At 40.0% G+C, this 72,089-nt stretch overlaps 1 long non-coding RNA gene across 2 annotated transcripts; it reads left to right on the top strand.

Moving 5' to 3' along the window:
* Positions 1-19,402: 19,402 nt before the first annotated feature.
* Positions 19,403-48,831, top strand: LOC138743959 (uncharacterized). Of its 2 annotated transcripts, XR_011345139.1 has the most exons (4): positions 19,403-19,505; positions 21,089-21,314; positions 47,269-47,344; positions 48,727-48,831. It is a non-coding gene; the product is annotated as an uncharacterized lncRNA (long non-coding RNA). The 2 variants fall into 2 exon arrangements; XR_011345138.1 differs by lacking the exon at positions 47,269-47,344.
* Positions 48,832-72,089: the final 23,258 nt, after the last annotated feature.

Below are 72,089 nucleotides of genomic sequence, written 5' to 3'. Positions count from 1 at the left end.
AAGTTTTTGGGCTATATTTTTGTCCAGTTTCCCTGTACCAATCTATGAATTTACGTAACTTTATCTCCTTGGTGATGCTGGGAATACCTTCATTTAACTTGTCAAAAATATTTCGAATAAACCGTGTGTCTCTTAAGATTCTGTCAACTTTTTCATTGATATCTCCTACCTGATCCGGACACAGCTTTTGCAGTCTTTGGTCGTCGCCCTTGTTCACCAGGCAGGCATCTCTGAGTACTCTTTTTGTCGTCTCAAGGTCTCTAATGTCCACTGTGGTATTCCACCATGGCGAATTTGGGAAATAAATTCTTAAGTTTTCAAGTGTACAGACATTATCATACCTACCGGACATTTATAAGCGAGTCTTATACAATGGAGACCAATAAGCCTGAACCTTCGTTTTCTTTCAAAGCCCAACCTTCACGTGGGAGATTTCTCCTCTTAATAACCGGTTTAGGGCAGAAAACTCAGGTCCCCAATTGTTCTTAGACCACCTTCTCACTCTATTGGACTTTGCAACGTCACAATAAAGACTTTTTAAACTCTAGTAGTTTGTCGGCGAAGCACTTATCAAATGTCACTAAAACACCTTAAGGACTTTTATAGTTTTGTCTGTAAACACTTACATGTTACAATCCTGGCAGGTGACGACCTTCAATTATGATCGTCTAATTTGTCCGATCTCCAGTTCTTACTGACAATCATAAAGATTTTAAGAGAGAGAATTTTGTTAAAACAGGCTTCTCTGGACCTATTTGTCAGCCAGCTGAGATGATTGTCAAGAAAAACAGAAACCGTCGTCTAGTGTCCACTCACCCATCACGTCGGAGTCACCAAATTGTTAGATCTGCTTTGTTCGAGAATGAGTGAGTCAGACACCAGACTGAGTCGAAATCAAGGTTCTTTATTACCGGATTGTAACACTTGCAACTAACAGTGTTAGTTGGAGAAGGCGCATTCTCCCGATATCAGCAAGTGGTGTTTTGTTTATACCTCAGGACACGCACTTAGTAAATTATCATACCATTACATTGTCCAATGAATAAGCTGTGGCTACCCTTCCCTGTTAGTCTGCTGCACATCATCTTGTTATTGCCACACTTATCTTGAGCGTACAAGGTCACACCTGCATCCTGTTACTCCTTAGTACTGGGTGACTCCTTCTCCGGTCCCAACTCATGATGTTTTTACCTTACAGTAGTAAGGGTAAGTGCTTTATCCTGCTTCCTGGATCCACAGATTTTGGAACAGGTTGAAACAAACATAGACTTTACATTTTCTAAACATTTTCTCTAGTGTATCTATAATGCTCTAATGACAACAACCTTGCCCTCAACCCCAGCAAAACCAAAGAGATGATTGTGGACTTCAGGTGGAAATTAGGGGAACAAGACCCAATCCTCACTGAGTGCACAGTAGTGGAGCAGATCAAGAACTTCAAGTTCCTGAGTTTCATCATCTCCCGTGATCTGTCCTGAAGCCTCCATGTTGACGCAATCACAAAGAAGGCTCATCAGAGGCCATACTTTCTGAGGTGCCTGAGGAGGTTTGGTATGTCACTGAAGAATCTCGAAAACTTCTACAGATGTACTGTGGAGAGCATTCTAGCTGGTTGCATCACTGCCTGGTATGGAGGCGCCAGCTCTCAGGACAAGAATAAACTCCAGAGGGTTGTTAACTCGGCCTGCAACATCACAGGCACCAGACTTCACTCCATCAAGGACGTTTACATGAGGTGGTCCCTTTAAAAAAGCAGCCTCTCTCCTCAAAGACCCCCACCAGCCAAGCCATGCCCTCTTCACACTGCTACCATAGGGAAAATGGTACAGGAGCCAAAAGATAAGCATTCAACGGCACACGGGCAGCTTCTTCCCCACTGCCATCAGATTCCTGAATAATCAATGAACCAGGCACTGCTTTACTTTCCATATACGATTATTATTTTTTAATAGTAATGTCATAAGATGGTTATCATATGTATGCTCGCCCTACGATGCTGCCACAAAACACCAAATTTCAAGACTTCTTTGTGACAATAAATTCTGATTCTGAAAATTAGGCTGCACATTTGCTCTTTGATAGCAATACAGTAAAACCCCTGGTATCTGGCACCAATGGGGATTGGTATATGCTGGATAAATCAAGTGTACGGTTGCTTGAGATTGCTTGTTGCGTGATTGGTGAACTAATGGTGAGGAGAACCAATTTTAAACTTCCATATTTTTTACCTATTTATTTTCTGTGACTGAGGCTGCTGGTTGCTTGAATTCTGGATAAGAGGGGTTTTACTGTATTATGAAAATCATGATATCTAGTTTATACATTAACTCCAAATTCCTATATTCAAAGATTAATGAATGGTATTCACCATCCATTGCACTAATTCTGTGCACAGATATTTTGATCAGCAAATCTTGATTTTTTTTATCATATAGCATACTCTTGAAGGAATTCAGTTGGATCAGAGTGATGGGAAGGTGGTCTTTTCTGCCCTGCCAGAGTCTAAACTAGTACATAAAAATTAGAATCATAAACTTGTGCTCAAAAAGCAGATAATCATCTTTTTCAGCCATGTCTGCTGGACATAGGTTTCAAGGAATGGTGTTGATTAGGTGTCCAAAGCTATAACAATCTTTTTATTTGAAATAACTGTGCCTCTTTTGAACAATTATCAGCCAAATTTAATCTTTCTAACAGACATTTTTTTAGACAAATTAGACATTTTGATCAGTCTAAGCTTTCTGATTTTCCTCTAATCTCAATACAAATTCTTGATTGACTTTTTTTAACTTACATTTTTTTTTCATGGTGGATTAATATTTTATATTTACAATTATTTATTGGATTTAAGATCAGCCTCAATAGCTGGGATTAAGAACAATTGGGAATGAAATTTGAACATAACATTTTCAGATCAAGATTGGTACTCTCAGCTTGATTAATGATTCTTCATTTTCTGCAAGGCATTGTTTATTACAAGTTAAGGTGGTACACAGAATATATATGTCTAAACTTAAATGATCTAATTTTTATGCAGATATTGATCCACGATGAGAGAAGTGTAAAATTTTTGAAGCTTTACTGACCCATATGATTTTGGAGTGCCCAAATTTTGAGAGATTTTTGAAAGACGTTTTCCAAATTTTATCAATGATTTTTAAGATCAAAATAGAACCTTGTCCATTAATTGCTTTGTTTGTTTTTTCACGTGAGCCAGATATACTTCTGCCTGAAACTCAGGAGAAAGTTTTAGCCTTTATCACGCTGATATCCAGACGAGCAATTTTATTGAAATGGAAAGGTGACTCTTCACCTACTCATACACAGTGGTTAAATGATGTAATGTCCTATTTAAGCTTGGGAAAAAAATTAGATACAACATTAAAGATAAAAAGTTTCAATTTGTAAAGATGTGGGCTCCATTCATAGAATACTAGCATGATTGGAAGAATTAAGAATTCTGAATGTTCCAGAGATTCTTCTGTCCGATGTCCAATCCATAATTCTCCCTTTTCTTTTACAAAAGTTACCTTGATGAGAGGGAGGGGGTAGATAAGATTTAGTTTTTAGGTTTTTTTTCTTTTGTCATTTTTAAATTTGGATTAATTTGACAAATATGGGTTTCAACATGGTTATCATCGATTAATTCGATAACTTGTTTCTCATGTGGATTAAGGAACTGTCTAATGTAGATCCATCCATTTATTTTGTACTTGTATATGAGATGAATTGTTAGGTGTTTTCCTTAAAATTTTGTATGTAAGTTTATATGTTAAACTCAATAAAAAATATTTAAGGAAAGAACAAAAAAAGTAAGAGGAATAGGAAAGTTTGGAGTTTAAAGAAACAGAAAGGAAATTGAAAACATTAATATTTTATTTTAACCTTTTAAATTTGATAATAATGAAGGATTCTGGAGGAATGAGATTCCACATTTGTAAAGCTAAAATTTCAGGATTGGTCGTTCAGCAGTAATTAAGACGTATATTCTAAACACTATACACCAGTCTTAAATTTTCTGACAAGTTTAATGGGTGCCTCACTTGTAAGAATATCAACCTGTCATTCATACACTGATTTGAATGTTGGAGCTATTGGCAAGGTACTAGCCAGTGTAGGAGCAAGGAAGACATTTCTGTGTTTAATTCTGCATGTGCAGACTCCTGAAGCCCAATTTGTTCAGTGGAGGTTTTGAGTGCAATTAGCTTCACCTGGACTGCTTAGGGTGTATTTGAATGCAAAATTGATATAATTATTCAGGCTTTTTGCAGCACTAAAATCAGATGTCTCAAACAGCCAGCAGTTATCTCTCACACAATCATTTGAGATTGCATGTGATATAATTTATTTCTCATCTTCTTACATATATTGAAATACATGCTGTCATGATAGAACAAATTAGTTGTATTACATTAGTGGAAAATCCCTCTTTAAAAAAGACAACTGCACATAGCATCTACTTGTTAACCCGTATTTGTTGTGGTTTTTTTTTTCATGTTGCCAATGACATCATTGGTAGTTATTGGTTTGGAAAGTAAATGCATCAATTGGTCACATGATTCAACGCTTCCAAAAATCTCCTAAACAACATTATATACACCACTTTATTCCTCTTTACATGGTGAGAAATAAAAGAAAGAAGTTAACATCCTAAAGCCCTCATTATAGAAAAGTAGCCTGAGAATCAGAAATGAACAAAGAGACTCTGGAGGACTCTGCAGACCAAGCAACATCCATGGAGTGAAATGATCAGTCAACATTTCATACCAGGGCCCTTTGCCAAGTCAGAAGTGAGAAGGGGAGAAAGCAAGTGGGAGAGGGAGGGTGCAGCAAAGAGATGATAGGATTCTGGACAAATTAAGGTGGGAGAGGTGGAGATACGGGCAGAGAAAGAAGTCAGGGTGGATATTGAGAAAAGTGGAATGGGACTGGGCTGGGGGTAATCCAGAAGTTAAACACTTCAAAACAAAAGTGGCAAAGCTTGATGACCTTTCAAAACAGCAAAGCGCTTAAGCTAATAGCTATCTCTGGAGCTTCATTAAAAATTTAAAAAAATAGAAATACTTTGTAAGTCAGGTAGGATTTGAGGACAGAGATGATTGCAGACCTGTTGAGCATCTTCTATTTTATGTTAGATTTAGGGAAGACATTTTTGGTTTAGAGATTACTTTCTCTCTCATGCAAATATTGATAACAATAATGAAGTTATTGTCATATACACTGTCATTCTTACTTGCTGCAGCCAAGCAAGTACAACAGTATAAATTAAATTAAAAAGCGATAATAAATACAAATGTATAAAAATTCACAGTTGCTGGAATGCCAGAAAAAAGTGTGTCAGAATAGGTGCAGACAAGCCAAGGTGTCAGAGTAGTTTACGATTAATGTAATAAGGAGGAGGTTCGAGTGCCCTGTTACTGTTGGAAAGAACTGTTCTTACTGAAAAAGGATATTTACACTGACCAGGATACTTCATAAGGTTCTTCATAAATAAAGGATTAGAATAATGGAACAGTATTCATCTGTAGTTGCTTTCTCTGACCATCTGACGAACTCCACAGAGTTCTACTAATATTACCTCTATGCCTCTGTCATCCATTACGTGCTGTGTGTCTTCTGCCTTATTTGTTGTCCATCTGATTGGGCTTTATCTTGAATGTGTCCCCAGCTCTGGTCACAGTATCTGTAACATCTCTTTAGTAGCAGTGTGCCTGACCATTGTTTGATTACCTTATTCTCCTTCGTTGTTATTCACTTCTTGTTCCAACAGGCTTTCTGTTGTTCGGAGCAGAGTTCTAGTGGACCTGATCATCAGTCTCTGCATGGATCAGCTCATCATCCCTTCAGCTTGGTTGTTGCTGAAGATTAGGATGCTCCTGGAGAGATCTGACCATGATAACTAGCTGTTGCTCAGCAGTTTATTAGCCATCTCCACTGTGTTCTCTACCATTCCAATACTCCGTGGCAAGTTATCTGATGTAATCAAACTCCCAACGTTGTGTCCTGTGAACTAAAGTCCATTATCTGAGATTGGCACCTCAAGGATGTCATATCCAGCCAATGGACCTTTGGGCTTGCAAATGGCTATCAATAATTGATTGATCCCTGCAAAGAAAGAATAATAAGCTATTCATCAGAAACATTTTCCCCTCCTGGTAGAAATGCTCTGACCTTTGCCAGGAGTTCATCTCTTACTCAGCAAAAAGACTGAGATATATCCTTTAAATTGCTCATGTTTAGAGATCTATAGGTCTCCTTTAGCCTTGATTCCAACTGGCAGTCTTCTCCAATAGCTTCTAATGAACGTTGCACGTTAATAGACGTGGACTCTCATCGTAGACAACATGATAAGACTAATACTTTTCATCCAACTCACTGAAGATTTACCCTCCAGATCTGGCAAAATACCTTCTGTAGTAAAACACCAAAGTCTGTAGATGAAGTGACTGAAGTAATAACACAATGCTGGAGAAACTCAGTCAGTCAAACAATGTACTTTATTTAGCAAAGAGAAAGATACATCACCAATATTTCAGGCTTCAAGGAATGAGCAAAATACAGTATCTGTCTTCTTCATAGAGTGGTGGCTGTGTTAAGGAGATTCTTATCACTGGATTTATTGATATAAATCAAGGTGAATGCACATGGGAAGGTGTGTCTACTGTGGCTACCATCACAGCCTTATTCAATCTGTGCAACTCAGCCTGGAGAGGCACTGGAGTGTGTTCTACTCTCAGCTAAGGCTCATTGGTATTTGTTCAATGGTATATATCTGCATATGTTGAATAGTTGAAGCAGTTGTTTGCATGGAATCAGTCTTTCTGATCCTGAAACGCTGTAAATTTATCATTCCCATCTGCCATGCTGTACAACTTCCAAGTAATAATGGTCTACTATAATTTAATCCATATTCTGATTCTTTGGGTTTACCATCTTTAGAGAGTAATTCCCTTTAATATATTCTTGAACGTTTGCAGAAAAACGATGTTGCTTTTGATAGTATCACATGGAGATTGGCAATTTGCCTCAGGAGAACATGGAATGTTGCCCCCAGGTCAAATTGGGGTATCAATGGATGTTCTGGAATTAACCTCATGGCACAGATACATCTAGTAAATGCTCCCTCCACTGGATTAAGCATCGATTGGCACCAGATGCATTGATTCCAACTGGTATTCTGAATCTGGCTCTGCTTGCATCCCTGCACAGCTCATCTTGTCCATTCCATGGATTTTTGGTTAACTTTTCAACCTTCCAATATGGTCCCATGGAGCAGGCTTGATGGGCCGAATGGCCTACTTCTGTTCCTTTATCTTGTGATCTCTGTCCAGGCACTGGATAGCTCAGAAGCTTTTCAAGGCCATAATCAAGTTACCTGTCTTATACAGTAGCTGTTTCCTCAGACTGACTTCCCAGATTGCACAAATAATCATGTTTCTAATGAATGAGTTCTTCAATACTATGACACTGCAGCTCTAGTATCAGGATATCAAATGATTCTCCCTGCTCCTACATTATATAATGAACCAGTAACCAGGTTCGACGTTCCTTTTATTGACACATAAAAATGTAACATATATGATATACTTTGCCGTAAGGCAGAGTCGCCATGAGCAATGCCTGGCATCTCTAACAATAACATAGAAAGAGAAGCAAAATAAGTCCCTTTGAAGTCACTGAGTGTTGGTGGATTTGCCTCCTGTCCAATGTTCCCTTAATTTTTAGTAGTTAGTGTGCACAAAAATTTTGCTTTTTTTTCCTGGGACAAAAGTATGTGCGCCCTGAATGGTTGTGAAATTGTTTCAAGATAGTTTTGCCACAGACTATCTCTCATGGCTATGAAAACTGTATTAGCATGTTTTAATATAATACAAGTATGATTCCATTCTACAAAGGCACATATTTAATTAAGATTTATTCTATTTTAACTACTTTATTCAGTTTGTTTTTCCATTAAATGAAGCCTCAATGAGTATTTGTGTGCACGTTAATTTCCTTTGTGAACTGGTTGCAAAACACGTGTATGCGCACAGACACTCACAGCTTAGAGAGAACAGTGGTCCTGTGCTCCCACCGCCACTGCAGTCACGCGGACCCCAGTTCAATCTATCGGCAACCTGAGCTCTAGATCAAAACCTCTAATATGATCAGGGAGCTTTCAGCGCCCGAGGCCCTTTGGGCACCCTTCTTGCCCTCAGCACCCATCAAACAATCAACGTTTTCTCTTCTTAATGGCTTGCAATATGTTTACCATGCACCTAATATATTCACCAAGGATATATTTAATCTTTAGCTCTGCCTTATGTACCCTAGACAAAATATGATCCCCTCTCTACTCTCTGCACATGTTATGTGCCAAGAAATCTAGCAACTCTGCGTTCACTCCATTGTTATGGTTTCAACTGAGTCACCCACCTCACTATGAATTGTAGCATGTTCAAAGTTCATACTTATTGTAAGAATACATACATATCATCACATACAACCCTGAGATCCAGGCAGAATTTCCACTTATCGGTGGTACTCAAGAAAAGATACCTATACAAAAGTGAGAAATGTAAACAAACTGAACAATACAAATAAAAAATATTCAGCAATACATAGTGTGCAAAATAAGAGTCCTTAATTGATTCTGATTGAGTCTCTTGTTTAGAAGGGCTCATGGTGGAGGGGTAACTAGTGTACCTAAATGGGATGGCACAAATCCTGTGGCACCAATACCTCTTTCCTGATGGTAGCTGCGAGAACGATGTCTTGGTGGTGTGGATCCTTGATGACTGCTGCTGCTGTCCGATGGCAGCGCCCCCGTAGAATTTCCCAATGGTGGCGAGAGTTTTGCCTGTGATGTCGTGGGCTGTGTCCACTACCTTTTGCAGGGCTTTCTGTCTGGAGGCATTTGTGCCCACATACCAGGCCATGATGCAGCTGGTCAGCACACGTTCCTGATGTCATTCTGAACCTCTGGTGCTGATCTGCTTTCTTATGATGACATTTGTGTGTTGAGTCAAGAAAAGGCCCTCTGTGATAAGTGACTCCCAGGAATATAAATTTGCTCACCCTCTACACCTCTGACCCCCCCCCCCCCTCCCACCCACTCAATGGCTTTCCATTCCTAATGTTCACCAACAGCTCCTTGGATTCAATGATATTGAGTGCGAGGTTGTTGTTAGTACACCATATAACCTCATTTTTAAACTCCCTCCTGTATACTGACCCATCGCCTCTTTTTATACATCCCACTACTGTGGTATTATCAGCAATTTTGCAGATGGTGTTGTCATAACAAGCCACACAGGTTCTCTGAGTTTGGAAGGATCAATCCCAGTATTTAATATTCCAATTCAGGCATGTCACCTAAATTCCATAATTCCATCAACGTGCATTACTGACACTGTTTCTCAATATCTTTCTCTCTCTCTCTCTCTAAAATCCTGAATACTATTTGTTGATCCAAACTAACAAACAGAATGCTCTATTAAGCAATGAAAAGCTTTTTACTGTCAAGAGTTTTTACTGTAGTTTTCTCCACAGAGGCAAACAATTTTCTGGCAAAGTTGACACAAACAATATTGAACTGCACATGATCACATGGTCTCATCCTTATAGATGCACAAAACTGCACTGCACCACTCAAGTGAGGGACATGCTGAAGACATGAGAGGCATGACATTCCAATGGTACTTCCACTTGTTATCAACCAAGCTATGGTACATCCAGTGTTTAATTGTTTTTATTACAGTACACAAAACCACAATCAATAGCAATATTGTTCCAGGCTCACTGATGAAGACAGATGGATACTGCAGGTATTAAACCTATTCTCCAAGCAGTCAAGCTCCTTCAGAACATTTTGACCCACTTATTGGCATTTTGCTGTAATTCCAAATGCTAATATCGGTACTTTATATAATTAAGGAAAACACATCAGGCACTCTTTTCTCTAAGTTCCAAGTATTGCCAACTCCACAACTTCAGGGACAGGAATTCTCAAATAAAGCCCAATTTATGCAGTTATTCCAGGAAACACCCACCTTTTGCCAAAATAGCAGTTTAACCTACTATTAAAGGAAATAAACCTTCCTATAAGACAACAGTCAGGCTTAAGCCAGAAAATCCTTCTTGAATAATTTTTTTTTCTTCGCAGTTGATGTATAAATCATTTCTTTGGGAATCAATCACAAGATGTCGCATCCAAATCTGGGACTCCGAGAATCCTTCCGCTCACTTTGAAGGGTTCTGCCTCGAAATTGCGATCAACCATTGATAGCTCTCAGCTTTCCTCCAGGCGCAACATCTTTGGATTGATACCATTTCTGGACCCTGCAATTTTTCTTCTCATATGTTAACATTAATATTGAACAGTTTATATCCTTGCAACATTTGTGATCGGTGTGCATGAATCAAATACTTTGCATACATATCAGTCGTCACCAGTCAGACTGAGAGCACCTGAATAATGTTTCACGTGGGTCTTCACCCCAGCAAGGGTCAGAGTGGTATGGCACAGGGACAGGCCATTGAACCCACTATATCCATACTGACATTTTGCCCATTTACACTAATCCCATTTCCCTGCATTATGACCATATCTATTGAAATGTCTGTCCAAATGCCTCATAAGCATAATAATTGTATTTTTTAATTCCACCACTTCTTCTAGTCGCACATTCCATACGTCAGCCACTTTCTGTGAAGATCTTCCTCTCCTCCCTTGCTATGGGGAAAAAAAAAACATTTTTTAACTACTGTGTCGACCTTATCCATGTATTGTGGAATTTTATAACCTCTATCAGGTCACCCCTTGGCCTCCTTTGCTTCAAAGGAAAAGACCCAGCCTATCCAATCTCTCTACGTAACTAAATGCCTCCAGTCCAGGCAGTCTCCAATCCAGACAGTCTCCATTCCAGGCAGACTCCATTCCAGGCAGATTCCATTCCAGACAGTCTCCAATCCCGACAGTCTCCATTCCAGGCAGTCTCCAATCCAAACAGTCTCCAATCCATCATCTCCACATTTCCGCCAACAAAATCACATCCTTCTAAGGGTGTGGAAACCAGAACTGAATGGGGTACTCCAAATAAAGCCTAACCACCATTTAGAATGTTAATCAAGCTGTCATTTCCTAATGCTCTTTCTGTCTACCTTTTCTCTTGAGATTTTTGGTAACATCCAGTGTTCTCTGTAATGGTTGGAAGAATGGGATGCTGAACAATTGGTCAATCAGAGGCCATCAAAGAGCTGGAACTGTTTCATGAGTCTCTTCTGATGCAGGTTGGAGGAGGTTAATTGCTTAGGAATAAATATTTCTCATGTCAGCTTGTGTAGCCTTTAGAGCAGGGTGGCCTTTGCAGACAAGCCACCCTTAGGCTGAAGTGCTGGCACTTGTGTTTATCACTGTATTCATGTTGTATTTGTTTGTAGTTTGCAATTAATCCAATCAGCACATTTCATTCTCTGACCTAGCAGGAGTTTTGAAATTGCTGGCAATTTTATCTCAAATGTTGCTCCTATTGCAATCAGGGATGGACAATGAAATCTCAGCCAACTCCACTTGATAAAAGTGAGAAAAAAATGACCCAGGAATCAAGTGCATACTGGGGTCACGTGGAGACTGAACCTGGTAGGAATGGAAGATCCTTCCCTCAGGTCACATGGGATTTTATCACCAGTTTACTCAACTTGATAGTAATTTTTTTGTACTGAATCACAGTTTCCCAGATATCAAATGTGACATTTGAGCAGAAAACCTTTTAATTGCTGAGATAATCAGTTGTCTTTATTAAATCCAGACACATTTTGAATTGTTTTCTTTCTAAAATTCCATAACAAATCATGTCACAAAAATATATTTTATGTTAAGAGCACAATATGTGGTTCAACTGGCAATCATTGACTTCTGAAAATGGAAAAATACAACTATCTGATTTTGAAAAATGGCTCAGTGGAAGTATTACATTAACCATGCAATGTGTCTGTGACTTCAACTGAGCCATTCAATGATGTTCAATCAAGGTGCCATGATTCCCCAATCATGGCCACAAAGCCCAACATCAAGCTTCCCTAGCCCTGCACCACCTAGTGGGCAACTGTAGTATAACTCTGAGTCCACAATGACTGCCTGTTGGCTGTGGGTATCACTGGCAACATCAGCCCTCATTATCCATTCTTGAGAAGGTGGTGATGAGCCACCTCTTTATGTGTTGCAGTCCTTGTGGGCAAGATACCTTAACAATATTGGGGAGAAGTGTTCCAACTACAGTGAGATTTTTTTCTGGAGAGCTTATGGATTGGAGGGAATATTTTGCTTTTGCCTCCCTTGGTGGTTGAGGTTGTACCTATGGAAATATTATCAATGAGGCCTTGGTGACTTAATGCACACTGGAGGGACAATGAAACGGCGAAGGCTAGAATTAATTTTTCATACCAGCAGATAGATGTCAATCTGCCTTGTCCTGAATGAAGTTCAATCTTGTGCATGTTAGACATAGAGCTCAGTACCGAGCCCTTCTGACCCACAAGCCTATGATCAACCTACAACTCCTGGATATTTTGAAAGGTGGGAGGAAAACGGAGCATTTGGATGAAACCCACGCAGACACTGGGAGAAGGTACAAACTCTGCGCAGTCAGCGCCAGATTCAAACCCCAGTTGCTCGCACAATTGAAGCATTGTGCTAACCGACTTGGTGATAATAGCAAAAGGAGGGCTGTAAATGATTGAGGTAGCACAAAGAGTAAAGGGAAACTGCCATAATTTAGAGAGAACAACAGCAATGGCACTTCAAAATGGGTTATCTTGTTTGAAATCTTTTGGGAGTTCCTCAAGAAATGAAAAGTGCTATTTAAATGCAAGTAATTTTCTCGCAGACTTCTACACACCCTCCAAAGCATAGAAAGATCTTTTGCATACTGGGTATGTTAGTTTTGATGGTAAATCTATGATTCCAACGCTCCAGATTGTCAATGTTGATAGGTTGTATTCTGGCGACAAGTGGATTACTGCCACCATTGTTTTTATTCCAAAGTTGATGAGCTAGAGGTGAGAATGCTTCCTCGACACCAGCCATCCCAAGTGGAACCCGCCGTGATTGTCAACAACTGCTGGACTGTAGGAGAAGCCCATTACAAGTAAGCTAACCCCAGTCACAGCCTAACACGTATAATATGCATTTTTCAGCATGGGTATCTGAGTGTTGAACAAGGAGTTTTTTTTTCTGTTTCCCACCCCAAATTATGTGCAGAGCTTGGTTCTGCAGGCCATCGTCCATGAGATGCATTTAGAATCAGTCTAAACACACCTTACATTAATCCTTTAAATCCTTCAGAGAAAGACACTTTTATCCGATTAGTCTGTGCTGGACTTGAAACCAGGCCCCAGAGCTGAATCTGCTGCAAACTAACCCACTGCACCACCCATTCCCCATAGACTATCGTGTTTAACTGAATCAATTTGATTCAGACTAGATGGTGCACTAAATATGTCAACCTGACAAATAGAGTCATCTTTATCCACTTAGTTACAAAATCATCATAAATCATTGCTATACCCAGCATTCCAGTCAAGATTTCGTAATGACTGCACTATCTGTGTTTCAACTTGGTTGAAATAACAAAAATGATTAGAAGTGCAAGTGTAATTTTTGCATCCTGCCTGATATCTTAACACTATGCCATCCATTTTGTGATGTGTGACAAATTACCTGACTATTGGCCCTTAAAGCCTGCAGGAGAAGACATTTTGCCAAGTGATGTCTATTACTAGACTGCGTGTCAGCACATACAAGTGTTCAAACACACAAGTTGCCCTCTTGATGTAATGAACTATTTGGGGAGGAAATAACAGGGGGACATTGCCTTAAGTACAACTTTGTAGAAGAGAACACAATTAGTACAGAGGGAAATTTGTTTCTGTCGTGTTAATAGATCATTCCAAAAGTAATATTGCCTTAACCAGGATTTTCCTACCATGTATGGAGTTAAACAAGAAATTCTGCCGTTGCTGGGAGGGTCAAGTGCTATATACAAACGAGCAGGAGAAACTCAGCAGGCCACAAAGCATCCATCAGAAGGAAAGGTTAACCAATGTTCCTCGAAATGTTGGTTACCTTTTCTTTCCTATGGAGGCTGCGTGACCTGCTGAGATTTTCCAGCATGTTTTTGTGTTGCTTCCGACCAAGTGCAATTGGTTCAACCGTGGATCAGAAATAAAGCTGCCCTTTGCATGTCCTAGTCAGTGTACATTGACCTGTTTTTCTTCCAGATTAGAATTATATTTTGTCTTCTGGTATCAAATGGAATGTATTCAAAAAAAATCTGATCAAAATAAAATGATGGGAGGGGTTAGGGGTACAAACACAGCATTTTCACGCAGAGTCCCTCCTTGCTTTGTTAGGTGAATCTTTTTTTTCTTGTGCATTGCTAGAGTGGATTTAGTCATACCAAAAATGGCTCAGACTTCAAAGTAATGTTTGTTGGTCAGGACATTTATTAATATGCTGATCATGGACACACATGAAGGGAAGGCTACTCAATGCAAAAAAACAGTGTTATTGTTAAATATGTTCAGTGATTTATATCTCCGTGCTTAATGGGATATTTAGAACAGTTAGGGGAGAGCTGGGTCCTTTCCGTTTGATTTTCTCACCACGAGTCAGTAATTATCATGTTCTTGCACTATCTATGGAATGCTTGAAAGGTCAAATGTCAATAGAATCCAGCTTTAGAAGGAAATAAAGCAAGCACTGTTATTAGATACATCTTTGCTGACTGTATTCGGGCAGGCCAAAATTAACACACAAGGAAAAAAAAGGCAAAACTGCATGCTTACACATGTTGTGGCCTGTACAAAACACAGTGCAAGGAAAAAGAGCCTACTGTGTAACTTAATGATGGGGCAGAGCTGATTATATTTAAAAAGTACAGAACGCCTCACATAAGAAACCAAGTCCCTCTCAAGCCTTCCAACCTCACTTACATATGTTATTTGAAGGAGAGGCGAGGAATTTGTAAAGCATAACAGAGAACAAGGTTGTTATTTTCCCATAACTGTGAAAATCAGAACTCAAGAAGTCACTTGAAAAAAAATCCCTGAGAACTTCAGACAATCACATTGACATTTGACATCAATGGGCAGAGGCAGGGAAAGCTTTAGGATGACTGTCAGTGACCCGAAGTCCCGTATGGCTCACCCCAGCTCCCCAACATGTGTTTCTCATTTCCTTGCTTATAGCAAGCCTAGCCTAATGATATGTGGCTTGGCAGGAGGCCCATGCTGGCATGCTGCCTGCCTTGTTTCTCATTGTTCAGTCTACTGACTGAAGCCCTCTTTAGGGCTGCTTTATAGAATAGTAAACATTTAAGATGCTTTGTGAATCTGCGTGTACGCATCTTCATGTGAATGGATCCAACACACCCAGACAATAAAGCATGAAAAGACTGCCTGTGAGTGATATTCAACTTTAAACAAATTAAAACAAATCTGCCATTAGTGCTATCCATTGTAAACATTGCACTGTGCACATATTCTGAGGGCTAGTGGCATGGGAAAGTCTTGCCCAGTGTTTTTGATCCATCAGATGAAACAGCTCCTTATAAAGCATGAGAAGGAACAACTGACACAAGGAAGAAGGATGCTGGGGCATTTAATTTGGCAAGTTCCTCTAGGGATTATGGTAGATTTAGAACCGTCATAACACAGCCTCTGCTCTGTATAACTTTTATTTTTGGTATGTGTCTGCCAAGCTTTTATCAAATGTTTTTTATTCGGTTCCTGCTGTAAACTTTGCAGCCATGTGATCTTACTGTGTTCAGACTAAATCAAGATGGTCCACGTGCCAAATAACGCAGACACTTTCACCCGAGGGGGACTGGTGATGAGGGGGGCGGGGTGAGTAGGATGAGAGTTTGGGTACAAACACAACATATTTTCCCTTCCTGTCGATGGGGGCACCACTGTCCTATTAATAATTCATTGATCTCCGTTCCATGAGATAAGTCCGTTCAGAGTAACGCACAAATGTCCCCTGTGAAGCAGCTGTGGAGCCAAACCACCAACTGCAGCAGTAAGTGCTCCCCTTCAGTTTTAAGGGAAGTGGACATATATTGCTCATGGTGCTTGTGTAGATGACAATATAAACACTTAGCTTCTGTCATGTACTGATGGATTTTTTTAAAATTAACTGACGTTATTATTTGAGCATGGCTTTTCTGGTTTGTCATTGTTTCAGTCCCTCCAGAATTCCCTTCATTTTATTAAAAGAAGAGCCCTGAACTGACACTGTGGGATTCTAGCATAATGCTTTGGCTTGGTGTGCCTTTCTCAGCTAGATTAGTAGAAATAAAACTGCCTTTCTTTTAAACAGCTGAATGCCCAGAGAGGGAAACCTTTATTCGTTGGGCTGAGTGTTTGCGCACAAATGTCCCATGGCAAAATATAAGCATCTTTATTACTTGATCAAGAAGTAAATAGTCTGTGCTAATGGTTTCCAACATAACAAATAATATTAATAATGCATGCTTGTTCTTTAACCAATTATGGAGCGATTGCATAATATCTTGTCGGGGACAAGTTATAAACGGTAATCTTATCTGGCAAGTTTATTTCCAGGTTTCAACCGCTGTTCACAAAAATAGTCCGCAGAATAATTTGTCCTGCAGAGTAATCCATTTCTCTTGCGGGCAGAGGAGGAGTCGTATAAAACACCTGCCACTCTGTCATGTTTTTTCACAGGGAAATTTTCCTCCCAAGTTTCCATCTCCTCTGGCCAACTACAGCACGGAATACCACCTCCCATCAGCATGAGGTGCACACCACTCACCAGTGCTGCACACTAGACTGAGCTGATTTGTGAAAGCTCAACACCTGACCCACAATCACCTAAAGCTGTCAATCACCATCTCTGAACTCCACATAGTTCTGCTCTCGAAAATAAAGTGAAGCCATTAAGCAGAAATTCTGCCTGGCCCACAGGAAAAGGAATCTCAGGGTTGTATGAGATGTTACTGTATGTACTCTGACAATAAATCTGAACTTTGAACACTTGTCTTTTGAGGATCTGGAGGCAAAAACTTAATTATGTTCCCAAATAAGCTAAACCACATTATGTTCTAACCCTTTTGGCCCAAAATATTTTAATTCAAAATATACCCTTAAGTCTTGCATTTGCTTTTGTCTTGTACCAAAACACAAAGAGTAATAGAGTGGGTTTATGCTTTTCAGATCAGGTAACAAAACACCATGAATTTGGGAATCTGAGGTGAAACAAATAAATACTGGAAATTCTCAGCATTTGTGGGGAACAAAAGTGAGCTAAAATTTCATTTTCAGCATTTCCCAAATGTCATGTTGGCTTATTTGGTAATATTTTCATCTGAATTGATAGGTTGTGGCTTTGCAATGTTAAGGAACTACCCACAGCAGCGGAATTGCCCAGTCTGCTCAATCAGAATAAGAATCAGGTTTATTGTCAAAAACAAGAAATATGTTGTTTTGCGGCAGCAGTATTTTACAGAACGAGGTGCAAAATTATTATAAATTATAACTTTGTAAACACAATGTTTAAAAAAAAAAGATTATGTACAAAAAAAGAGGAAAAAGTGAGGTGGTGCCCATTCAGAAAGTTGATGGCAGAAAGGAAGAAGCTGTTTCTGTGACATTGTGTGTGTGTGTGTGTGTGTGTGTGTGTGTGTGTGTGTGTGTGTGTGTGTGTGTGTGTGTGTGTGTGTGTGTGGGTGTGTGTGTGGGTGTGTTGTGTGTGTGTCTTCAGGCGCCTGAATCTCCTTTCTGAGAGTAGCAATGAAAAGAAGGTATGGCCTGATGATAGAGGCTGCTTTCTTGAGTAACTAAGATTTTCCACCTGAGCTCCACTCTTCTTCTTTCTTTGGCTTGGCTTCGCGGACGAAGATTTATGGAGGGGGTAAAAAGTCCACGTCAGCTGCAGGCTCGTTTGTGGCTGACCAGTCCGATGCGGGACAGGCAGACACGATTGCAGCGGTTGCAAGGGAAAATTGGTTGGTTGGGGTTGGGTGTTGGGTTTTTCCTCCTTTGCCTTTTGTCAGTGAGGTGGGCTCTGCGGTCTTCTTCAAAGGAGGCTGCTGCCCGCCAAACTGTGAGGCGCCAAGATGCACGGTTTGAGGCGTTATCAGCCCACTGGCGGTGGTCAATGTGGCAGGCACCAAGAGATTTCTTTAGGCAGTCCTTGTACCTTTTCTTTGGTGCACCTCTGTCACGGTGGCCAGTGGAGAGCTCGCCATATAATACGATCTTGGGAAGGCGATGGTCCTCCATTCTGGAGACGTGACCCATCCAGCGCAGCTGGATCTTCAGCAGCGTGGATTCGATGCTGTCGACCTCTGCCATCTCGAGTACCTCGACGTTAGGGGTGTGAGCGCTCCAATGGATGTTGAGGATGGAGCGGAGACAACGCTGGTGGAAGCGTTCTAGGAGCCGTAGGTGGTGCCGGTAGAGGACCCATGATTCGGAGCCGAACAGGAGTGTGGGTATGACAACGGCTCTGTATACGCTTATCTTTGTGAGGTTTTTCAGTTGGTTGTTTTTCCAGACTCTTTTGTGTAGTCTTCCAAAGGCGCTATTTGCCTTGGCGAGTCTGTTGTCTATCCCACTCTAGTATTGGAATAACTAACTAAATCTCCACATCCCACACACATGTACAGATTATTTAATTTAAATATGTCCCATTATACTCCATAAATTAAACTTAAGTTTCTGGTTTTTTTAAATGTATTCTTTGTGTACTTTGTGTACTTGTGAAATAAAGGGGGTTTAATGCTTTGCACTTGGCTTGACCTTCAGCAGGAATGAATTTAAGAACTACTGTATATTTAACAAGTAAACACGATGGGGAATCGTCTAAGATGCTTTTGTAGTGTAGTATTTATTACGGCCTTTGCTCTAAAACCATTGAGTTCTTCTTTATCAAATCACATCTGCTATCTGATTACTCGTAGTTTATGTATCTGGAATCTGTGATATTGTCAAACAATTGTATTGCCCTGTTCCATCAGGAGAAATAAAGAAGGAAAAAGACCCACAAAACAACAGTTACCATGTATTTTTACTGCATCTGCCTCCACCTTCCTCCTCTTTGCTACAGCTAATATCTGGAAATAATTCTTGTTTTGGCCAGGTGAATGAGTTGATGGGAGAGTTTCTTTTTTTTTAAATGCCGCAGGAAATAGGTGCTTTCTGATTAGGAATGTACGCAACCAAGAGGATACGCACCAGACAACATACCCTGTTTATTTTTGAAATATAAACACAATGTCAAAGCTTAAGCCTTGTTTTACACTGGTGAAAGTAGGATGTGACAATTGCTATATGTGACTTCAGAAAAAAATTTGGTGATGCGTGCATTGCTCCCTGAAAGTAAAAGTAAAATTGATGTGTGCTAATCAGACCACTTCAGACTGAATGGCTGAGTGTGCCCGGTCCCTCTGATCCCCTGAAAGATCTGTGTAATTCATTGGCGCCTACGGTGCTTGTGAGATGTGAGTATTTTGCGCGGGTGAGATTAGAAGAGGGGCTTTGCTAAGGTCAGGGTCAGGGAGTATTTTCAGGGCAATATCAGAGAAAGCCTGTACTGTAATAAATCACTTCAGCTCCACTGTCCTCACCTTGCTGAGCAGAGTTGAGGCTGTGGAGAAACTGTAACCGCCGTGATGAAATTTGAACTTCCCGTGCTACTTCAGATGAGTTAAACACAGGCTCCAGTTTTAACAACTCTTATCTAATCACACTGAGACAATGCCCACTTTGTCTGGTGTCCAGTCAGTCTAAGGGGGCAGGGTATGCCAATATGCCAATATATTCTGTAAACAGAAAGGCTGCATTGAGAATAACATTCTTTAACTAGGAGCTCAACTAAAACTTACTGCTGTTTTAATGTCTGATCCCTGGGCAATATTCATATTATTAAACTTTAGTAAGTAAGAAATTCAAATTAATTTTTCAGCAAGCTTTGCTTGCAATGAGTTTGACTCAAAATATAGGATTTAGCCAATATACTTACACCTATGCTGTGTGAGGAGAGCTGTGGGGGAAAGTTTTCACATGGACAGTAATGAGTATCTGAAACAAGGTGATGATCAAGGCAGATACAATTAGAACATTAAGAAGGTGCATGGACAGATGTTGGATGGGAAAAGGAAAGAGGAATAAGGACCGATGTAGGCCAATGGGATCCAGATAAATAGGAATCAGGGTCAAAATGGATGGAGGAGCAGGCCCTTCAGTCCAATGTCCTTGCCTACCTGAGCTCATCCCATATCCCTCCAAACCATTCCTATTTACGTACCTGTCCAACTGTCTATTGAACATTACAACTGTATCCGTCTCGACCACTTCCTCTGGCAGCTCATTCCAAATATGCACTACTCTCTGTGTGAACATGTTAGCCCTCAGGTCCCCTTTAAATCATTCTCCTATCACTTTAAATCTATTTCCTTTTGTTTTAGACTCCCTTACATTGGGAAGAAGCCAGTGCCCTTTCACCTTATCTATGCCTTCATAATTGTACTCACCTCTATGAGGTCGCTCCTCAACCTTCAACACTCCAAGGAAAGCAGCCACATCCTCTCCACCTTTCCATATAATTCAAGGCCCTTAGTCACAGTAACATCCCTTATGAATTTTCTTTTTAGACATTCAACACAGTAATAGGCCCTTCCACCCCATAAGCCCATACTGTCCAATTATGCCAATGCAACCCCCATACATTTTGAAGGGGGGAGGAAATCAGAGCACCAGGAGGAAACCCACCAAGATTTGGGGAGAACGTACAAACTTCTTCCAGACAGCGCTAGATTCAAACCTAGGTCCCTGGTGTTGTAATAGCATTGTTAACCACTACCCTATCCGTGCCGCCCAGTCTTTCCAGTTTCCTGCAGAACTGTACAGAATACTCCAAGTGTCGTTTATCACAATCTTGCATCTGTAACATGATGTCCTAACTTTTGAACTCATTATAACCAATTCAAACAGTATATTTCTGTGCACTTAAATTCAAAAGAGATGATCCTCTTCAGATCAATTTCTATTTCAATTAACTTTTTATCTTTTTTTTTAAAAAAAGAGATAAACTTCAAAGTTTGGGACCATGTTTAAGCCAAGAATTTTTTTGGAAAAGACCCAACACAAGAATGAGGCTGAGAAATTTATGAACCTTGCTTACATATTTGGGTGAGTTGCCAGCACTGGTCAAGTCTCCAGAGGCCAAGGGAACAGTGGTGTAGAGTTGAACGCCTCCATGGTGTGGCTCTATGGATAAATCCAGGGAGAGGTCCATTTGCATTCATCAGGTATGTGTGAAACTAGCTGAACAATTCTGGCTCCAAATTAAAAATATAGTACCTACCTTTTCAATGTTGATCTTATCCACGTCGAGAAAAGAAAGCAATTATATTCTCTGACGGGCTTCAGTGCCAAACTATGTCCAAGATCTCTATTGCCTGGTTTGCATTGGCTATCCTGAACATCTGAAAATAACCAATTCGATTTAGTCGAGACACGTCAGAGTCCAGGTCCAGAGTCCAGAGTCCTATCATCTACCTAAGCTCCCACCCCTGAAATTAGTCCCCCTTGAGCTCAGTGAAACAGGTACATCTGGGATCAAACCCAGGTTTGTTTATGAAATACGAAAATTATTTGGAAAGCAATCCACATTTTAAAAATGGCCTTCTGTTTTATTTCTCTGAAGGTCATGGCATTTGAAACCCATTCATAACCCTTCCTATCAGCACCCAGGAACATTTTGGTGGCAGAACTAAGTTGCTGGCACATGTTGGTAAAATATGAGACCTAATAGCCCCAAAAATTGGCCAACTAAAATCTCACTTGTGAAATGATCTAAAGGTACCACTGCCTCACTGACTGCAGTGCACGATAAACCTAATGCTGGTGAAGTTAATTAGTAGCTGATCCCATGGAAAATCCACTGACAGCTGCTGAACCTAAGTGAGACGGTCTTTATGCCCTTCAATAACTTAACCTGGTTCTGGGTGTGTGAATAATCAGATCTTTTGGATTGGCAGTGGATGTGTGAATAGTCAGATAGATCAGATTAGATTTGGATATCCAGTTCACTGATTAGAACCCAAACACAATTGCCTGTCTGGCTAGTCTGAGTGCAAAAGGAAGGTCGTCCAGTGTCAGATTAAATGACTGCAGTGTCAAGAAACACAAAAGTCGATTAAAGAGAACATAAGCATTTTGTCAGAAACTTTACAGCAGCCGCAGGGACACCTGCAGATCAATGTGAAAGTGAAGGAATGCAATTCCTTTCGGAAAATGATTTCATGCTTCCGATTGCTCAGACTGTTCGACTTTCCATCACGGTAGCTGTCTCCTGAAATCCACATAGTTATCTTCAGTTATAAGACATGCGAGCAGAAATAGGCTGTTCAGCCCATTGAGTCTGCCCCACCGTGTAATCGTGAGCTGATTCATTTATCCAGTCAGCCCCACTGCCCGTCTTCTCCCCACAACCTTTGGTGCCCTGGGCTAATGAAGAATGCCTTGGCCTCCACAACTGCCTATGGCCACAGATTCACCATCCTTTACAGAACCAAAGGACGAAGCAAAGTACTCTATCTGAGGAGTGGGAGAAGGCAACCAAATTGGTAATGATTGATCCTGCTTTGCCACTTTATCGGAATAATCAAAACGACTGCAGAAAAACCACTGAAATTCAAGGTTCAAATTCAAAGTTCAGATTTATTGTCAGAGTACATACATGACACCATATACATTCCTGAGATTCGTTTTCCTGTGGGTCAGGCAGAATTTCTACTTATCTATACTCACAGAAAGTTCTGGAAGTATTCAGTAGGTTGGACATCGCCACTGTAGAGCGAAAACTAAAGTTAACATTTCAGGTCAAAGATCTTTCATCAGAACCAAAAAGAAGTATGTTTTAACTTGCAGAGAAGACAAAGGGGTAGGGAGATGAAAGGTTGGGGACCAAGAGAGGTTGAATGACACAAATAACGTTGTTGCTTGCTGAGAGAGGCTTATTAATCATGGGTGATGTGCATGGGGGGAGGTGTAATTAGAGCAACATGAATGAGAACGGAGGAAGGAGAACAAAACAGCAATGCTGAGTGAGATGCAGAACGGTCGCTGAGGGGGATAAAAGGAGCAATCTGAAAATTGTCTGTGGAGAGAGAAAACTGAGTGAAAGTTACACTAGTTCTGATATAAACTGGAAAGGTTGGTGATCTGAAATTGTTGAATCCACTGCTAAATCCAGTAATATACCTCGTGTTGTGAAATCAGAGAGGTCCAAATGAGAGTGGGATGGTCAACCAAACTCGGCTGTATCTTGTAAAAACACAATGCTGGAGAATCTCAGCAGATCAAACATTGTACCTTATAGAGCAAAGATCAAGATGCATACCCAACATTTCGGGCTTGAGCTCTTCATCGCTCCCTACGTCAAGGGCTCAAGCCCAAAATGTTGGTTATGTAACTTGATCTTTGCTCTATAAGATACAATGTTTGACCTGCTGAGTTTCTCCAGAATTGTGTTTTTACTTCAGTCACTGAGTCTGCACTCATGTTTTACTCCTCTTAGCTTGTCAGCCTAATTAAAACAGATGCTGGAATTTCAAGCAAGCATGGAGAAAATGAAGAGGCTCGCCAAGTCAGCCAGCATTAAGAGTGCTAACCCGAAACATTGACGAAACATTCTCTTCATGGTTGCTGCCTGACCTGTTGAGTCTCTCCAGTTTCTCAAGAGTTGCAAATCGAAATAGTTGTACTTTAGAAATGATGCATTGCCCAGCTAATACCATGAGTGGACTGATCACAGAAGTGAAAGTAATTCCTGAAGCACAACTTTAAATTGCCTGACCTTACATTAATTCCAAAGCTGCCTGATCTTCCAGAACTAAAAGCCAGTCAGAGTTAACTGTCCAAATCCTCTGTATCTTCCGTTTTCAATTTGTCTTTCACAGATAAATTAAAATCTGCCTGTCTTGTCTGGTTCTTTTTAAGGCACATTTTCAGTGAGTCATAAATATAGCAGCATTATCAACAGGCTGCATTTGAGCCAAGTATCATGCGAAAATGATCCATCGATTCTCATTGCAGCTCCTGTATTCCATTTACTTGCTTGTGTTGTATTTACAGTTTGAACCAACACTATGGTAAATAGGACTTCTCACTGACCCACAACCAATTTTGTTGAGGGAAATAAACAACCATATCTCTTCCCATAGACCGTGTTATTGATGTTTATGTTTCATCGTTCAGTACTTGTATCAAACCAAATATTACAATATCGGAGCTGGATTTTGATGGAGCAATCAATTCTGGCAATAACATGAGGCCTCCTGAAGGAGGTAATGTCACCATGGTTTTACCACAAGCACATTAAAATATATATTTTCTCCCTCCTTGTGTAAATCAATATCGATTGATACCTTCAGCTGGTTCTGCATTGGATGCCAAAATAGCCAATGCTTTCAAGACGGGCATGAGAATTAGGCTGCCTATAAGACTGAATGAACTGATGAGCTGCATCTCACAGATGCCTAGTGATTGACTGTCTCTTTATCCTATGTGAGCTGACCACAGCTTTGCAGCTTTTTGAGAATTGCTGGCTTCCCCAAGGTACGGGCTCCCATTTTCCATTTGCATATGACTTTCCCAATGAACTCCAATGGGATTCACTTCCTCAGATTATACCAGCCAGTCAGTGACCATGAATAGATCTCCTGATGTCCTGGAAACAGTTCAAGCCGTGGTCTGCCTTTTGAGCAATTAGAACAGAGCAAAGGATAATTAGGGTCAAAGGATTTCACACAGACATCAAGGCAGTTGATTATAGTAAGCAACACAGTGTACATAGAATCATGCAAGAAATGTGCAGAGTCCATCAGCATGCTGAATAATCTCTTCCACCCATTGGCAGTCCGAGAAATGCCCTCCCGTGCACAGCAGCAAGGAGTATTTACCAAAACTTCTGATTGAGATTTCTGATTTCAGATTTATTGTCAGAGTACAACCCTCAGATTCTTTATCCAGCGGGTGAGGTATAATTACACTTATTAGTAGTGGGGGAAAAATCTGTACACAACATACACATGTAAACAAGTGAAGAAACATAAACAAACTGGCTGCGCAATACAGAGAGAAGAAAAAAAATCAATGAAGTGCAAAAGAAACAGTCTTTAAATGAGTCTCTGATTGAATTTGTCATTGTGGAGTCTGAAGGCGGAGGTGCAGCTGTCCCTGAACCAGGTGGTCAGAGACTTGTGGCACCTATAACTCTTTCCTGATGGCAGCAGCGAGAACAGACCGTGTGGGTTTTGATGATCGTTGCTGCTCTCCGAAGCCAGTGTTCCCTGCAGATGTATTCATTCTTGGGGAGGATTTTTCCTACAATGTTCTAGGCTGTGTCCACCACATCTTGCGGGGCCTTACGCTCAAGGGCATTGGTGCCCCCATGCCAGACTTTAGGGAACAACTCAGAACTGATGTGTATGTGACTTATGGGACCCTGCAGCATGGTTTTGCAAAGCCCTGGCAAATGAGACACAATGTGGGGAAATAGTGAAATAGTGGAAGGGAAAAAAAAGCAACACAAAAACATATAATCTGAATGCTTAGAGATTCAGAGAACTCAGAGAATAAAGGAACCTGCATTCCCAATGGCAGCCATTCTCAACGGGGGCCTACAGCCCCCTGGAGGCCAAATCGCATTTGATAGGGGCCACAGACTGTTGTTGGTAGGAGGGAAGTATGGAAGAAACCAACTAATCTTGCCTGCTTCATAGGAAAGAGGGCCATTAACTTTGTGCAGGGTCCATTAACTTTGTGCAGAGTCCAAAGGGAGCCATAGACAAAAATAAATTAAGAATTGTGGAAGGAATTGAATATAAAGATGCTCAGGTGATACTTTAATTACTTAAGATGTTAGTGGGGCCATGTCTGAAATATCTTTATTGGATGAAGAATATAAGTGCATTGGAAGCAACTCAAAGAGGATTGACTGGATTGATACAAGAACAGGAAATTCTGAAAATGGTCCTCAGGTCAGGATGCACCGATATAGATAGAAACAGTCAAGTCAAGTTTATTGTCTTCTGATTGTACCAGTACAACCCGGCGAAACAATGTTCTCGGGTCTTCGGTGCAAAAACATGCAGATCCACAACCAGACATAACACACGTGCAGACAAACAATACATATGCAGGAAAAGTATTTCATCTATACAAATAAATTTTAAAAAATGTTTCATGAATATGAGAGTCTCGGCTGGTTAGTGTGAGCAGTTCCTTTGGTCGTTCAGCATTCTCACTGCTCTTGGGAAGAAGCTGTTCCTCAGCCTGGTGGTGCTGGCTCTGATCCTCCTGTATCTCTTCCCCAGTGGGAGCAGCTGAAAGATGCTGTGTGCAGGGTGGAAGGGGTCCTCAATGATTTTGCACACCCTCTTCAGACAATGGTCCTGGTGGATCACGTTAATTGGAGAGGGGGTGGGAGGTGGGAGGGATACTTCAGTGATAATCTCTGCCAGTCATGGTCCTGTGGATTGACCTCAGATCCATTTCTCTGTAGCAGGATGCTCTTGATAGAGCTCCTATAGAAGGTTGACGTAATAGTGGCTGGTAGCCGTGTCCGCTTAAGTCTCTTCAGGAAGTACAGTCACTGCTGTGTCTTCCTGTCAAGTGATGTTGAGTGTTCATGATAGATCACTAGTTAAGTGAACTCCAAGGAACTTGGTGCTCTCCACTCTCTCTATTAGAGTTGTTGATGTGTAGTGGAGGGTGGTCATTCCTGGTCCTACCGAAGTCCACGATCGTCTCCTTCATCTTGTCCATATTGAGAAGTTGTTGCTCTCATACCATTTCTTGAGATTTTCCACCTCTTCTCTGAGGTCCAACTGATTGCAGTTGTCGATGAGGCAAACTACTGTTGTCTCATCTGCAAATTTGATGATACTGTTGGAGCTGGACCTGACGATGCCATTGAGCATCAGTAGCGTGATCATTTCAAGTCAAAGCCTTTCTTCAGAACTGAGAAGGTGAGACCACATGTTAATTTCAAGCTTGCACCAACCTTTCATGCAACCTTCTCCGTGAGCAGCTGAGGCTTCCAGCATTTTCTGGTTTATTTCAAATTTTGCAGTATATGCAGTTTTTTTAAATTTTGATTTAATTATTGATACCTGGAATTTAATTAAGAGCGAAGATTGAACAGTATATACTGGCAGCTGAAAAGATTACAGAATGAGACAATCTGCAGGAGGAACTCAACAGGTCAAAAGCATCAGTGGAAGAAAAAAGAACGGTCTACATTTTGAGTCATCACTCTTCATCAAGATTCTCTGGCAGGCAAATTCCTCCAAACTCCAGGAAGGCAGGACGGTTTGCTGGGCTGGCGCATTTCTCTGTAGACTCCTGTGAACTGGTAGCCACAACCAGATGGAGGTCTGTTCCTCCTGTTCATCCACAGGAGAAAGGACTTTGAAGACAATGTCAAGTATTCTGGGCACCATTCTCCCAGCTAGAGTCTTTCAGCTATGACTTACAATTCAGAATCAGAATTAATGGTCATGCTCAGTCATGAACTTTACTGTTTTGAGGCAGCATTCATTGGAGAAACATTCACTTTCCCCTGAAGTCCATAATCATCTCCTTGGTTTTGCTAACGTTAAGCGCAAGGTTATTAGCGTGACACCTCTCAAAGAGCTGATCTATCTCCCTCCTGTACGCTCCCTCTTTGTCGTTTATGATTCTGCCGACAACTGTGATGTCATCGGCATATTTGAAGATAGCTTTGGAATTGTGCCTGGCCACACAGTCATGGGTGTATAATGAGTAGAGCAGTGGGCTAAGCACGCATCCTTGGGGTGGTGACTGTGTTGATGATCAGTGAGGAGGAGACGGATGTTGTTTCCAATTCATACTGACCGTGGTCTTCCAAAGAGAAAGTCAAGGATCCAGTTGCCGAATGGGGTACAGAGACCCAGAGTTTATAGCTTCCTGACCAGAACTGAGTGACTAATGGAATTGAAGGCTGAGCTGTAGTCGATGAAAAGGTGATCCAGAACTAAGTGGAGAGCCAGCGATATTGCATCTGCTGTGGAGTCATTATTACGATGGGCAAATGAGAGAAATGTTGTCAGTGGGTGTCAACCAATTGCCAGCAGTACATTCCAGCTGTGGTGCCTGGGTGTGAGGCTTCAACCATAACAGGCAGGCAAGAATGAAGGGAAGGGAAAGCTAATAACAAATGAGAGTTTATTGAAATATACAGACAGAATGTAAATCTTTGTTTGACTGATTTTAGTCAGCTTTTATTTAGCAATAACCTCACAAGCAATTTGTAGATTCTGACAAGAATAATCATGGAGGCATCCTTAGTTACCACTCCTAGAAGTGAACCTTAGGGAGGATCATATAAGTTAGGGAACCAGAGGAATTAAGAATTGTCACCCATGCCCTGAAAGAAGAGGGAATGGCAGGCGGGAGGGTTTGGTTACATTGAAATTTGGGTGCCACGTACAACAAAAACCAAGATCTATTGTAGTAAAATTCCTAAGATATACTACAAGAGAAAAGGTACTGGAGAAGACAATGGAAAAAGTAAGAGAGGGCAACAAACCACTGGAGTATAAAGGGCAAAAAATCTTCATTTATCCAGATATAAGTCTTGAACTCCTAAAGAAGAGAAAAGAGTTCAATACAGCAAAGGCGATTTTATGGAAGAAAGGGTATAAATTTATACTAAAGCATCCAGCGGTATTGAAAATATTTATTCCAGGACAACAAAACAGACTATTCTCGGATCCAGAAGAAGCATGAAAATTTGCAGAACAATTACAAAAATAGACTGAGGGAGGAAGACGGATAATGAGAGTTAAAATGATCACGATTGATATGTATGTGGGTAAAGACAAAAATAGACTGAGGGATAAAGACGGGTAATGAGAGTAAAAATGATCACGATTGATATGTATGCGGGTAAAGAGGTATAAGAGTGAATAGAGACAATGAGCATACATGAATGTATCTGTACTTAGAGGAAAATATAGATAGTATAGACAAGAATTAATAAGGGAAGGTAATGGAATAGAGAGAATAAGGAGGGAATTAAAAGAGTGACCTTTGTGACATATGAAAAGAGAAATCTTTTCTGGGGGAGGCGGGGTGGGGGGAAATAGCGGTCACTGCAAAATCAGTTGACGCTTGCGAGTGGATTCGCAAATCCAAATGGAGAGGGGAGATGTGGTTGTCCGACAAGGGATAAAGGACAACTCAGGAGGTGAAGGGGAGATTGGGGATAAATAAGATAGAAATAGGAGAATAAGGAAAATGTTGGATGTTGTAGGAATGTTGTCTTATAAAGAGTTGAAAATAAGAAAACAGAAATGGAAAAGGAGGAAAGGTAATGATGGAAAAACGGAAAGAGAAGATAAACAAAATATAAAAGGGCTACGCTGAACTATATGTCTTTAAATATTAATGGAATACATAACCAAATTAAAAGGAAGAAACTACCAAATTTAAATGAATAAATGTATTCCATTAGAAAAAATAACATATAGGTTAAGAAATAATATTGAAATATTCGAACAAGTATAGGAGCCTTACATTAAATACAATAGCGAAAACCTACCGGGGACAAACATTACCTAAGTTGATGGAAGGAGAAGGAAAGAAAAGAATGGACTCAGTAGAATTTCTGGTGTAATTTTGTTGAATGACAACATTGTCTGACTGGCTTAATGCAACCTAGATTGTATACCTAAAATGGATGAGAGGGGGGGTGGGGGGTGGTTTGGGAGGAAAGGGGGGGGTGAAAAAGTCACTGTATATGTGTGAAAAAGAAATAGTGTATATCATGGCTAATGTGATTTATGGTGTGAAAAATAAAAAATTTAAAAAAAAAAAAAGAAATTTGGGTGCCACGTCGAGTTGGAGGTTCGACAATTACCATTGAATTTCAGTTTGGATTTGAATTTGAGCCAATTTACACATCGATCAAAGTCAAAATCGGCCAAAAATCACTACAGTTCGACAATATTTCAGAGGCATTTTGAATATATTCCCTGATGCAGTGATAAATATTGCTGAAATTGATTAAGTATCAAATGAATAATGAAGTCATACAGCGACCTTTGAATATCAGCTTTTCCCAATGAATTTCATTTTTTTTTAACTAAGCATTTGTATTTTTTCTACTGAAATACTTAATAGCACATTTTTCCATCTGCCATGTTGTTGTCCCATCATTTTTATCTTCTTGATGCCACATCAGTGATCGCATTCTCACTTAGATTTAGATCATCAACAAACTTGAGCATTTCTGCTGTATCTCGCTTGCCAGCTGGAGAAGAGCCTGTTTATTTCTACTCTTTGTTTTCTATCTGTCAGCCAACTTTCAACCCAGGTTGAATGTATTGTCCACAATTCTATATTCTCTGATGTTCTCCTTTTTGAAAGCCTTCCAAATGCACTACATCAACTGCTTTCCCCATCTACTCAATAGATATATTGTCAAAGAACTCCATGTGTAAGGGTTAAAATGCAAGTTGCAAACAAATTCTGCATGCAGCCAGTAAATGTTGACATATTTCATGCTGTCTCCTAGTAACATCTTGCTTCAAGGTTATGACTGGCTCTCTCTCGGCATGTTTGAGATAAACGGTTGATTTCCTGCTGGCATCTGCACGGATTAGCAGCAGTAGTTAGCTGCTCCTGTTGTTTTGTTTTTTTAAAATATTTCTTCCATTCATTCCTTTTTAACGTTTCAATTGAAGTACTTTAATACCTTTCCCCCTTGTTACCTATCATTGCCAATTATTTTAAAATGGCTACGAGGAACGCTAAAGATGGAAAACAACAGCAAAAAGGGGGAAGAGACAGTTACTCTGACTATGGACTCTATTTCTGATCTTTCAAACAAGCATGCGCCGGTGATAATACACTTGAAAAAAGTTTTGGAGTCATTATCAGATATTGATGTTCATTTGGGGTCTGTGGAGTGAGACTTGGAAACAGTCAATGCTGGTGTGGATAAATTTGAAGATCTTTGCTCGGGACGGTCTGCTCGCAATTTTAAATTAACTTCCTAAGTTATCGACTTTGGAGAGTAGAAGCAGAAGACAGAATATTCGAATTTCGGTCTTGGATAAAAATACAGAATCTGGTCAATTTACCCACTTCTTTTCAGAGATGCTTTTGGAAATATTAAGTATTTGGGAAAGAATTCTTTCATTCCAAACCTGAGCTCGACAGAATACACCACACTTTGATTCCCAAGCCGGCTCCGGGACGCAACCCAAATACGTTATTCTTCAGCGTCATCACCACCAAATCAAAGATCTCATAATCAATGAGGCACGTCGGAAAGAAATTCTTCAATATTGCGAACAACAGATTAGATTTGTAGATGATGTCTGTCCTGAAGTAATGAATTTGCGTTTCGAATATGGAGAAGTCATGGCTGAGAAAGGATTCAAGCCAGCATGCCAGCATGCCTCCGAATCACTTCCTTCAATGGTCACAAGAAATTTTTGAAATTGGTAGAAGCAGTACAAAAATTCTGGGAAAACTTTCCTTCAGCATCAAGTCTTGCACGAACTGTTTCTTGGTTTTTGAAGTTTTTTTGGTTTTTTTCTTGATTGGGTGAAGTTTGTTAATTACTCCCTTTTCATTCAAAGGGTTAATGTACTCATTTGGTTTTTATTTATCTAAGTTTGTTTCTCTTTCTATTAATTTTATTACATTTTAATTTTTTTTGGATGAGAATGTTAAGTTGAATACATTAATTTTATCTTAATAATGCTTGGTATTCGTTATCTTAATTATTAATTAGTTACTACTTATTAATTGTGCATGAAATGTTGTATATGCTTAAGTACTCATTATTAGATGACCGTGGGAAACATGGTTAACAGCCATTATCATCTTCTGGCTATTCATCCCATAGGATGATGACGGTTCCTTTCAGTCAGTTTGTGGGGTTTGATATGTGTGTCCTGGAGTGGCTGTACAGGCCAATCCTTGACAGGCACTGCTTGCCACATACTAGGCAGGTTAGGCCTGGAGAGGCAACAGGGGCAGAAGCTCTGTTGCGGCACTTTCTCAGCAGCGTCCACACCTTTTCTGATGGCGTCCCTCCACTATGAGCGATCTTGAGCCAGACCCTCCCATGATGATGGGGCAATGTCAGCTTTTGTGAGGCTGCACGACATATTTGTAATGTAATCACTTGGCTCTTGGTTTTTGGGTACCACTGGACAGTTGGTCATACAAGATAGCTTTGTGGCCAGTCTTCTGTCAGGCATTCTGACAACATGTCCTGCCCACCGCAGTTGGGCTGGCATCACCAAAGTTGAAACTGCTGCCATTCCGGTTTGAGAAATGGCCTCGATATTGGAGAACTTGTTTCTCCAGGTTTCTCCAGGTGATCTTCATCAGAGAACATAGATAATGTTGGTCAAGCTGATGTAAATGACTCTGATATGGGCACCCCATCTCACATCCATCGAGCAAGGCTGATGTGACAACAACCCTGTACACCTTGCACTTGGTGCCCATCCTGATGTTCTATGACCCAACCTGATCTTTCCGCTGACCAAAGGCAAATCAGGCCTTTCTGGTTCTTGATTCAATCTCTACATCTAGAGAAGCTGAGGATGTTATTGTGCTGCCCAGGTGGCAAAACTTGTTGGCACCATTTGAGACAGTTGGTTTTCTTAGCTTGAGCCAGGGGCCGGATAGTACAAAACTTGTCTTTTTCAAGCTGATTGTCAATCCATAGCTCTTTGCAACACTGGCAAAATGACTGGTGATCTCCTGTAAGTCTTTGAGAGAGCAGGCAACCAGTGCACAGTCATCAGCAAACTTTAGATCGTGCACCAGAATGTCCTTGACTTTTGTTTTTGCTCTCAGTCTTGTGAGGTTGAGGAGCCCACCATCAGCCCTCGTTTGTAGGGAGACCCCTATCTTTAGGTCTGATGTGGCATCCTGAAGAACAATAGTGAAGAATAGTCCAAACAAAGTAGGAGCCCAAACACAACCCTGTTTTATGCCATTTCTGATGGGAAATGGGTCTGACAACTCACCACATATATTGATGTGGCCCTCCATACCTTTGTGGAACTGATGGATGATGTTGGTCAGGTGTGGGGGGGGGGGGGGGGACTGAATTTTGATGAGCTCCCATAGGCTATCTGACAGTGTCAAATGCTTTGGTTGTAATGATAGTGATCATGGTTGCAATGCAACTAGCCATGCCTAACCATTTGATTATACTTGGCTGCCACCAGGGGCAGAGCAAGACACATTATGTTATCTGTAATGGGGGTTGCAGCCTCATGGCATGCCTCATGTGCTGTTTACATCAACTTTAAAGTAAAGAACCTTTTCCTTCATCCACGTGTTGTCTTAAGAACTCACAAGATGAAACATGGTGTCAAAAGTGGAGGAAAGAAATTAAAAGGAAATATTTTAAAAGGTAAAATCTAAAGTCAGCAACTGATCAGTGAAGAGAAGCTAACAAAGGGAAACATGGAAGGATTACATCCACCAGCGAAACTTCAACTGACAGGTAATGTGGCTGAAAATTGGAACAGATTTAAACAGCATTTTGGATTGTATTTAGTGGCAGTCAGAACTGACAAGAAAAGTGATAAAGTAAAAGCATCAGTTTTCTTACATGTCATTGGTGATGAAGCCCTGGAGGTGTATAATAACTTCACATTTGCTGCTGAAGGAGACCAAATGAAACTGGAAAAAATAATGGAACAATTTGAGGCACACTGCATGCGTAAACATACGTGTCATTTGAGAGGCACAGATTTTTCACATGTATACAAAAAATGGAAGAAAGTATTGATCAATATGTGACTGAATTGAGAAACAGAAGCGACACATGTGAATTTGGTGGACTGACCAACTCACTGATAAAAGACAGACTTGAGTGTGGTATTCTAGATCATAGTCTAAGGGAAAGACTGCTAAGAGAGCAAAATCTAAACCTGGAAAAAGCCATAGCGCTCTGTAGAGCTGCAGAAACTAAAATTGTAGGCAAAAGAGCTGTTCAATGAAACTAGCTGCAATGTGGATGCAGTGAGCAGGAACAGACATAAACCGTTTAACAAAAAGCACGCCAAAGTGGAAAGAGAGGTGTGGCCAGCGAACAAAAATGAAAGGGACAATGGAAAGCCATGTCGTTGATGCGGTACATAACATCTACCAAAAAAGTGTCCAGCATATGGTAACACATGCTACATGTGCAAGAAAAGCAACCATTATGCCCGTTGCAGTAGGAACCAAGTGCAACAAAGCAAGGTTCATGCAGTAGATGAAAAGGAGATAGAGTAGATGTAGATGTGACTGAAAACAAGAAAGAAAACAGATTGGATGTTGAGATTAAAAGTGAATGACATATACATTTCAGTTAAATTGGATAGTGAAGCACAAATTAATGTATTATCAGAGACTGATTTTAAGAAGATTAGACCGAGACCAAAGATGTATGGAACAAAAGTGAAGGTGACAGGATATTTAGCTACTGATATACCAGTGCAAGGAGAATGCATGGTCAAAATGAAACACAAGGACAAAGAGCACATGCTAGCATTCATCATGATACCGAAGGATGTACAGGCCATACTAGTTTTAACAGCCTGTGAGAAACTAAACCTGGTAAGAAGAGTCCTGTGGTGGAAAGCGAAGGAGAGACGGTCTATGATGAACTCATGAAAGAGTACAATGATCTCTCAGGGTCTAGGCTACCTTCCAGGAGAACACACGATCAGAGAGGATAAACGTGTGCCACTTATAATAAATCCATGCAAAAAAGTTCCATTTGTGCTTCAAAAGCAACTAAAAGCAGAGTTGGACAGGAGGGAAAGCCTGAATGTGATTTAGAAGATAGATGAGCCAACAAAATGGATGAGTTCACTTGTCGTTGTGGACAAAAAGAATGGAAAACTTAGAATTTACCTGGATCCAAGAGATCTAGACAGAGCAATAAAGAGAAAACACTTTAAGCTTCCAACGCATGAAGAAATCATGTCACAGTTTGCAAATGCAAAGTTTTTCAGCAAGAAAGATGCATCATCAGGATTTTGGCAGTTAAAATTGGATGAAGCAAGTTCAAGACTGTGCACGTTTAATAGTCCATTTGGCAGATACAGATTCCTAGGGTGACCATTCAGAATTGCCTCAACTCCTGAAGTGTATCACAAAACTATCCACATGGTCTATGAGCACCTGGAAGGAGTTGATACCTCAATGGATGACATCATAGTATGGGGAACCACAAGAATGGAGCATGATGAGAAGCAACAAGGAAAGCAAGCCTGAAACTGAATAGAGAGAAATATCAGCTTAGGGCGACAGAACTAACATTTGTAGGAGATATTATTGTCAGTGACCAGATCCCAGAAAGGAGTCCGCTATTGGGAACATGCCAAGGCCACAATGCATAAAGGACATACAGAGGTTTAATGGACTGGTCAGCTATATGGGTAAATTCATATCCAACCTCTCAGAAAAGATGGCTCCATTGAGAAGACAAACAGAAAAGAACATTGAATGGGAGTGGAATCACGAGCACGAAAAGTCATGGAGGGAACTAAAGGAACTGCTCACAGAGGAACCAGTTCTGAGGTTTTACGACCCAGCGAGACCCATCAACATATCATCAGATGCATCACATAGTGGGTTTGGTGCAGTTCTTCTGCAAAAATACGATGACAGACACGGAGACACGATACGCTCAAAATGATAAGGAGCTGCTCAGCATCACATACGCCTGTGAAAGGTTTCATCAGTTTGTGTCAGGACACAAACTTGATTGCATTGTTCCAAAAGCTATTAAATGAATGTCCATTTAGAATACAAAGAATGATGATTAGGCTGCCACGCTATAGACTGAAAGTAGCATTCACCTTGGCTAAACTAATGTACACAGCTTACACATTGTATAGAGCTGCTGACACGAGAGAGCCCGCAAACAACAAAATGGATGAAGACGTGAATGCCTTCATGGACATGATCACAATTGTACTCCCCATATCAGATGCAAAAATGGAGTTCATAAAGTCAGAGACAAACAAAGATGAAACACTGAGACAAATGAGAAAAAAACATCTTAGATGGATGGCCCAACATGAAGCAGGACTGCTCACCTGATGTTTCAGAGTACTGCAGCTGCAGGGCGGAACTATCAGTGGTTGAAGACATCATCTTCAAAGGAAGCAAAATCGTTATCCCAAAGAGTCTGAGAAAAGAGATGCTAAAAAGGATCCATGGAGGACATCTCGGAATTGAAAAGAGCACGAGAGGTGATGTACTGGCCAAGAATCAACAATGATATAACAAATGAAGTGTCAAACTGTACAATATGCCGGAAATATCAAGCAAGCAATCCTGCAGAACCACTAAAGCCGCACCCAACACCATACAAACCTTACTTGAAGATAGGGCTGACCTATTCAAATGTCAAGGGAAGGACGATCTTCTAATCACAGACAATTACTCCCTGTATCCAGAGGTGTGTAAACTGAACACCACCACTTCAGATGCTGTAATAACAATATGAAAGCAATATTCTCCAGACATGGCGTGGCAAGCGAGGTCTTCACCGACAATAGACCCCAGTTTTGCAATTTAAAGTTCCGACAGTTTGCCGATGAGTGGGATTTTGTACACACCACGTCAAGTCCTTATTTTCCACAGACCAATGGTCTAGTGCAGGGGTGTCAAACTCAAATTCACGGAGGGCCAAAATTAAAAACTTGGACTAAGTCGAGGGCCGAACTAAATATTTATTGAAAATTTTCAACAACATCTGCATGTTTTCTCTTCTTTCAACATATGTAATGTTAAACTTTTTCTTATTAAAATAAATGTTTAATAATAGTTTTGGATAAACTCTTTCCAGAAGCATTAACAAATGAGAAATAAAATATTCAATAAATAATATTTCTCTATAGAGGATTTGTCAAATGTTGCTAGTGTGCTGTCGAATAGTAAAATCTGAGGGCTATTGAGAATGTGGGAGAATAACATGATTCCTGAAACAATCAAATGGGTGACTGATTGTGGGCATGAACTCTAGCAGGGTTATTTGCCATGCCCTTTTTCCATTGGTACAGATATCCTTTGATTTACACACTTTTCAAGTTTTATGCCTATGAGCTTGTATCCAGGTGCAGGACCATTTTTAACCAGGAATATATTTATCACTGTGACATGAAACTATTGGAAGATCGTTTTATCCTGAGATTAAAGTTCATAATACTTACTCAGGCCTGTGTGCAGGAGGGCAGGGTTTGCGGGCGATCGGGTTGGACAACGACAGTGCGGGGACATCGGCTCTCGCTGCAGGGCGGCATCTCGGCGGATCAGCGGCCCTGTCACCATGAGTCGCGGATCGGCCTGCGGCAGGGAGGGGGAGTGGGCAACGGTCCTGGTGAGGTCAGGCCCGAGGCCTCCGGTTCCGGGCGCTGGGAAGCGGCCATGGCCTTGGCCAGGCCCCAAAACCAGAGTCCACGGTGAGACCCTGCAACGTAAACAGAGGAGGTGGGGGCGATTAGCAGGCTGACACCAATGCATTCTGGGATTTGTTGTATTACTGTGCATGCGCTATACTGGCGTGGCGGCCAGCGGGCCACCTCTAATACATTTTTTAAATGATCTTGCGGGCCAAATGGGCCAGAGTTTGACATGTGTGGTCTAGTGGAAAAATCAGTACAGACAGATGAACAAGGCAAAAGATAGTGGAACAGACTTCTACTAGAGCATGCAAGTATACCACACAATGCTGGTCGAATGTGGTATGTTGCCAGCACAACTCCTAAAGGGATGAAGCCTAAGATCAAACCTACCCATTCAGGAGAACCACCTAAAAACAAAAGAGGGGGAGAAAGTGAAGAAGTTCAAAGAACAACAGAAAGAAAAGCAAAAGTATTACTTTGACAGAGGAACAAAAAATCTACTGGAACTCTACACTGGTGACCAAGTAAGGCTAAAAGACAAAACAAACTTATGGACTCAGAAGAGAACTATCCTTAGTGAAGTCCAACCAAGATCATACACCATTCAGACAGATGAAGGTGGTGTTCTGCAAAGATATAATCCAGATCTTCAAATAGAACCAGCCACAGTAGATGGAAAGACGGATACTTTTGAACAACCTGAATGCACATCTGAGAAGACATCGTCTGAGGCAACAACTCAGATTCGAGGACAATCAATCAGGAGAATGTCAAGACACATGAAGCCTCCTAAAAGATTCATTGAGCAAATTTAAAGACTCCTGTTGTAGAATGAAGTAGTACTATCTTATTCACTCTTCAACTTTTAATGTATGTAGATGTGAACATACAAAACAAGTTTAAAAATGTTGTTAATAATGAAAATATAAGTTCTTGGTGTTAAAGTTAAAATTGCAGAGTTAGCCAAAGAAAACATGTTAGTTAAAAGTAAGCTACTTTTGTTTCAAGAAAGGAGATGTAATGATAGTGATCATGGTTGCAATGCAACTAGCAATGCCTAACCATTTGATTATACTTGGCTGCCACCAGGGGCTGACACAGAGCAAGACACAGTATGTTATTTGTAATGGAGGCTTGCAGCTTCATGGCATGCCCCATGTGCTGTTTACATCAACCTTAAAGGAAAGAACCTTTTCCTTCATCCATGTGTTGTCTTAAGAACTCACAAATTTGAATACAATATGAAACAGGTTAGATCACAAACTTGACATAGAGACATCTCTGCTGCTCAACACATTTCCCTTGCAGCTGGCTCAGTGTGAAGATCATATTCACTGTACTATGGCCTGTTTCAAAACCACACTGGCTTTCTGAAAGGATGTTGTCATCAACGTTGGACACCAAACGTCTCAGAGTGATCTTTGCGAGGCATTTTCCCGCAACTGACAGAAGAGAGATGCCACGATAATTGTTCCAATCTCTCTCATCTCCCTTCTTCTTGTGGATGGTCACAATGGATGTGTCTTTGAAGTCTTGTGGTAGTTCTGCAGCTCCCCACGACTTTGTGAATAACAGGTGCAGGCATGATGTCAGTGTACTACCACCATACTGGTAGATCTCAGCTGCAGTACCCTCAGGCCCTGGTTCTTTGTTGGGTTTAGCTGTTTGATGGCTTTGATAACCTAATGAAGAGTAGGGGAAGCATCTAGCTTGAACATTATTGACTGAGGCTTCTCTATGCTTAAGCGCTCAGATTATTAGATGACAGTGGGAAACAAGGTTAATGGTTATAATAATATACAATCATATAGTCCACTTTATGCGTGGCAAACTTTAAAGTTTGCCATGTATGTGTTCCAGCTATTTGTTCTACTGAGCCTACAAATCTAAATGGGGAGTAGATGGAGATTTATACATTCATTGCTCTTTTCGTATTGTTGGCACACTTTTTTGTTATTTTGAATACTTATTGCTTCGAAACACTTGAGACATTAATGCGTTAATCACACATTTCATTTTATAGCCGACATGGTAAAGAGTGTATGAATAGTCATGCGCATGCATTATGGACCAGAGTGTGAACCCTTAATGTAATTTCTTTGTGTTTTACTTTGGTTGAGGCTTTTTTAATTTTTCAATCTTTTTATTAATCATAGATAAACGATACATGAGGAGAATTAGAGTACATAATCTAGAAAGGGAAAATATATCACTTTTTTTTAAATCATTGTGGTTGTAGCTTTAAATACAAGTTTATATTGGCTGGAATCATTAATAATAACTCTTGAAAAAAAAAGGAGCTATAATTCAAATTTACAGCCGAAGTATTTGGGTGGTTAAAGTGTCTTTTTTGGGGGCTCCTTGCTGCTGCGCCCAGCAACCTTCTGATTCTGGTTGTTTGGGAGGCATGGTGGGAATTTTGGTTTAAGGCACTGGATTTACAAGGTTGTTAGGGTTTTAAGTTCTGTGTAAGCTGTGTTTCTTCTCAGTTTCAAGGTAGCCAGTTGGAGTTTGGTGATAATTCATGCCTGGTTTTCTTGATAACACTAATTTAAAAATATCTATTGGAATGTGAATGATCTAAACAGTCCAATTAAGCGAAGGAAAGTTTTTACACATGTTAAACAACTGAGATCTGAGTTTGTTTTCTTTCAAGAAACATGTATTCATAGCTGTGATGATTGTTGTTTAATGTCAAATTGGAAAGGGCAACTTTTTTCATTCCTCTTTCAATCCTAAAGCCAGTGGGTCTCTATTTTAATTAATCAACAGATTCCTTTCATGCACCATAATGTTATATCAGATTAAAAATTGTCAATACATTATTGTTAGAGGCAAATTATTTAATAAACTGGTAGTTTTTGGTAATGTATACACCTCAAATGTTGATGATGTGGGATTTTTTTGTAAGTTTTTTATAGCCCTAGCAGATATGATATTTTATTCATTGGTGCTGGGGAAAGAATTTATTTGGTGGTTAGACCATGTTTTGGATGGTTCTTCCTCAAAACTTGCTACTTTGAGCAAATCTGCTTCTGTAATTCATTCTTTTTTTTAATCAAATTTTGGAGTCTCAGATGTTTTGCTTTTTTTAAAAGGAAAGAATATTCTTTTTTTTCTTCTGTTCATCATACTCATGGATTGATTTTTTTAAAAATAGATTATCAATTGACTTAATTGCCCTGATCATTTGAATATCATAGTACTGTATGGGGCTGGGTTAACCCTGCATATGATGGGCCTAATCCCTGTAGCGAACACCCAGCGCGGCATGGCACAGGGGCTTTCCCTCCCACTGCCCAGAAGTTCCAGGCTGCAGGAGCACATTGCCAGGGGAATGGCCAGGCCTCACAGTAGCATTATGACATCATTCCCATTAGCCTGTCTCCTCCCCTATAAAGGAATGCTCGCGGTATGAATAAATGGCAGTTACTGGTTTACTTGCTTGGTGTGGACAGCATTTATTTCAGCAGCTCTGCCTTTAGCAGTGCTACAGTATACTGATATCTGACAATGCTACTGTTATTTTGTCTATGAATTTTCCGGATCTCCCTCCTACAAAAAAGCATTGGCGTTTAAATTCTACTTTACTTTCAGATAATGAATTTTTGAAATTTATGGAGGAGCAGATTATTTTTTTTATTTAACACAAATTCCTCTTCAACCATTTCTCGTTTGATTGTTTGGGACACTTTGAAAGCTTATCTTAAAGGTCAAATTATTTCTTATACTGCTAATGTAAAGAAGAAGTCTAATAAAGAAATATCAATTTAAATTAATCAGATTAAACAACATGCACATGTTAAAGATTTGGAATGATATAAAAGGAGAGTTTAATATTCTTTTAATCTATCCCATTGAACATCAACTTTTAAATTCCAAAAGTCAGTTTTATATTTATGGTGAAAAATCTGGCAAGATCTTGGCCAATCAATTGAAGGGAATTCTTGCTAAGAGACTGTGATAGTACAGATCTATCACCAATGTATATAGAGTATCTAGACTGTGCTTACAGCGATTGGCTGAGAGCTAAGCCACGCCTACTGCCTGGGCCTTAAAGGGTTGTGTCCCTAGCCAGTTCGGATCATTCCGGACTGGTCGGCCACCTGTGAAGAGCTCCTGTCTTTTGCTAATAAAAGCCTTGGTTTGGATCAACAAGTCTTTGATTCTTTCGACGAGCTCTACAGAGACAAATTAATAAATATTTCCATAGATCATTCTAAAATAAATGATATATTCAGGGAATTCTATTCTAGGCTTTGTACCTCTGAGCCTATTAATAATAACAGATTAATGATATATTTTTAGACCATTTAAATATTCCCACACCTTCTTGGAATAATCTTTTAAGTTTGGAAGAATCTATTTCACAAGATTAAATTATTTTTGCTATCTCTTCATTACAGTCAGGTAAAACTCTAGGACTGGATGGGTATCCTGCAGAGTTTTTCAAATCCTTTTCTAAATTGTTTGTACCCCAATTAAGCTCTATGTTAACTGATTCATTTAAATAGGGCAATCTTCCAATATTTTTTAATGAAGCTTAGGTATCCCTCATAGCGAAAAAGGGAAAAGATCAAGTTGCAGGCCAATCTCTTTATTGAATGTTGATACGAAGATCTTGGCTATAGTTTTGGCTTGAAGGTTAGAGAACATTTTACCATCAGGTATTTCAGAATATCAGACTGGTTTTATTAAAAGTCATTATTCTTATTTTAATATATATCATTTATTGAATATTTTGTATTCACCTCCCTCTGCAGTCCCAGAATAAATGTGTTTTCTTGTTAGATGCAGAAGAAGCATTTGACTGAGTGGAGTGGGATTATCTATTTACAATCTGGGGAAACTTTAATTTTAGATGATGTTTTATTAAATGGAATAAATTATTATAGTTGTGTACTACAACTTTAATTATTACTAACTTACAACAATCAAAACTTTTCACTTGCCAACAGGACACCCATCAAGGCAGTCCCTTTAAATCCATTACTTTTTGATTTGGCCTTAGAGCCTCTAGCAATTGCATTTTGTGAGTCCAGAGATATTTAAGGCATCAAGTAGGAAGGGAACTGAACACAAAGTTTCCCTTTATGCAGATGACCTTTTGCTTTTCATATCAAACCCTGATACTTCTTTACTTTCCATATTATCCTTACTTTCTCAATTTAGTTAGTTTTCCAGGTACGAGTTAAATCTTCATAAGAGTGAACTTTTCCCTTTAAATTCCCCTGTACTAACAAATTCTAATTTCCCTTTTAAGATTGTGAAAGATCAAACTACTTATCTTGGCATTACAATTACGAAGAATCATAAGTATCTTTATCGGGAAAATTTCTCTGCTTTACTTAAGTATGTGAAATTGTCTTTAATGAAATGGTGTTCTTTATCTATCTCTTTGATTGGTTGCATTAATTCCATTAAAATAAACCTGCTACCTAAATTTTTATATCTCCTTCAGTCGATACCAATTTTAATTCCTAAATCATTCTTTGACTCACTCAATTTGTTAATATCATCTTACATATGGCAAGAAAAGTGCCCCCATTTAAATAAAGTTCATCTTCAAAGACTAAAAGGAATGGTGGTTTGGTACTTCCTAATTTCAGATTTAATTATTGGGTAAACGTAACCTTAATTATTGGGTATACGCAACCTTATGTCCTTGTTACAATTTCATAATCAAATTGATCATCCTCCTTGGGTGGAAATGGAATTAAATTCCACCAAAAATGTTTCTATCTTGGCATTTCTTCGGTCCTCGCTTTGTTTCATATAAACTAATTGACAATCTTGTTGTTAAATACAGTTTGAGAATATGGGTGCGTTTTAGAAAGTATTTTGGATTTCAGGGCTTTTCTCTTGCAAGCCCCATTTTGTCCAATTTCCTTTTTCAACCTTCTTTGCAGGATTCTACTTTTAATAATGTGTAGATTGGGTATTTAATGTTTTAAAGACCTTTTCATTTATGGTTAAATCTGTGAAAATAGCTGGAGAGTCAATACCAAGAGTCAATGAGGACAGGTGATTATCTTTCCAATTTTCAAGCTAAATAAATGACAAAGCTGGATGTTGCAAAAAACAATTGAGATATTGTAAAAAAAAATGTCAAGAGAGAGAGAGAGGTGTAGGAAAGGTGAAATGACACTCCACATCTTTGGACAATATGGTCATGTTGATGAAGAAGAGGAGCCGGCAGGGATGATTGTTGGGGTTTCCAGATGTAATAATCTGAGAGAAGCCATTGCTGCTACCTCTTAAATGAGATTCAATGGGATCATGGGACTGAAATGATGAAGTGTTAGTGATCCTCCTGACTATTAGAGGAAGTCAGAGACTTGTTTACAGCAGCTTCAGTTGGATTCAAGATGGGTACCTCCACATGGTCTTGAGTCTATCGGTAATAAAGTACATTTGTTTTAAAAGAATTTTCCTTATTACAATAAAAAGAAATATCACAGAAGTGAGAATCAGTCAATAGCAGCAGAGAAATGGAAAGTGTGAAGGTCCTGATGCTGTAAATTGGATGGGAAATGTCAATCACAAGTGCGTGCTATTCAAAAAAGGATTCATGCTGGACCTGTAAGTGATTAGACTCAATAGCAGACCTGATGCATGGAAGATTGCAATGCTGTGGTGGGTTTTCAATACATTTGTTTTCGCTGAGACAAAACACCAAGGCAAGGCAAGTTCAACCATGTTATCAAGATCTTTGTTGAACACTGTTCACCAAGGAAAAGAGAAATGTTCAAGGGGTACATATTTCCCGCATGCATGCAGCTGCAGGGAGAGAGCTTTGATACCTTTTTTTAACAGATTTGAAATTAAAACCAAGAACATGCAATTTTGGATTGCTGCAAGATTTAATGATCTATGTTCAAACCGCGTTCAGGATTATTGATAAGAAACTGCAAGAGACAGAGCTTACATTAGCAGGAGCTGTGAAGATATGCCACACCAGTGATTTAGCTCTGCAGCATGTGAAAAGGTTCAGTGATAGTGCAAAAGTCAGTGAAAATGAAGGCATAGTCATGGCCACATTGTGTGTCCACACGCACAAACAGAAAAAAAAATGAGATATAGGAAACTGCAAAAAGATGGAGAGACATTCATTTTGAAACAATGTGGAACTCAACATGCACCAAAACAATGCCCAGCCGATGGAAAAATCTGTAATAAGTGCAAAGGGCACAATCATTATGCAAAGCAATATTTTTCCAAAGGGAAACAAAACAGAAATTAAACTGTAATCACTATAGAATAAACTGCTCTAAGTGGTACACTTTTTGTTAGCATGGTACTGCAGGAAGATTATAAAGCAACAGACACTGAACAACCACACATTAACAGAGTTAAGCAGGACAAGTGGACTGTATCATTACATACAAACGTAGCAAATATTCCTTTCAAGGTGGACACAGGAAAAAGTCAATTTGATCTTTGAATGTGACAACAGAACAATGAAGGTAAAGCCATACATCCATGCAAATCCTGTACAGTGCAAAGCCAGCAATGGACAGAGCAGTAACACAAAGGGTACATGCAAACTCAAGGTGAAAGTTAAAGATAAAGAGCACCACCTCAGGTTCACAATAGTCCCCGAGGACATGAATCACTGCTGCGTGACAAAGCATGTGAAACATTAGGCCTAGTCAAGAAGGTGTACAGCCTAGGGAAACCTATTGCATTCACTGATGCATTATCCAGGGAAATAACGAAGAGTGGAAGCACATGATGAGAGTTCCAGAGAGGCAGATGTGAATCTCCACATGAACTTGATCACTGAAGCTCTTCTCATATATGACATGAAATCCAAGCAGATCTCAGCTGAAATAGAAAAGGACACAATTCTACAAAAGGTCATCAAGAATCTGAATGGAGGATGGCCTAGAGGTGAATGTCAGCCATACTACAACATCAGAGCTGAGTTGAGTGTTGTCAATGGGCTTCTACTCAGACAGAGAATTATCATTCCTCAATCACTGTGACAAGAGATGCTGAAAAGGGTGCATGAGGGGCACCTTGGAATGGAAAAATTCAAGAAGAGGGCCAGAACTGTTGTTTATTGACATGGGATAATGGTGACATTGACAGGATTATTTCCAGCTGTGAGACCTGCTTGAAACATCATACAAAGGAACCCATGATAATAACTGATGTACCAGCAGAACCATGGCAGAAAGTTGGGACTGATCTGTTCCACATGGATGGAAATTACCTGCTGGTTATTGATTATCTATCAAATTGTCCAGAGATTGCACTGCTTCCAAATATGTCTGTGCTTGTGTGATCAAACATATGAAATCGATCTTTGTAAGACATGGAATTCCTCAAATTGTCTACAGTGATAATGGACCTTGCTACAGTTGTTGAGAATTCTGAAACTTTGCAGAAGAAAATGAATTTTGGCATGTTACTTCAATTCCTCTAGATCCACAGTCAAACGTTAAAGCAGAGAAAGGAGATTGCATAGTTAAACAGTTGCTCAAGAAAGCACTAGACAGTGGTTACGATCCGTATCTAGCTCTATTGATTTACAGAGCTTCACCACTTGAACATGGCATGTCACCCACTGAGCTTCTGATGGGACGTAGACAATGCACCACACTTCCCTAATTTGCTAACTCAAACAAGAACAGATATGTCAAAGATGTCGAATGGAAACAAAAGCATATGCAATGGAGACAAAAAGCAAACTATGACAAGTCAGCAAGAAGCTTAGGGCCACTGGCACAACATGATACAGTGAGACTCAGAGATTCCAACACTTGGGACAAAAAGGTCACAGTTCTGGAGGATGTAAATCCAAGATCCTACACGGTCAGAACAGAGGAGGGTCAAATACTGAGGAAGAATTGAAAGAGCCTGGTGAAAATGCAAGAGACACTGCAGGATCAGACAAATGCAGAAGATCTAGCCACACAGGAAACATCACCAGTGCTAGACAGTAGAGGACCAGCAGAGCACCTGTGTTAAGAAGATCCAATGTGTCATTAAAGCACCTGACAGACTGAATCTCTAATATAAAAAGAAATTCACACTTAAAATGTTTGTGCTGCTGATGTTGCATTTATGTTTGAGTTGAACTTTAAATTAAAATGAATACCATATTGTCATGTTGTTCGATTAAACATCTCAAGGAAAGTGGATGTAATGATAGAGTACAAATGATCCTCCAGACCACTAGAGGGAGACTAGTTTGCAGCAGCGTCAGTTGGATATTCATGATAGATGCCTTCACATGGTTTTGACTCTTTAGCTTATAGATAGTTGTTTTAAAAGAACCCACATTTCTTTATTACAATAAAACACAACATCACAGGGACCATTATCATTTCCTTATAAAATGGTGAGATGGTGTAATCATCTTTGAATCCCAGTTGTAGTCAGAGATGAAATTATTGTAAATTGCAACATTGAAAATAATCTTGTAATTAACAAGTTTTAATGTGTTATAAGATTCTATAGGTCACTCTTTTTTAATAAATGTTAGAATGTATTTGAATATATTCTTGTAAAGGGAACTTATTGATTAAAAATCATACATGTTTATGTGAGGAATTTGTTAACTTGAATGATTTAATGAACACAAGCTTCAAGGTCTTATAGTTTAAGAAACTAAAGCAGCATATTGTTCAGACTTTACAAAACCTGAGAGAACAGTTTCATTGGGTGAAACAGGCATTTTAATCATTGAAATTTGCTTATGCATCTTGAACTTTGAGAAAGGGTTTGGAAAAGCAGAGAGAAAAATATTATATAGCACTCATGTTTTTCAAATTCTTTTCAGACGTTTCACGGCCAGACTAAAGAGAAATTGTCTTTCAAAAGTACATTTCTTGAACAAATCTCAGCCATTTACAAATGTATGTAATTTAATTGGTTTTATTCATTGGTTCAAGCTGGACAAGGTAACATTTTTTTTACATCATTGAAATTATTGCAAATTTTATTTCTTTGTTAAAGAGTTGATATTGACCCTGACCACATTGTCTGATTTTTCTTCTTTTTAAATTAATCATTCAACAAATTTCAATCATGCTTATGACATAGCGACAAAAGAAAACTGTTATTTTTCTCTACTTCTGCACAATTTCTCAGTATTAATTTTCAAAATTTCTTTGAGCCATTTGAATAGCCTGGTAGCAAAACAGTCATGTTCCTAGAGGTATTTAGTTCAAGCTGGTGGTAAGGTTTTGTTACTCACAACCGGGCCACCAACCGAATTGGAACAAAATTATATAATGTAATTTTCTTCCACAAGTTGCCTATTTGTGACTAATCTGCCATCAGTGCATTGTCTACGTCGCATCTGCAAAAAATAGTTTTTTTTTATTCGACTTGGAGGTAGCAGTATGATGCATATTTCTCAGAGACAAAACAGTCATTAGAATAAAGGCTGGCTTTCAAATTATGGACTTCCAAATTTGTATCTTATTGATATTTAATCGGTGGGTTTTTTTTTGATTATTGCTATTTCTTTTCATTCATTTTACTCAATCCTGCTTGCGTTGATAGATTTTAGTTCTCACTATTCCTCTGTTGAGTATTCTATGTGATTTTCATCTTCTGGTCTTCCTGCTTTTGTTTCTCTTTTGTTCCTGCTCTGTCACATTTTGCAGCTGTGACCAAGTTACAATCCATTGGATGGAATAATTCAAACCCCCACACCTGATTGGGTAAATTGTTAAAAGAAAAATGGTTGGAAAAATCTCTTCAAATAAATTGGGTGGTAATTCCCTCAATTAGTATCATGTAACAGGTAAGAAATCTGATGGTAAAAACAAGGAAGGGTAGGCCTGGTTGGGATTATCAATGAAAGCTCTTCTTCGTGAAAGACAAACAGAGTTATTGCAACATATCTGATGGGCGTTACACCATATCATCAAACACAGGCCCGTTTTTATTGGCATTTCCAGCATTTTTATTCTCCAATCTTTGACTGACAGAGCACAAAATACAGACCCTGGAAATAAATATTAGGGTTGGCAAATCCCTCTCAGGGTCAGTGGGGTAATTGGAAACATATTCGGTGCATATAGTTCGACTCATTAAAATGACGATTAAGTGCACTAAATACTGAAATCTGTTTTTCTCTTTTTTTAAGATCAGATTACCTGTCCAAATAAATAAAATTTAATTCACATTGAACAATAAAAAAAATTCCAACATTACTTCATTTTAGTTCTGTATTATATACTAATCAGAAAATCATTGATAGAAATGGAACTTTGTGCTTATTTTATAGGCAAAAGCTGAACACAACCTGGTCCAAGTTCAGGACCCAAAATCCTGTTTTCCAAAGACACTTGAAAACCTCCAAATTAAAAGTGGACAGCCAGTTTTTCATCTATCTCCATTGGGGATTCGTTTTTTTTTGTGTGTAAATGAATTGTCATCCTTTGCTGATCCCCGATTTCATCCCAGTTGGTGAATCATGCATCGGAGCTAGCCAGCTGAAGGTTCAGAAACCAACCTGAAAAAATGGATGTTGTTAAACGATTCGGAATTTGGAAGCAACAGTACCCATCACTGATCCTGAAGAAAGCTCCCCACAAAGACATGGCCATCTCTGGCAGAGCAATTCCCCAGAATCAGTGGAAATGGGCAAATCCAAAAGATAGAAGCTGAGCAGGGCAGAAGACGTCAGAGGCAGCCAGGGAATTAATGGTGTGATATTCAGAAGTAGGGTCATGTTACAGAGGGAAGAACAAGGTAGTGTTAAAGTTAGCTCTCTGTTGTAACCGTGGCCAGAAATGTTAAATGAGGAACCGAACTCCCATTCTTGGTTACCCAGAGAAATGAAATGACACACATGAGGTTTCCCAAAACACCATGCTCTTTACTTCGACTCTCAAGACATAGACTACTTACATCTTAATAACTGAAATTCAAGCCAATTCATCTGATCTTCCCTTTGTGTGCTACAAAGAGCACACCATGAGATGTGTACTACCACTGACATCTATCTCAGGATTTCTGTAAGCAACTATACCATTGTTTTCATTGAGCTATGATACCATATGACAACCATTTCACCGTTATTCATTTTGATTCTCAACCCTACACCAAGCCCACCCCCCATCATCCATTCACCCATCTTCACATTAATTCTCCCTGGGGATTGATTGACGCTTATCCCATTTTCACCTCTGCCTTGGTTTGTCCACTCATTGGCCAAGTGGGAGCGAAAATCTATCAAGGCAAATTTGCATCCCGTGTGATTGAAAGCAATTGCCTCCACTCTCATCTGAATGCAACGCCATGGTCAAGGCAAATTTCGGACTGGGGTTCAAACTCTTCTTCCATAAGTGAAGAGCATTAAAACCTGATAATATAGCGATGAACCCATCACTGGTATTTTACAATCCACGGATCAACAAATCATGCACTTGAGGAGGGATGTGAATAAATTTCCTTTCATAGCATTTGTAAATAACCTTTCTCTTAATTTCATTTCAAAGCTGGAGGTTAGGAATGGTTACAATACATCACTAGGCAACAGTACTCTTGCCGAGTTGATTGATCTTTCATTGTGTAGGAAGTGCTATTCTAGTGTAAGGGAAGCAGATGCTGACACTTTGTTTAATATACAGAGGATATCCCTTAGAGCACATACAGTATAACTCTCAGCACAGATTACTGAAACACCAACTGCACAGGCACACTACCATAGGAATGAGAAAGCAAACAGAAAGCCAGCTGTATCTGTTCAGCAAGGACAATGGCATGGGCACTTATCTGTCAAGCTTTCTTTAACCATGTACCCAAAGGTAAGTATTGATCTCATTAATTTAAGGAAAGAATTTTTTAATTCAGTCAAACCATCCCTCAGGACAGGAAAGTTTACTTCAGTGAAGCAACCCCTTTAAAGCACTTACCTACAAAATGTTTGCTTTAGTAATGTCAGTTTTACAATGTAATCTCGAGAAAGGTAGGAGCTAATTAAGTGTGGACAGCAACCATTCAAAGCACGTTAGTGACCATTTCCTGTAAAATTTCTTCTTACCAGACATTTATTTCTGAGCAATGATGAAACCTACAAAATGCATCCTATACACTGTTTCCGTAAGAGAAAGAGTGTAACACGATAGTCTGCAGATGCTGTGATTGTAGTAAAAACACAAAAATGCTGGAGGAACTCAGCAGGTCACGCAGCATCAGAGAGCAGCAGGAAGCATCAAGGATCTACACCATCCAGGGCCTATACCTTTTGCCATCAGGGAAGAGGTATAGCTGCCACAAGACTTGCATAACCACCATCAGAAAACTGACTAACTCAACTCAATCAGAGACTCATTTAAGGACTCTTACTTTGCATTATTATTTATTACTGAATATTTATTTTTTCTGTATTGCACAGTCAGTTTGTTTACATTTCTTTTTTATTTATATTTCTCTCTTTTATACACATATATTTTTCTTGAGTACATTTTTTTTCACTACCAATAAGTGGCAATTCTGCCTGGCCAGCAGGAAAACAATCTCAGGATTGTATGTGATGCCATGTATGTACTCCCAACAGTAAATCTGAATCTAACGCATCTATAGGAGTAAAGATACATAGCTACTATTTTGGGCCTGAGCCCTTTTTCAAGGTTCTCCATAATAGGAAGAGTTGGGTTTTTTTCTTAAAGGTGACCAAATCAACCTGTGCAATTGAACCAATACAACCTTTATCACCAAATAAGATCTTTGTGGATCTGCAGGAAATGTAAAAAACTAACTAGTTGTAAATTTCCTACTCATTGCTGCATGTACTGTGTGGAACTCCAGTCAATAGTTACAACTCCCTAGACTGCTGAAGAAGTGATTAATACCATCCTCAATTGATCTCTATTGCCCAATCAACTTCCTGCTGATCTGATATTTTCAATTCCAACTGTCTGAGTCACCTGACTCCAATTGCCAGGTGCAGCCTTCAGATAAAATCCCTGTTGAAGTCTGCTACAGATTTTCATATATTGATTTACATGACTGTTCATTGTTTCAATCTGAGCAATTTACATTGAAACAATTTGTTTGAGTGGAAATCTTCGACTTGTATGTTCAGCACATCTTTAATTTTTCTTAATTTAAAATTTTTTTTTAGACAAACAGCATGGTAACAGGCCCTTCTGGCCCATGAGCCCGTGCTGCCCAATTACCCCAATTAATTTACAAACCCATGCATTTTGAAGGGTGGGAGGAAACCGAAGCACCTGGAGGAAACCCATGCAGACACGGGGAGAATGTACATACGCCTTACAGACAGTGTTGAATCCAAACCCGAGTTGAGGGTGCTGTCATTGGGTCATGCTAACTGTGCCAAAATGAAGGCTCACTGTAAAAATCAGTGAAAGGACTTTAGAGCCATTGACCTGGATCTTTTTGATGCAAGAGAAATTAGGCAAAATGCAGATGAAAAACATATGAGCATAATATTAACCCATTTTATCCATGTTTCTGGGACATTAACCCTCTTAAGGTCACCTCAATGTAAGATTTCCTGGTTTGCAGTAATTGTTTCTTCAGTATTAACTTGCCAAGATTATGCCACATCATCCCAATCCAGATATTTGGTCTACATCAAGATTATTCAGCCACATTATTTCTGAAATATCAGAAATCATTCCAAGCATGTTCCATAATTCAGACATGGGAACAGCCAAACAATCAGACAATGCACCCACGTACTCAGACAGACATCTCAGAAATCTTTTACCAGGATCCATCCATCTGGCTTCAAAGCAGATTTCCTGCCATTGTACTAAATCATGACCCTATCTGTTATTTTTGAAGTGCCATGTTGGAAATCCAAGTCCCTTGATCAGAGAACACCTGTCTGCTGGTGATGTGATCGACCAACTTCTGGAGGTGTCTGAAAGTAAACCTTGGAATGCTCTGCCTGCTTGTGGAATCTTGGTGAAGTGACCAGCAGTCTTCAGGAGCTGGAAGAGTAGTGCTATTTTTTGTATGTTTGCGCATTTGAGGGCTGGCTAATAAGCTCTCCGCTGTGCACCTCAGAGCTGCAAGCAATGAGAAATTCAACTAGTGAAGCTCACTGTCCGTGACGCAGAGCGAAGCCAACACCGTTGTTTGCCAACCAGTGCTAACAAATTTTTGTGGTCCCTGAAGAGGTTTTAAAACATTTTTGTGCAGCAACATATAATGACATCTCAATCCTCAAATTCTGGATGTTATTTGGGCAGGATTTCTGGGCTCCTGTCATGAGGGTGCATCATTATAGTTCTTGGTGTTTACAATTCTACATAAACCAAGTATGAAATTAGCATTTCCTCATAACAACAAACAGGCTAATTTTTGCTGTAAAGTGAAGTGACAGCATAACAACTCCCATCAGCCCTTTCTTCTCCTGTCAGAAACTATGAATCTGTGCTCCTCGGCAACCTGCCCTGAGGCAAGGTACATTTTAGCTGCCTTTTCTTGTGACTGTATCAGTGGTCGCCACTCAGAATTGTCTTAAAATATACACTGTCTCAGCTCATGTGAATTCCTTGATTTGAGCTTGATAGTCTTCCAGAAGAAGGGCCTATTTTAATAAGAACTTAATCCAGCTATTGTAATAAGGAACTCTGTTCTGTGCAGAAAACTTGAAACCTTAAAATGTCTTTTGTGTCATCACAATTATTTCATCGAGAAGAACCACATAAAGTCATTACCTTTCTCTCTTTAATTATATGTATTCTGACACCAAGAATGAAATGTCAGTTTTTAAGCAAAACATCAACCAGATCAGACTTTTAAATATTCTATAGTCAAGAATGAAGAGTTAGCTAATTAAAATGTTTTTAAATGTTTGAAGAATTCAATGGGACGAACAGAGGCAAATTACTTCCTCCGAAGGTGGTGGTGGGTTGGGGGGGGGGTGCGGAGGGGGTGGGGGTCAAGAACAAAAGGGTATGATCCAAAAATCATGAAGTGTGTTGTTTTTCACACAAATGGTGGAGCAAAGGGGATTCCAGAACATAAAACATTCCAGCACAGCAAGGACCCTTCAGCCCTCAATGTTATGCCGACCTATGTAATCGATCTCAGCCTTCCCAGTCTCAATCCTTCAGTTTTTCTTACATCTATGTGCCTGTCTAAGAGTCTTCTATTGCAGCAACCTCCACCATCACCCCGGCCAATGCATTCCAGCCACCCACTACTCTCTATGCAGATAAACTAATCCCCTGATCCTTCCTCCACCCATCTTAAACAGAAGTCCTCTGGTATTGTCCATTGCCAGCCTGGGAAAAAGAAGCTGTCTGTCCACTGTAATGGATCTGTGTTAATATTATTATTTAGGTTCATGTCAAGCTATTTTATATTAAAACAATGTCTTAGTAATGTAAGTTATAGAGTTAAAATACTGTATATGTATTCTTAGTAAGTTAGTTGTGGGCTGATACAGGATCACACACAGGTCAGCTCATTTACAGATACACCACTGAACTCAGAAAAATTGTTAATGTTTGGAAATTCCACATATAGAAAGACAGAGCTAATGGAACTGGTGGATTTTAATTGATTCAAGAACAATGGAATGTTTGCCTTATTAAAATCTGAAGTATTAAGTACACAATAAGAACTGGTGAAGGAGGCCATCTGTTTTAAAGAAAAAACAGGTTTTGCTTGTGGTCAGGAACCAAACCACTTAGCCTCTTGGAACAGAGTTATGAAGGTCACATGGTTCCAAGAAACTGGAACTGGCAACTGTTAAAGATTCCATTACATGGTCACGTGGTTTCCAGGAATTAGACTGATCTCATTAATGACATAATATCACGTGAAATCAGTGAACTATATATTGAAGGCAGAGAGACATTTTCATCAGAAGAAGAAAACTGAAATTGAAATCCTGGAAAGACAGGACTATGGCAATAGTCTCGAGAAAGAAATTGAAATGCTGTTATATGTTGTATCATCTTTATCATAGGAGATACACAATAGAAGCAGCTTTTAAATAAGTAATACCACTTCTGACTGTTCTTTTGCTCTCATTTGTGCATAGTATATGGTCACTCCTTATTAGAAAAATCTCCCTCTGAAAGAGAGATCATCAAGAGGCTTATGAATTTAAAGAGATCTGAAAATATAATGTATTAAAGTGGTTCATAATTACTTCTGAACTGTGATTTTAAAAGGCTCCTGAAGTCAACAAGATGTTTGAAACTGGACTTTAAAATTGAATTTTTGGATCTTAATACACGCACATTTACATTTACATTTACGCATAGTTGGGTTAAATTTAGAATTAAGTTTAAAAATAAGTAAGAATTGTTAAGTTATTAAGCAGCGGCGGCCTCGGCCCCGGTCCGGACAGTATCGACCGACCTAGGAGGGGAGGCAGACTCCTCCAGCCCGAGTAAGAAACCTGCATAGGAGAAGGCCACTCCGATATAAAACCTACGACCCAAGGACCTCGCTGCCACGTCCCAGCTTGCTTGGCCACGGCACACGAACCATGGGTGTAAAAGGACCTGTAATTAGACCTGAACGTCGGTCTGCTCTCATTGCACATGAACTCCTCAGACTTGACATCGACATAGGCGCTCTCAGTGAAGTCCGCCTTGCAGATGTAGGCAGCCTCCAAGAAAGTGGCGCAGGCTACACACTCTACTGGTCTGGCAAGCCTATGGATGAACGACGCCTATCTGGTGTAGGCTTCATGGTCAAGAACTCCATTGCCTCCAAACTCGAAAACTTCCAGACAGGCCACTCGGACCGGATCATGTCCATGTGACTCCCCCTTCAAAACAAGCGTCGCATCACCCTCATCAGTGACTATGCTCCAACCCTCCAGGCGGAACCAGCAGAAAAGGACAAGTTCTACACTGACCTGCGCAACCTCATTCAACGCACCCCTACAGCCGACAAGGTTGTCATCCTTGGCGACTTCAACGCTCGCGTCAGCAAAGACTCAGAAACCTGGCCAGGAATCCTGGGCAAGCATGGTGTCGGCAAGTGCAACGACAATGGGCGCCTCCTGTTGGAGCTCTGCGCAGAACAGCGGCTTGTCATTACAAACACCCTTTTTCAGCAGAGGGACAGCCTGAAGACTACCTGGATGCATCCCCGATCCAAACACTGGCACCTCCTGGACTACATCCTGGTGCGAGAAAGAGACAAACGAGATGTGCTCCACACCAGGGTCATGCCCAGCGCGGAATGCCACACTAACCACCGGCTGGTTCGCTGCAAGCTCAACCTTCACTTCAAGCCAAAGCCCAGGAACAGTAAAGCCCCCAGAAAGAGGTTCAATGTTGGCAACCTGCAGTCAGACGAAGTGAGAGGAAATTTCCAGGCAAACCTCAAAGCAAAGCTCGAGGATGCAATCCGCCTCACGGACTCGTCCCCTGAAACCCTCTGGGATCAGCTGAAGACTACCATACTGCAATTCACTGAAGAGGTACTGGATTTCTCCTCCAGGAAAAACAAGGACTGGTTCGATGAAAACAGCCAGGAAATCCAGGAGCTGCTGGCAAAGAAGCGAGCTGCCCACCAGGCTCACCTTACAAAGCCGTCCTGGCCAGAGAAGAAACAAGCCTTCCGTCGCGCATGCAGCCATCTTCAGCGCAAACTCCGGGAGATCCAAAATGAGTGGTGGACTAGCCTTGCCAAGCAAACCCAGCTCAGCGCGGACATTGGTGACTTCAGGGGTTTTTACAAGGCTCTAAAGGCTGTGTAAGGCCCCTCACCCCAAGTCCAAAGCCCGCTGCGCAGCTCAGATGGCAAAGTCCTCCTCAGCGACAAGATCTCCATCCTCAACCGATGGTCAGAACACTTCCAATCTCTTTTCAGTGCCAACCACTCAGTCCAAGATTCCGCCCTGCTCCAGCTCCCTCAACAGCCCCTAAGGCTAGAGCTGGATGAGGTCCTCACCCGGGAAGAGACATATAAGACAATTGAACAACTGAAAAGTGGCAAAGCAGCAGGTATGGATGGAATCCCCCCAGAGGTCTGGAAGGCTGGCGACAAAACTCTGCATGTCAAACTGCATGAGTTTTTCAAGCTTTGTTGGGACCAAGGAAAACTGCCTCAGGACCTTCGTGATGCCATCATCATCACCCTGTACAAAAACAAAGGCGAGAAATCAGACTGCTCAAACTACAGGGGAATCACGCTGCTCTCCATTGCAGGCAAAATCTTCGCTAGGATTCTCCTAAATAGAATAATACCTAGTGTCGCCGAGAATGTTCTCCCAGAATCTCAGTGCGGATTTCGCGCAAACAGAGGAACTAATGACATGGTCTTTGCCCTCAGACAGCTCCAAGAAAAGTGCAGAGAACAAAACAAAGGACTCTAAATCACCTTTGTTGACCTCACCAAAGCCTTCGACACCATGAGCAGGAAAGGGCTTTGGCAAATACTAGAGCGCATCGGATGTCCCCCAAAGTTCCTCAACATGGTTATCCAACTGCACGAAAACCAACAAGGTCGGGTCAGATACAGCAATGAGCTCTCTGAACCCTTCTCCATTAACAATGGCATGAAGCAAGGCTGCGTTCTCGCACCAACCCTCTTTTCAATCTTCTTCAGCACGATGCTGAACCAAGCCATGAAAGACCTCAACAATGAAGACGCTGTTTACATCCGGTACCGCACGGATGGCAGTCTCTTCAATCTGAGGCGCCTGCAAGCTCACACCAAGACACAAGAGCAACTTGTCCGTGAACTACTCGTTGCAGACGATGCCGCTTTAGTTGCCCATTCAGAGCCAGCTCTTCAGCGCTTGACGTCCTGTTTTGCGGAAACTGCCAAAATGTTTGGCCTAGAAGTCAGCCTGAAGAAAACTGAGGTCCTCCATCAGCCAGCTCCCCACCATGACTACCAGCCCCCCCACATCTCCATCGGGCACACAAAACTCAAAACGGACAACCAGTTTACCTATCTCGGCTGCACCATTTCATCAGATGTAAGGATCGACAATGAGATAGACAACAGACTCGCCAAGGCAAATAACGCTTTTGGAAGACTACAGAAAAGAGTCTGGAAAAACAACCAACTGAAAAACCTCACAAAGATAAGCGTATACAAAGCCGTTGTCATACCCACAATCCTGTTTGGCTCAGAATCATGGGTCCTCTATCGGCATCACCTACGGCTCCTAGAACGCTTCCACCAGCGTTGTCTCCGCTCCATCCTCAACATTCATTGGAGCGACTTCATCCCTAACATCGAAGTACTCGAGATGGCAGAGGCCAACAGCATCGAATCCACGCTGCTGAAGATCCAACTGCGCTGGGTAGGTCATGTCTCCAGAATGGAGGACCATCGCCTTCCCAAGATCGTGTTATATGGCGAGCTCTCCACTGGCCACCGTGACAGAGGTGCACCAAAGAAGAGGTACAAGGACTGCCTAAAGAAATCTCTTGGTGCCTGCCACATTGACCACTGCCAGTGGGCTGATATCGCCTCAAACCGTGCATCTTGGTGCCTCACAGTTCGGCGGGCAGCAACCTCCTTTGAAGAAGACCGCAGAGCCCACCTCACTGACAAAAGACAAAGGAGGAAAAACCCAACACCCAACCCCAACCAACCAATTTTCCCCTGCAACCGCTGCAACCGTGTCTGCCTGTCCCGCATTGTACTTGACAGCCACAAACGAGCCTGCAGCTGACGTGGACATTTTACCCCCTCCATAAATCTTCGTCTGCGAAGCCAAGCCAAAGAAGAATAAAAACTATTATTTTGAATTTTACCATTGTCTGGCGACTTTTCCATTGCAGTTCCTTTGGGTTTATTAGTTTGTAACAACACCCTGTCTATACCTCTCATAAGCTTTTACACCTCTATTCAGAGAGCTCTCATCCTTCACCAATCCAAAGAGAAAAGCCTGGGCTAGCTCAACCTTTCTCATAAGACATGTTCTCCAATCCAGCCAGCATCCTGTTAAATGTCCTGCTCCAAAGCTTCCACATCCTTCCCATAAATAGGCAACAAAAAATGAATACAATATTCTAAGTGAAAACACAATGCTGGAGAAAGTCAGCAAGTCAAACAGTGTCCTTTATATGGCAAAGATTAAGCTACAAACCAATGTTTTGGGCTTGAGCCCCTTCATCAAGGAATCAAATCTTGATAAAGATGCCTTGAGGAAGAACTCAAGCCCAAAACATTGGTTTGTAACTTAATCTTTGCCAATATAAAGGACACTGTTTGACCTGCTATGTTTCTTCAGTGTTGTGTTTTTACTTCAATCACAATGTCTGAAGACTTTCATGTTTTACAATATTTTAAGTGTGGTCTAACCAGAGGTTCATAATGTTCATGTAACATTACCTCCCAACTCTTGAATTCAATCCCCCAACTCGTGAAGGCCAGCACTCCTTATGTCTTTGTAAACACCCTATCAACTTGGGCAGAAACTTTGTGGAATCTATGAACTTGGACTCAAGATCCCTCTATTTCTCCACACTGCTGGGAATGCTGCCATTAACTAGGTATTCTGCCTTGAAGTTTTTTTTTTCAAATTGTATCACTTCATACTTTTCAGGATTGAACTTCATCACCATTTCTCCATCTTGTCCAAATCCCATTTCAACGTATGATAACAACACCTGCACCTCCAACCTTTCCTTTCCAAAACTGTGTATATTACAGCAGCTGATACTTCTGTGTCTAAATGCAAAATATTTTCCTTCAGTAACTATTTCAAAGAACTGTGAAATGAAACACGGAAGCCTGTCGATGCTGTGATTGTTGTCAAAACACAGAAATGTTAGAGAAAGGACTCAGGCCCGAAACATCAGTCATACATCTTTCCCTCCTATGGATGCTGTGAGATTGGCTGAGTTCCTCCAGCATTTTGGTGTTTTGAAGGAATTATGGTGGGTAAATCAAGTTGAAGTACAGATCAGCTATGATTTACTTGTATGGCTAAAGAACCTCGTGGGGTTGGTTAGTCCACTCCTGTTCTTATACTGCTCTGTAACCATGGTACAACAAGCCTCCTGTCAAGCATCATTAATGTTTAATCTGTGTTAACCCGTCACAAATAAAATAAAGTGTTAGTAAAATTTTGGCCAAAAAGTAAGCATTTTACCAAAGAACCTGGCTGCACTTAGGCAGAGGGCTTCAATCTCATGACAAGCATATGCCAATTATACTGTGCATTTGAGATAGGTAAAAACCATGAAGAAAACAACCCCCAACAACTTTGGTTCTGCAAGATTTCAGTTATATGAGGGTCAAATGTCTGCATGGTATGAAGCATAAACCCTACATAGTCCATTCTGTTATGATTGGTGAGGAAACTACCTCAAGAAATTGGTCTCAGTCCATAGTTAATTTTGAAGGACATATCTGCTTTCTGGGCACACAAGGTTATTGTCAAATTAAGGAACTGTCTGTCTGAAAAGCTCATTTCAATTGTGCTACGATAACAAAGTATATTGGAGAGTCTGGACCTTGGGGTAAACTTCTGCTCACTGAAGTAATTCTAGTGACATGAATGTTTCATTAAAATTATCATTACATTTTATTTCTATGTCAAAGATATTAAAAATAAATAACTTATTTCTATATGGTCTCCATTCATTTAAGTAAAAATAGATTATTTCAGCCCATTGTAGGGTCATCTTATTGGAAATTATATTTGGAAAGTTGAATGACAAAACTGACATGTACTTTTCCAGTATTAAAAACAGTGTTATAATGTCCATCGCAGGGAATGTTTTATGTGTATTCAAACTAAGTTTGAGTAGTTATTGAGAAAATTTGAATATGAACTGCTGCTTTTTGCATCAACACATTTGTTTTATCTAAAGCGTGAAATATACTTCTTTTGAAAAGCCTATTTTCAGTCGACTGATTCTTGAAAAATGCACATTATGAGATGGTGCCTTATTTTGCAAAGTGCCTTTGCACAGTCACTCTGAAACATTATGGTGATTCCAGACAAGATATGGTCCAACATATTGGCTTTGGTGGTGCAGAAGAGCTTCACCAGGTTGATTCCAGAGATGAGGGAGTTAGTCGATGAGGAGAGATTGGTCTGGACTTGCTGGAATTCATAAGAATGAAAGGGAATCTTATAGATACGTGTAAAACTATGAGAGGGGTAGATAAGATAGAGACAGGAAAATGGTTTCCAGTGTACGTAAGATGAGAATGCCCAAGAAGGTATTTAGGTTGCCTCATTAAATATACTTGAGAGATTTTTGCAGAGCAGGGGAATTAAATGTTATAGTGAGAATGCTGGTAGGTGAAGCTGAGTCCATGGCCAGACCTTATTGAATGGCAGAGCAGGTTCGACACCCCAGATGGCCTATTCCTACCCCTACTTCTCGTGTTCTCATGTTCTATAGCAGGATAGCTGAGATTAAACTCCAATGCATCTCTTTTAACAGCAGCTGCATCATCTCCTCCTTGTACATAGAGGTAAATGGAGAGAGTGCTAACTTTGAAGGTGGCAGGTCCATTGGAATATTGAATTTCTTCCTTTTCTTTAGTGATTGAAACTTGTCTCAGTAAATAGTGAATACTTTGTAAGCTCTTTGTTTTAATTATCTTAAAATGTGTCCAATTTTTATAATTTCATTTTGTCCAAATTAACATTCTATTGTGTGGAAACATTAAATTCGATACCAAGAAAATGAAACGGAAAAGTAGCTTAAAGGGAAAAGGTAAGACAGATTTGGTACTGGAGTTTTCTTTGAAGCAATGTGTTAGAATGTAATTCATTGACAGTCACATTTGTTCTACGAGTACGGAAGAAAGTCAACACTTCAGGGATTAAAGTAAATATTTAAAGCCACATTCTTTTGCATTGTACTTTCCAAAATCACTGTCAACATCGGTAGAAAACATTGGAATTAACAGACACTAAACAGAGCTACAAAATGTTTGAACTTCTTTGTAAAACTACTTTTAGCAGAGAATTCTCCAACATGTGATCAGGGTTCAGTTTATGGACAAGAACTCAAATCATCTTAGATTTTGGGATTAGCATGCAGCACCATGTATAAGCAGGCTGGAGCGTCACACTACAGGAAATTCAAGCGTTGCAGCCGTGAATTTTAGCTCCAGGAACATTTCCTTCCTTCAGCCGCTCAAATATGAAGGTGTCGTATACCTTGATTTCTCTTCTTATAAAAGCACGTTTTCTTTATCAGATCTTGCTGGTTTTGACAGAGGCATTCTGGAAAAATCCACCTTCAGAATAAGGGGTCACTCATCTCAGTCACTCTCAAGGGACTCTCTTATGTTTCTCTTTCTCTGACTATAAGGGGCGCAGTAGTTTCTGCTGATGGTGAAGCTTGCGGCAGACTAAACGCAATCTTGAATCTAAGATGGCGATGAGGAGGAATATCTCCCAGGTTGAATCTTTAGATTTCTCTGTCCTTAAGAGCAGCAAATTTGTGGGCAGTAAGGAGAACCAAGGGGATGTGGAGTTGAGGCCAATGTCATATCAGCCATGAACTGACTGAAAGGCAAAGCGTGTTCACAAGGGACTGTATGAATTAACATGTGCTCCTTTTCCTTTGTACTTGGCGAAATGAGGATGAAAGATCTGTTCAAATCCTTTCAGCCAGGACTTAAAAATAATAAAATTCCAATGACCTTAAATTTCAGTTGGCAGTGTGACGATTGCCGTAAGTCTATTGTTCAGCCATCTCCTCCAACCATGTTTAAAAACTAAAATTTGGAGGCAATTTCTTTGTCACAGCAATAATTGCAATGATCCAGATGGCTGAGAATCAATTCCACTGAGCAGAAAACAGGCTAGCTATATACATGTTTGAGTCTGGCACCTAAACCAAACAAAATCTCTTGGATCATCTATACTGGAATATGATGGAACCTTTAGGCCAATGCTCTAGTTTAGTGGTCAGTTCCTGTCCCAATGCTTGATGAAATTACTTAAAATGTTGCTCTTACTAATAATTCCACCAGAAATATTATGTAGGATATAAGAATCTTTTCAGCATCAGGCTGCATCTGGACAGAACGAGGCAAAACTAACCCAGATTTATTTCGGATTAATATGCTTAGAATGCAACATTAATACAGATAAGATCTTGAAGACTTACTATAATATCTGCTAGGTTCATAGAAATTGCAAGTTAATAAAATATTTGATTTTATTTCTTTTTACAAGCATTATAAGACATAATTTTCCATTTTTATTATCTGATTTTGTTTTTAATTATTTGTTATAAGAATGAATAGCAGAAACCATCTGGACTGCCAACCTGATAACGTGGATTTAATTTGGATTAAAATACTTACAATGAAAAATAATTGATGTTAAAATTAATCCAGAGATGCTAAAATTATTCTAGGGTGTGGAGAGAGGGCATAGGAAGGGAAAAAATAGATTAAACAGAGAAAAGAACCTATCAAGAAAACAAGTTTAAATCTTCTGGACAGCTTTATAAACACAAATGATTTTTTTTAATCAAAGGATGTTTAAAATAATAATAAATTCTTGTTTGGTTCAAGATAAGACATGCTTTTAGATTTTTAGATTAAACCAAATCTGTGGTGAGTCAGAATATCAGATGATCTAATGTGAATATTACATGCAAGGAATATGAAGAATGGAATTCTGCAGAGATGATATGACAAGCACGAGTCACCTCAAATTATGATGGTGCTTTGCATTAATCATGTATGCACATTGAGTGTCCATGCAAATGTTGGAGAAGATGTTTGGCATATTCCACATGTAATAAAATCATAATGCACATTCTGTTTAACTGAATGCACAGTCCAATTGCTCATAAAACATTGAGGGACTGTCTGATAATCTATAGATGAAATTTTATGTTACACTGCAAATTTGGATGAAAACTCATCTGTCATTCCAATGTTTATTCTGCCAATTCTTATCATTGCCAAGTGCTTTGAAAATTGAAATTTTTAAAAATATTTTATTTTTGATTTCAAAGACTCATATAAATGTAGATAAACAATGCAATCACTTTCTACACCAAAATGACATCAAAGTCCATTTTGATTCCCCCACCCCTCCCCTGCCCCAATGCAACTGAAAATAAAGTCATAGAACCTATACAAGCCAAGAAACAGTTGCTTTCAGTAAAGGAGAGTCTGTCGATCCCCTTCTGCTCCTCCTGACTATCAGTTGCCGTGCCCACGACCGAAGCTCAGTATACACTGGCCGTTGGAACCACATGACATCATCATCCAAAGAATTTTGTGCAGCCTGACCAACAGTTCTGTGTGACATTGAATTCTGGTCTAATGTGAATATTACATGCAAGGAATATGAAGAATGGAATTCTGCAGAGATGATATGACAAGCACAAGTCACCTCAAATTATGATGGTGCTTTGCATTAATCATGTATGCACATTGAGTGTCCATGCAAATGTTGGAGAAGATGTTTGGCATATTCCACATGTAATAAAATCATAATGCACATTCTGTTTAACTGAATGCACAGTCCAATTGCTCATAAAACATTGAGGGACTGTCTGATAATCTATAGATGAAATTTTATGTTACACTGCAAATTTGGATGAAAACTCATCTGTCATTCCAATGTTTATTCTGCCAACTCTTATCATTGCCAAGTGCTTTGAAAATTGAAATTTTTAAAAATATTTTATTTTTGATTTCAAAGACTCATATAAATGTAGATAAACAATGCAATCACTTTCTACACCAAAATGACATCAAAGTCCATTTTGATTCCCCCACCCCTCCCCTGCCCCAATGCAACTGAAAATAAAGTCATAGAACCTATACAAGCCAAGAAACAGTTGCTTTCAGTAAAGGAGAGTCTGTCGATCCCCTTCTGCTCCTCCTGACTATCAGTTGCCGTGCCCACGACCGAAGCTCAGTATACACTGGCCGTTGGAACCACATGACATCATCATCCAAAGAATTTTGTGCAGCCTGACCAACAGTTCTGTGTGACATTGAATTCTGGTCAAGGAATCATAGAGCTATGCACCACAAATACAGATCTTGTACCCACCATATCCATCCTGCCCTTTGTATCTACCTTCCCTAATCCCATTCACTATTATATCCTGAGCTTTTATGCCTTGGTTCTAAAGCATGGAGACAAGAAGAGGCCAAATTCAATTCTCCATTGGCTGATCTCAGCTTAAGTGGCATGAGGAAGTCCAATCCAAATTTATCCTCTGGAAAGGAAAGTCAAAGTGAGCTTCCTGTTCTCAACATTTATTCAATGTCATATGTTGGTGAATTATCAAGCAGTCAGCAGAGAGCAGGATCGTGTTCGACTGTGAAAGAGTTTCAAGTACTTTGCAAATGCTATATGGGTTCATGTTTGATGAACGATCGAACTTGTACAGGTGTACCGTGGAGAGCATTCTGGCTGGTTGCATCACTGTCTGTACGAAGGCATCAACTCTCAGGACAAGAATAACTCCAGAGGGTTGTTAACTCGGCCTGCAACATCACAGGCACCAGACTTCACTCCATCAAGGACATCTACATGAGGCAGCATCATAAAAAATCAGCCTCTATCCTCAAAGACACCCACCACCCAGGCCATGCCCTCTTCATTCTGCTACCATTGGGGGACAGGTACAAGAGCCTAAAGATGAGCACTCAGCGGCACAAGGGCAGCTTCTTCCCCACTGCCATCAGATTCCTGAATAATCAATGAACCAAAGAGACTGCCTTACTTTTTGCACACTGTTATTTTAATTTTTTAATAGTAATGTCATAAGATGGTTATAATATGAATGCTTGAACTGTGATGCTGCCACAAAACACCAAATCTCATGACAATAAATCCTGATTCTGATCATCCTATTATAAAGGATGGCTGCTGGCACCAATATCTCTGAACCTAGGCAAGAGCCGAAGCCTCCATATCCTCAGAAACTTTGTAGGATATTGTAAGCTGGTAGGTATGTTAAAATATAAGATGAAAAAGGTTGGGTAATTGCTTTGCACCATAAGACACTGTAGGTGGGAGGGATCTCCTTCTTGATGATTCATTAACTCTTTCACATGACTTTCAATAACCAGGGAATTAGACCCTGGTAAACTATTTTGTATCAGATCACACACTTAACAGAAATGAATTTGCTTGTTTGAGCTCATTTCCAAAAAAAAACTCTTATCCCTTTAGATTGGTCATTCTTTCCCCATAACAAACTGATTCCTATCATTCTGAACATGTATTTGAAACTTGATGTGGTAGATCTGCCTTCAGGATGATTTGAAATCATGAAATCTCTGAATCCAATGTGTTAGCATGTTGTTTCCATTGTACTTAATTGATATTTGCATGGGACAATTCAGCAATGCCCCTACGTAATACTTGTACTGAAGTCTTCCTTTGAAGGAAGCTTTGTTGCGTGAAGCCATACTTCAGCAATCGGTATACACCATGTGCTTCCTCAGCTGGGAAAACACAGAAGTCAATAACTGCCTCTGCTGAGCCCGTCAATAAACTGCCTTTCAATTTGTAAGTGACCACTGAACTGATTTCACAGTTACAATCAAAAGGTATTTAGTTCTATCAGACTTGCATCACCTATGAGATAGGCAGTCTTCCAATAAAAAGAAATACCCTGAGGCCCAAGCTGCCCCAGCCTACTTCACTAGAGCAATCTGACAATGTCCACAGCACTCTATTATCAGTCTGCTCTCCTGTGACCCTTAGCCCTGATGTTGACCTGAATGTGCCACTGATACCATGGTCAATGATTTGGCTGTAGGCCTCATTTACCAATACACCACCTCGGCTACAAACCTCCACCGTAAATCTAAAATGTGTATGATAATGCCATAGGCTGACAAAATCATTAGGCACCTAAACAATGACTTATTTTATTGGCTCTATCAGGATTAACCCTTTGGGGACTGGTTTTCCAATACTGATTTGTAATGGCATTGATCAGGGGCGGCTTTTTAACTTGACAAATCTACTACTTCTGTGTCACTGACAGGTAGTTAACTTGTTGTATTTGACTGGAGTATAGACATCTCTTTGCAGCCTGAAAAATGGCGATGATAACCAATCTGTATAGAAACCACATCAACTTTAGATGAAAACTGAAAGTACTCTGTGGCTCGTGATTTCAGAAATACTGTACTACTGATCTCTTCAAGCTCTTTGTTGTCAGAGAGAAAATAATCATACAGCAATCAGCTAAAGGAAAGTAATATTTGCAGACTAAGACATGGTACCGTTTTCCAACTAGGAAAATAAATTTTGACATCGATGCTTGAAGCTAGTGTTTTTTTGGTTTTCAGTCAAAGAATATGTAACTAGCAGGACATGTAAAGCAATTAATCCCAAGTGTTATGATACTGTCTCCGTATGTGTGTGTGTGTGTGTGTGTGTGTGTGTGTGTGTGTGTGTGTGTGTGTGTGTGTGTGTGTGTGTGTGTGTGTGTGTGTGTGTAAGAGAGTAAGAGAGAGAAGGGATGAGACGAGAAGCTTGTGAGGGACACCTAATTCCAACACAAATTGGCACAAATAAATGAAAATCATTGTTGTATTTGATGGCTCTAGGATTTCTCTGGATAAATTCATTCAGAGCATTGACTTGCTAAGTTTTACTGACCAGTTGGAGCCCATGGTAAAAATCCTTACGAAATGCTGGTAATGGAGAATTCTCAGCTATTGGCTGGGCTCAGCCAGTTGTTTCTGCTAGCTGCAAAGGACTAGACAAACAAAAGTTTTCAACCCAGCAGTAGTCAAAGATGATTGAATTGTATGAGGGAGTCCAGCTGTACATTATCAAGGAGCTGCAGAAAAGGCATAGATTGAAAGATTCAACTGACAGAGACCTGCCTGTACTTAACTTCTGCCGAGCAGTATAGGCACGCATCCGTTCACCTTAATTAAGAACATTACACAAGATAATTTGGGCAGATGTTACATTATAGAAGGATCCTATAAATTTTGAAAGTTGAAGGGGTTTCCTGAGGGTTTGCAGATGTATTGACTGAAACGTGTCATCTCTGAGCTTGTGCAGTATGCTGCCAACACTTGACAGTGAAATATGCTCAACACACACTTCACTGCCTCAGAACTTTAAGCTATCAATCGATAAAATGTTGAGTTGTTAAAACTCTTTAAACTGTATGCAGATCATCAAAAACAAGGAGTTGTTCCTCAAGTTGCTTTATCATCAGATAATATGGGGGTTTACAATGGGAAATATTTTTGTGTTTGCATATGGTTATGCAAAGAAAAAATTCACTTGTTTAATATTAACTTCATTTAAGATAACCTTTATTTGAAACTTGAAATTCAAAAGTAAGTACTTATTGAATGCTGCTATTACAGCTTTGGACAGATGTCCCAAAATGAATGTAAAATGTCCACAAATTTGAATTCACATTCATCTTTCAAAAACCCAGAAATGTACTAGCTCTGCAAATTTCAAGAAAACAACATTAGGTGGCATGGTTAGTGTAGCAGTTAGCACAACACTGTACAGCACCAACAACCTGGATTTGAATCCAATGCTCTCTAAAAGGTTTGTACCCGTGTCTGTGTGGGTTTCCTCCAGGTACACCAGCTTTCCTCCCACATTCCAAAGACGTACAGGATTAGTAGCTTAATTGGTCATATGGGTTCATTTGGGTGGTGTGGGCTCATGACCCAGCAGGGCCTGTTAGCATGTTGCATCTCAAAATTAAATTTTACAAATAATTAAATAAGAACCTGCAAAATAGATCGAGGTTCCATCCTATGAATATTCTGGGTGAAAATTGAGAAAACTTTTTCAGAGCGAAATAAAGGAAGTTTCAATGTACATAACTCGTAGAGAAAAGATCTGAATCTATCCAAGTCACAAAGGTTGTTACTAGAAGCAAATACAGTATGTAACTTAGCTGGAAAATATCCAAGACAGGCATGTGGTTACTACACGTTAAAATTAATGTCAAGAAAGATTTTCTTTTTTCCAAAGCACTCACAAGTTGTTGGATTTTTCAATGTAATTCCAATTTTATTTTAACAGCAGCTGCTTTAATAATCTCAAATGAAGGTCAAGGACATCAATGGCAAACCTAAATGTTATGACAGCCATAACTAAACTCAGTTTTATAAGCAGATTATAGCCCTGTAATGTATGGGAATTACTGTTTTACGTGGTTCCATACAGTCATTCAATATATCCAAGGTGCTCTGAGGCTGCCACTGGCAACTGATTTCTTTCCTTCCATTACTTGTCATTCACACCACATTTCTATTGGCAGAGGGCAACCTAATCGATACTAAATACTCTGTAAAGCCCCACAATCTCATGCACAGCTGCGCTACTTGTTATTGATCAACCCATTGTCCCAACAGGTAGGGAAGCATTTGAGGCAATGGATCGAGATAACACCCGCTTTATTTATGGCTAATTTATTGCAGATGGTTTCGACGGCAAACTGCCCACAAGCGTGCTGTCTGTGTTTGCTCACACAAGTGCAGAGACAAGCAGAGAGCAGAACAGGCTTTCTGACAGAATTACTCATCCCCGACAAGCCATATCCACACATGTTAAAAGTGATGTTAGACCTCGTGTCCATTTCAGCATAATTTCCTCTGAATAAGGAAGTAGCAGTCACCGTTGCGAACTAAAGAACAGACCTTTGAATATGTGCTGCTCAGTTTTAATTACTTTTTTTTATGGTATGATGGTTAACTTGTCATCTTCTAAACTGCAGTAACCCATGATATTCATGCAAAAGGTTCTGATACGGTGTGAGATTTTAATCATGTAGAATAGATGCTCGAATATGACACTTGTTATTTGCCCAAGTTTTTCTTCGATTGCACTTGTTTCATGTGCTGGGAAAATCCTTTGTTAGTGAAATCCAAAACTGCAGGTGGAAATTCAATGTCAAATTTAATTACTCAGGATTCTCAAGGCCACAAACACATCTTTTTTCAAATAGTAAATGTGGTATATTTACCAAATGTAACTCCATATTCATCACAAACCTGATTTTATGCTGCAACTCTGTTGATTCATTATTTAATTTAAGCCATGTTTCCTACAGTACGCCAACCTCGACATCTGACTTCTCACCCTCCCTCCTGAGAATGCCGTGAACTCGATTTGAGATATTTCCACATGTGTAACTTCACCCAGTGCTGGTTGAAATGGAAAGTTGTATCTGCACAGTATCCACAGAATGCACTCATTAACTCATCTTTGCTGCAGATGGCATTGAGGTCATGGGGCCCTCATGACCTCCAATGTACATCCACTTCCACCATCCTTTCACTATCACTGGCCAATTCCTATTAATAATATTTAACATGGTGCAGGTGGATGGAAATATGAATAGATTGCATGGATATCTACTGGCAATCAGGTCTCTGGCAAGGAGTCTGGTCCTATGGCTAAGAAGGGAAGGGAGGGGGAAAGGCGAGCTACAATGATGGGGGATTCCATAGTAAGGGGAACAGATAAGAGGTTCTGTGGAAGAGATCAATTATCCCGGACGGTATGTTGCCTCCCTGGTGCCAGGGTCTGAGATATCTCAGATCGAGTTCACAGAATTCTCAGGAGGGAGAGTGAGAAATTAGATGTCGAGGTTGCCGTACTGTAGGTGGGAAGGGCTAGGCAGTCCTACCAGGAGATTTCAGGGAGTTAAGTGCTAGGTTGAAGGACGGGACCTTGAGGGTTGTGATCTCAGGATTAGTAGATAGAATTATGACATTTTGGCCATTAGTGAAACTTGGTTGCCGGAAGGGCAGGACTGGCAGCTCAATGTTCCGGGCTTCCATTGCTGTTTGGGCACTCTCCAATGAGGGCCTCGGGTTAAAATTCCAAATTGGAGAAGGGCCAATTTTGAGGAAATGAGAAAAGATCTAGAATGCATATGTTGAGATAAGTTGTTTTTGGGCAAGGATGTGCCTGGAGGACCATAAAAGGCAAAATCTTAAGAGTACGGGATTTGTATGTACTTGTCAGGATTAAAGACAAGGTTAATCAGGCAGAGGGAACCTTGGTTTTTGAGGGATATCAGGGATCTGGTTTGGAAGAAGAGAGAGGTGTATAACAGGTATAGGCAACATGGAGCAAATGAGGTATTTGAGGAGTATAAAAAGTGGAAGAAAAACCTCAAGAAAGAAATCAGGATGGAGAAAAGACACAAGGTGGCTTTGGTGGACACTATGAAGGAAAGTCCCATGGGTCTCTACCAGGTAGATTAAGTGCAAAAGAATAATAAAGGACAAAATTGGTCCCTTTGAAGATCAGAGTGGCCAGCTGTATATAGAGCCAACAAAATAGATGGGGGAGATCTTCAATGGTTTTATTTCATCAGTATTCACCCAGGAAACAGGAACAGAGTCATGAGAAGTAAGGAAACAAACAATAAGTACGTGGAATCTATACAGATTTGCTGTCTTAAAACAAATAAGGATGGATAAATCCCCAGGGCCTGACAAGATATTCCCTTGGACCTTGAGGGAGGGTAGTGTAGAAATTGCAGGGGCTATGGGAGAAATATTTAAAATGTCCTTAGCCACAGGTTTGGTGATAGAGGATTAGAGGGTAACTCATGTTGTCCCATTGTTTAAAAAAGGCTCCAAAAGTAACCCTGGAAATTACAGGCCAGTGAGCCTGACATCAGTAGTAGGTAAATTATTGGAAGATGTTCAAAGAGATTGGATATACAATTATTTGGATAGCCAGAAACTGATTAGGGATAGTCAACATGGCTTTGTGCATGGCAGGTCATGTTTAACAAAACTTAGAGTTTTTTGAGGAGGTTACTTGGAAAGTTGATGAAGGAAAGGCTCTGGATGTTGTTTACATGGACTTTAGTAAGACCAAACGAGCCTGCAGCTGACGTGGACTTTTTACCCCCTCCATAAATCTTCGTCCGCGAAGCCAAGCCAAAGAAAAGTAAGACCTTTGACAAGGTCCCACTTGGGAGGTTAGTAGGAAGATTCAGATGTTAGATATTCAGTAGTGAACTGGATTCGCCAATGTCTGGATGGGAGAAACCAGAGAATAGTGGTGGATGATTGATTCTCAGGGTGGAGACGTGTGACTAGTTATGCACCCTAGGGATCAGTGTTGGGACCATTATTGTTTGTCATCTATATCAATGACCTGGATGATAATAGGGTAAATTGGATCAGTAGGCTTGCAGATAGCATTAAGATTGGAGGTTGGTCAGAGAAGGTTTTCAAAGCTTGCAGAAGGCTGAAAAATGGCAAGTGTGAGGTGTTGCATTTTGGAAGGACAAACCAAGAAAGTACATACACGGTAAATGGTAGGGCACTGAGGAGCGTGAATACAGATTCATAACTCCCTGAAAGTGGTGCCACAGGTGCAAAGAGTTGTAAAGAGAGATTTTGGCATATTGGCCTTCATAAAGCTTAGGAGTGGGATGTTATGGTAAAGTTGTATAAGACGTTGGTGAGGACAAATTTAGAGTATTGTGTGCAGTTTTGGTCAACTAACTACAAGAAAGATATAAATAAGATAGAAAGAGAGCAGAGAAGATTTACTTGGATGTTGCCTGAACTTCAGAAACTGAGTTACAGTGAAAGGTTAAACAGGCCAGGACTTTATCCCCTGGAGCATAGAAGAATTAAGGGAGATTTGATAGAAGTATTTAAAAGACAGAGTAAAAGTAGATAGACTTTTTTTCCATTGAGGGTTGGTGAGATACAAACCAGAGGACATGGGTTAAGGGTGAAAGGGGG

This window comes from Narcine bancroftii, chromosome 10, assembly GCF_036971445.1.
Source record: "Narcine bancroftii isolate sNarBan1 chromosome 10, sNarBan1.hap1, whole genome shotgun sequence".
NCBI lineage: Eukaryota > Metazoa > Chordata > Chondrichthyes > Torpediniformes > Narcinidae > Narcine > Narcine bancroftii.
This window is presented reverse-complemented; position numbering and strand designations above follow the sequence as displayed.